This window comes from Vicia villosa, unplaced genomic scaffold (genome assembly GCF_029867415.1).
Source record: "Vicia villosa cultivar HV-30 ecotype Madison, WI unplaced genomic scaffold, Vvil1.0 ctg.000107F_1_1, whole genome shotgun sequence".
In the NCBI taxonomy this organism is placed as follows: Eukaryota; Viridiplantae; Streptophyta; class Magnoliopsida; order Fabales; family Fabaceae; genus Vicia; species Vicia villosa.
The window spans coordinates 824,226-896,314 of record NW_026705018.1 but is presented as its reverse complement, the minus strand read 5'-3'; the positions used below and the strand labels follow the sequence as shown (position 1 = coordinate 896,314).

Here is a 72,089-nt window from a genome sequence, read left to right as displayed (position 1 = left end):
CTCATATCCCTATCTTATTATAAGCATTTGAAATCTTTTTTATTTATTTTAAATAAAAATTTCAATATATTTAATAGATTTATGTTTTCAAAAATATCAGTTATAGGTTAATATGTACATATAATAAATAAAGGAAATAATTAAGTAGTCGTTATCAGTTGTAAATAAATATAATATTATGATGGTTAAAAATGTAAATAAAATATATACAGATTAAGTAGCTTTGCCTTGCCGAAAAATGTATATTTTAATAGAAAAATAAAAAAATAATTAATAAATCATTTACCCTTGCATTCGCACGGTTCGTACAATGTCATTATAAATAGTAAATTAATATAATATAGTGATAGTTAAAGTGTATATAAAATGCAAAAAGAATAATAAATTTTTATTTTTATAAGAAATTATGTATTCATCAATCATAATTGTCTCATATTAAATGTAATTTTATAAGTAGTTTTGACCCGTCGAAAAATTTATGTTTTTTATAAAGAATTTATGTGGTTATCAATCAATAATTGTATTTTTTTTATATAAAAAAAAACCAAATATGTGTATCATGTCAATTTTTTTCAAGTCAATTTAGTGTGAGATGTATAATTCACTATCAATTTTAATATGTCATAATATCATGTCTTTTTTTTCATTATAATATCATATAATTTATTTCAAGTCAATTTTTTTTCCTTGTATCATGTCATAATATCATTATTAATTTTTATTAAATTTATAATATTTATTTATTTAGATAAATTTAAGAGAAATCATACTTAATATATTTGATTAATTATTATATAAGTGATAAAAAATTACGTTCCAAGTCAAAAACAAATTTGAAAAATCAAAATAACATTGAATTAATTAATTAATTTTTAAATTTATCCCATTTATTGTAATTTCTAAAAAAAAATGATTTAACCTACCTATGATTTCTAATAAATAATAATAATTAGATTTTTAATAACTTTCCATTAAAAAAAATCTAATATCCTAATTGATTTGATTTGAAATAAAATGAAATGGTGAGGAGATTAAAAGCATGTTTCTTATTTATTAAATTATTTTGTATGTGCTATATATAGAAACAATTATTATACATATGATCTTTCTATTCATGTGATTGAAACTAATGAAACACTAATTTTTTGTAGAAATTTATATTACATTTCTATTCATATTTAAAATGTATAATAATTTCACTTTTATATTATATTTCTTTTTCTATTGTATAAAATAATTTTAAAATAATTATTTAAATTTATATTAATGTCAATTATATATAAATTTAATTTAATGTGATGAGTAGTAGTGGAGATTTTGGTTTTCAAATAATGTTTTAAAATTATTGGCTTAACTCTTTGTATTCAACTGCATACATTAAATAATTAGGATTTTGTAATGTAATTTGTAAAAATTAAGATAATTATAAAATACCAAGAAAAAATAAGAGTGTGACATATCACCCGTAATAAATGCCAAAACAATGATATTGATTTATTTTGTCAAAAGTCCTTTTTACCCATAGAATAAGAAAAGTTTTAGTTGTTTAATCAGAGGGTTTATCATGTAACTTCGACCATTCATGGAATTCCCTTTACCCTAACCGAAGCATCAATCTGGGAAATCATTGGCTATTCAACCAACCCAAATACTGCATGTTTAAAATACTTTGATTATGTTAATGCATTTGGTATCCTAAATGATCTAAACAAGTCTGCTCGACGTGTTCTAAACAATCCTTTCTTTCTGTCTCCTACAAAAAGGGTATTGTTTCGCCTCGTTCTCCTCAACCTGCTGCCTCGAGGAAACTTTCATAAAATCTTGCATTCAAGAGATCATTTTCTCATCCACCGCCTTGAATAAGGACGACCATTGAACCTTCCTGCCATTATCTTCGGTCATTTGAGAGAATCTCTCTTGGCTTTCAAATGCAGTCAGAGCTTCTACATTCCCTACGGTCGTGTCCTCTCAGCTCCATTCGAGTCTGCAGAAGTTGTAGAAATCCTTCGCAACGCAGACTTTCCAAATAGGGACAAAGTCCTATTTGCTGAGCCTTGTGAAGCTTTTTCCTTCACTAGTGAAGACTAAGATATTAACTATTATAAGTTTCTATTTGTTTGAAGCTATTAGTGAATGTACTATTTTCTTTTATCATTAATGAAAACATTTCCTTGTTTTTGCATTTGACTATTGATATAAGGAGCGAACATAAACTATTTTGATACCATAATAACTTACCTGAACTCAAAACCTTAAACATTTTATTCTCAGAATACTTATTAAGCACTGAATTGTTTACGCTTTTTTGATTATGACAAAAAGGGGGAGAATTAGTAAGTAAAATTTTGACTTGATAAAATTAACAGTTAAAAGATGTATCTCAAAACAGTTACTGACAAGTGTACAAAGAAGTGTACCTTTTTCTTTTTTCTGAAAGTTGCATGAAAATCATATGAAAATAATGTTCTGAAAAAGAATCATATAGATCTTCTAAAGAAGTGCTCTGAAAAGAAATACAAGCAAAACTTCTGAAGAGAAAAATATACTCAGGGAAGTTATCTTCTAAATTTTTCTTCTAAGTATTTATTTCAGGGGGAGACTATACATTTCAGGGGGAGATTATACATGTCAGGGGGAGATTGTCTTCTTATATACAAAATTTCTTATCAGAACTTAAATGTTTTGTCATCATCAAAAAGGGGGAGATTGTTAGAACATAGTTTGGTTCTAATCATATCTTAGTGTTTTGATGATAACAATTATATAAATTTCGTATAAGTAAATGTGGTACTCTAATTATATGTTTCTCATTTCAGAAGATGTTCTAATACAAGTGCCATCAGAACATGAACTTTTTGTAAAGCTGAACAAACGCTGAAGGAAAAGCCGCTGAAGTTATAATGAAGTAACTTCTGAATGCACCAACTGGTGTAGACAAACTCTATTAGAAGTTATATTCACAAGTTAGAACATAATTTATGAATAGATGCAAAGTTCTGAATCAAGATAAGATGTCGTTAAAAACATAATGATTAAAAGAGGCTGAAGCACTCAAATGGAACAATTCCCAAGGTTGATTGAAGAAGCAACACACATGCAGCTTGTTGGAGAAACAAAAATAAAAATCAAACACGCAAGCATTTAATGCTCTCTCCAAAGATCAAGATAACGGACAAATACTTGAAGATATAAATATAAGATCACTTGAAAAAGAATGTGTGGAAAAATGACAAACATAAGCAGAGCTTATATACAAAAAGAAAGAACAGGAACTCTTATACAAACGAAGAACTCTTACGCTGAAGAAAAATATTTTCATTCTGAATTCATATCCTTGTACTAAAAACTTAATGAAATATCACAGTTGTGATTAAAGCTTTTTAGAAGCAATCTGAAACACTATTGTTAACTTGTAATTGTTCCTTGAGAGACCAGTTGGGTCAGATTTCTCAAGAGGGCTAGGACTAGTTAGTCTTAGAGGTGTTAGTCACTTGCAGTTGGCTTGTGCGTTATGTTGTTAGTTACTAGCAGTTGGTTTGTGCATTTTATTGTTAGTCACGACAATTGGTTATGCATTGTATTATTAGTCACGACTGTTGGTTGTGCATTTGTAATCAGTTTTGATTATAGTGGATTAAGTCCTCGATTGAGAGAGACGGAATCACCTTGGCGGGTGGACTGGAGTAGTTTGAGTTGCAAACGAACCAGGATAAAAATAATTGTGTTTTGTCTATTGTTGTTGTGAATGAAAAAGGAAAAACTTATTCAACCCCCCTCTTCTAAGTGTTTCCTAAACCTTCATGTTATACACTATCAATACCTTCCACTGCATCAGTTAAAGACCTCTTAGACGGAGTCATTCCAGAATTTTCAATCGACGCGTCATATTCTGCATATGCAGATAAGGGTTCCTACCATGAAAATGGAAAGCCACAATAAGGTTTATACCATGGACACAGTTATTAAGGGGGTCATCCAAATAAGTAGTACTTTAGTCAATACTCACAGAAATGCTTATTATATCATCTTGTGACAAAGGATCAGGTTCTTGAAGCTTTGAGGTGTGCTAAAAAGTCCAACCAGTGTTAGTACACGTTAAGAAAACTCTAAATGCATCAAAAGAAGCATACAAAGTTTACCTCCTCAAATTTGAAACTGTCCTTAATTTTCATACGGAAATATTCATCATCTTTGAAGCCAATGACAGAAAGTCGTCCATTCTTAGGCTGAAATACATCTCTAATTGTCAATTCCTTTTTCAGTATTGAGTTAAGTTCGTAAGGGAATTCGAGGGGATCATAATCACCAGCCTATAATAATCAAACAATTACACACAATCAATACAAAGTTATATATATATATATATATATATTGAATTATATCACATTACCAATCTCTATCAAATCCATTTTCATTTGAAGAGCAGACTTTCCAATTAACTTAATGAAGTCGGTGTCTCAAAAGATGAACTTTGCCTTGGATTTACCGTCAACAGCCAATACTTCAAGCTTATACCTAAAACATTAATGTCAATCAGGAGAACATATTAAAGTTGCTTGTTCAATACAATTATACACAATACCAATTGGAAATAGAAAATCGATATAAACAATATCGTGGCACAGGTTCTGAGCTGATATGTTCCTTATATCACTGCAGCTTTCCATCCCTCACAGTCACACTCCTGGTGCATTCCACACACCCATCATAATATCAGCCCATCTGCCCAACTTCAAATTTTTCCAGAGTAGCAACAGTCACACAGGTTGTTTCCTACAGAGTTGTCCAATAATGGAAATGTCAATTTATGGTCACATAAGAATAATGTAAAGATAATACTCAAACTTTCTTACATGTTACAGATTTGTTATCTCAGAGAGACTCGTTAGTTCAGCTTTCCAAAAAAATTTGTCATAGTCAGAATAAAATGAGTTTTGCGTTGCTTTAACTTGCATACTTGAAGATGATAACAACGACAAATCAACACCAAGTCTGTAATATGTAAACACGAAAATGCTTGCATCAAGTTAAGAAGAAATTTGAAAGCAATTCAAAAAAAATTATAAAGTAATATATATAAGGAAGGGTTTCCTACCTTTCTTTTAGATTCTTAACTTCATCAATTCGAAGGTCATTAATCAACAACTTCGTTCCATTCCATATGTTGGAAACACTCACAGGGAATCCTCCTGAAACACAAGACATTGAAGAAAGAGTTACAATCGATGATAACAAAAAACCTTCACTATGTATCTTTTATTCATCTCAAACTACCAACACACAACTTTGATTTCTAATTTTAAACAGAAATACCTTGAGCCTTTTTTACCCTTGCATTGATTTGTACAATCACAATGTTGGAACCTTCCTTATTATTCTTATAATATTCATATAGCTAAACTGCAAGTTGTCCCCACAAAGTACGTTGTATAACAGTTTTGCTGATATCTACAATTGAAAAAACAACCATGTTCTTGTTGTTGTCATCATTTACTTGGGATTGAGAGATCTCAATGACTCCTCCAAGAATATCTAACAAACACAAAATCTGTTGGTTAATAGGATTATATAAAATAAATTAATCTGTCATAAATTATATAATGAACTTACCAAACAAAACATTTGACTGAAACCTTCCTTCAACTATGGCATCCAATCCAAGAATGTTAAGGTAGTAAAGAGGGATGTCTGGAAGGTCTGTTTTCTTAAAAGAAGTTGATCCACAGAAAACCAATTTGTATGAATGATTCGTCAACTTAAAAGAAAAATCATTTTCTCAACTTTGAAATTTTGCATGATATAACAGGTTCCAACTGCAAGTTCAGACTTGAATTTGGAAACCAAATAAGTAAGGACAATGGCTTGAATCATATCATGCCGCAATAAGTGAAAAGAGCCATTAGTGGTTAATCATATAAGAACATATTATATAGTAGACAGACAATAGATATTGGTTACTCTGCACTACCTTCGAATCATATATGCTTACATCTAACTGTTATCTTCCACAAATCTTTGAACTCATTGATGTCTTTCACTAAATCGATTTGGCGAGCCATGCTTTAGATTAAAAGATTGCAAGAAGAAAACGGATTCCACTTGATTTGGCGAATAAAAAACGAATGGGATGGAGAAACAGACATGCAGATATATTTAAAATATGAAATAGCAGATAGAGATAATGAGATGGAAGATATGATACGCAGTTTTGTTTGAGATGGAGAAAGATTAAAAATCGCACGTTTTGAAATGCAGATGAATTGGAATGAAATTCCATTAGTTGAAAGGTCTGCAGTTATATAACATAAAATCAGTTTTAGAATAATGAAAGGTCTGCAGTTATTATAGTGGAGGGATTTATGTTTTCAAAATAACCTGGTCTATCCAAAAGCCACCCTAATGTTATGTATTTAACACGTAAAATAGACATTAGGGTTTTGTAATGTATATTGGGTTTGGTTAAAATAATTAAATATAAAATACCAATACCAACAAAATTTAAGAGGCTGACACATCATCCAGTAATAAATACTAGATAAATAATAGTGAATTATTTTGCAAAAAGACTAATTTACCCATGGAATAAGATTAGATTAAGTTGTTTTCTCAAAGAACTTGGAATGTATTTTTCAGGTACTTTAATTTTTATATATTATGATAGATATAATAATTTGAGACAGATTTTTTTTTCTTTGCAACTGCCCTAAAAATTTATGACGGTTATACAAATCGTTGCTCCACTTTACATTGGGTGAGTCGGGCTGCAATGGTTATTTAACCTCCTTCGTAAAATAAATACTAAATTTTTTGAATATATATAAAATGCTATGTAATAATGTAGTGGTAAGTTAGGTACTTCTGCCGTCTCAAAATAAATGTCGTTTAAGGTTGTTATACACAAATTAAGAAAAGTAATGATTGAGTCAATAAAGATAATATTTTTACAAAATTATCCTTAATTACTATTGGTTGTAATATATTGACATGACTTGAAAAGAGTGTAAATAAGGGGTAAAGTTGGTAAAAGTTAGTTAATGTTATATTCGAAAAGTAAAGAGACTATTATTTTGAGATAGTTTATGACTAAAAAGACACTTATTTTGAGACAAAGGGAGTACCTTTTTAAGCTAAGCATTAGTTGTGAGTTCTATTTAAACCTAGTTCATTTTTTTAAATAAAATAATAAAATTAATTCATTGTTAAAACGTCCACAAGAATCCAAAATATATGACTCTGGGTATTCTCCTCACTATTGAAATCCTTAAGGCTATGTTTGGGAGTTTGGAGGGGAAGGGAGGGGAGGGCTTTAAAAAATAGGAAGAATTGGGTGAAAAAGATAAAAAGATTTTGGGTAGGAGGGTTTTGGAGGGTTTGAGTTTATTCATAACATCAAAAACCCCATAAAATGGGGGAACTCAAAAATTGTATTGAAGGAGGGTTTTGGAGGGTTTTGAAGGGCTTACATAAATTTTCCAAATATCTTTTAGGTTGTTATACTATTCTGAAAATTAAAAATTTAGTAATGATAATGACTCTTTAATCATTCTAAACAAAATCATTTTTTCAAAAAATGTCAAATATTTTCCTATATTTTTTTAAAATTTCATTTTTGGAAGCCCTTCCCTCCCTTCCCCTCCAAACTCCCAAACATAGCCTAAATGTTTCCCCCAGTTTCACACGCATTTGTTATTATCCTTTTCACATCTTTTATCCAATCCTTCCATAATGTCTCAATCTAAACCACAATTATTTTCCATGGGTGTCTGAACCACCGCACAATCAAACTCGGTAGTATCGTTGCACCGTCCAAACTAAGTCTCTAACCATCTAGAAGAATGTGCATTAACCCATCACTGATTTCATCTATCTATTCTATAATTTGAAGTTCACATGAAGTTGTTGAGAGATACATACATCATTTTGCAAAGTAAAGTGATGGATTGTCTCTTTAAGATTTAGGATTCTTTAACTTTAGATACGACTATTTTTTGTTAAGGTTATGTCAATAGCGGTGAATTGATGGCTCGAGTAAAATCTTTCTTTATTATTTTTTATTTTTGAAAATTAGATTCTCTACTTTCATTTTAAATATTGGCTTTCATCTCATGCTATATTACAAATAAAGAGTAAACATTCTTGCTTACTGCTATTTAATCAATTTCATATTTTGTTTGTTTTACTAACCACTCCATTGTATTGCTCTTTTTTCAAATCCTAGCATGTCTTGAAAGAAAAAACCTTTTAGCAAATTAAAGTGAAAGTCTCATTCTTCTTTCTCGATCGATCTCTACTTGTGTAAATCTTAATGTGTCTATAGCTCCTGCTTGGTTTTTCTTAGGAAAATGGTCTTTGTTTGAATTGTTGTAATATTGACTTAAGAATGTTTGCAGTGCGATTTGAGCGGTTTTAACGCTAAAATTCAACCGAGCTGCATGAAAAAAAATCTATATTTAGCCACTACGATAAAAGGCACTGCACTTTCACCATCATTAGAAAGAGGATACCATCAGTTGATATTAAAAGTAGTACACTTACATGCAAGTCATACAAAAATACTTATAGCTTTACGAAAAGGAAATCATGTAGGTTAACTTAAATCACAGATAAAATGACAATATGTGGAGAAGGTCTAACCCTCTATTGAAGGAGTTGATGATTAATTATTTATAATGATATAAAACTATTAATTAATACTACAAACAATAAAAGAAGAAGCATTATATATAATTCAATCAAAAGAGCGTATATCATCAACTAATGACTAAAAATGCAAAATATTTGTTCCGGAAATATTACTGTTTTCTAAAACATTCACTAGAATCAACATTAAATCAAAAGAAATAAAACCCTTCTAGTGGTGATGTTTGTGATGATTTTCATTCCTTTCTCTACTTATCCTTGAGCAGCTTCTCTTTTCATTTGGAAAGAATCTACATAAGATGGAAGAAGAAACTCATTTATGATATGACAATAATAAATAATTTGAAACTAAATTTACACATCAAAATTAGTCTTACTTGCAGATGTTGAACGATCTGTGTTGACTTCATTTTTCTTTCTAGAGATGTGAACTTCAAAAGTCATATTAATTTTAAGAATGAGTTTAAAGTTGCAAACATCTCCAACTTTCAAATTATTGTCCTTTGAGAATTTCCTCCATCCACTTGTTAGTTCGAATCTTAGTCCTGAGACGGATTTGGTCATCCTAATTCGATACTTTGTCGTAATTTGATACCTGTAAATAAATACATCCTTTCTTCTTGTCCAAATCAAAATGTGTCTTGCCAAACATACAAGGTATACACTGTCAAACAAAAGAAAGATCCAACGTTAATGAATAGGAAAAAATGACTTAGTTGAAAACAGGTTTTTAGTCTTAAAATTACCAAAACAGAACCGCTTCCAACATAATATGCACCCATGACAACAACAAATGATGGAACATTTGCTCTCTCAAGTGTTGTATTCACTTGTTTTCCTGCAAAAATGGAACAGCATACCGCACATAGTTGATGCTGATAAAACCGGAACATTTCCTTAATATTTTTAACTAAACTTGACAACATGAATACAAAAAATAACTTATACCTTTGTTTTTTTCAACACAACTAGTGCTTCCAATTTCAAAGGAGGAATAAACTTTGCTCTTTTGAGTTGCTCTACAATCTTCTTTATTGTTAGCTTCAATTCTTTTCAAAGGATATTTTATCTCTAAAGCACTCTTATCAAAGATTCTTACTTCAAATTGGGAAGTTCTTTCGTATTTGAAAACAAGAAGATGGCCATGAGATAGAGAATGATATTCTACAAATTCGTTCCATCCCTTTTCAAACCATATCTTGCCATCACTTTTTACCAAACTTAGATTCCAATCTGCACCGTTGGGAGTCTTTAGACATATAGCTTTCGGTAGATATTCTCCATATTTCTTCACAAACTTTCTTGGTATCATCTGTCAAAAAGAGTAGTTCAAATAAGAGTACTCTACTCGTAGAAATCTCTCTGATGAGGTGAGAAAATTTTCTCTAGTTTGGGATACTAGATTGTTCTAGAGTTTGTTATATTAACATGCTATATTAATCCTTTTATTATGTCCTAATTAAGGTTTTCTTCAAGCAAAATACAAAGCAACATAACATAATGATGATGTTGTTAAGATAAAAATACAGAAACATAGTAAACTATTAGAACGAAGAAAGAATCTGAATAAGAGACTTACAAGCTTTCCTTGATCAAGACTTTCGCTAACTATTATCTTGAAAAAATGAATCGGAGGAAAATCACTATTATCTTGTTTGATAAAAATATGAAACTTTATGATGAATTGAAATTGAAATTTGGATAACAATGAAAACAAATGACAAATAAGAGGAATATTAATATTAATTACAAGTAATTTTTTTTTCCAGAAAACACTCCATTACCCTATGTCTGCTTTTATCACTCTATGTCTGCTATGATTTAATTTTTCCATCCCATCATAGCTAAAAACTTCTTGGAAGTTTAAACGGTCACAGTCTTTATTTGAGATATTTTAAATAATTTCTCAATTTATTCAACATTTTAAAATATACTGTACTAGATTAAGAGAGCGGATATAAAATAAACTAGTCTGAGCGTCCGCACGAATATCCGTTATGGCGGTATTGTTTTGTTCAATATAAATATTATTGAAGAGGCAAATGTCTTAAAAATAGATGCGTAAAATATATAAATTTTCAAGGATGCAACAAGGTCATTCATCTGCAGTGTAAATAAATATTTTAACAATATTAATGAATTAGATGTTAATCTTGTTTTTAAAGTTAAAATTGTTCTAAAATTTTTTAAAATATTTTTGTAAGTTAAAAATTTGTATAAATTTAATTTTAGACCCGTGCATCTACACGGATAAGTTTACTATTTTTTTAATTCATTTACTAAGTATTGAATTTAATAAAATGTAAAACATAATATTTTGTATAAGAAATATTAAATAATAATATTAACATATAATGTTATCTAATCTAATACATCTATAAAATTAAAGTACTTGGAAATTCACCGATTAAAATTAACATTTAAACTAATCACCAAGGACAAATTAGGCTTTTTGTTACTACTATTACCACATTGTTTTTGTATTTAATGTAGTTGATGTGTCCACATAATAGATTTTGACACCATTTTTGATTTTTTGTAATCACTAATCACTAACTAGTAACAAACCCGTGCATACGCACGGGTTTTGTTTGGTTACGCGAATTTGGATATATAATTTATTTTAAATAAAAATGTTTAAAAAAATTAAATAAATAATTGATTATTTCGTATATAAAAATATTTAGATCAATAATAGATTTTTCCTGTATACCATTTTTGGATTAAAAATATTTAATCATAAATATCATTTCTCGTATATAAAAATATTTAGATCAATAATAGATTTTTTTCGTATAGAGACTTCTGTTTAGGTATCATTTACAAAAATATTTGGATCAATAGTAAATTTCGTATATATAAAAATATTTAGATCAATAATAAAAATTTTCCCGTATATCATTTTTGAATAAAAAATATTTCGGCCATAACTACTATTTTTAGTAAATGATAGATTTTTTTTTCGTATACAAATATTATTTTTGTTTAGGTATCATTTACAAAACTATTTGGATCAATATTAAATTTTCGTATATTAAAATATTTAGATCAATAATATATTTTTTCCCGTATACCATTTTTGGATCAAAAATATTTGATCATAAATATTTCTCGTATATTAAAATATTTAGGTCAATAATCGATTTATTCTCGTATACAGACTTCATTTTTGTTTAGATATCATTTACAAAAATATTTGGATCAATAGTAAATTTCGTATATAAAAATATTTACATCGGTAGTAGATTTTTTCCCGTATACCATTTTTGAATAAAAAATATTTTGATCATAAATAACATTTTTCGTAAATAATAATACAAATATTATTTTTATTTACGTATCATTTATACAAATATTTGGATCAATATTAAATTTTCATGTAAAAAAATATTTAGATCAATAACAGATTTTTTTTCCGTATACCATTTTTGGATCAAAAATATTTGATCATAAATATCTTTTCTCGTATATTAAAATATTTAGATCAATAGATTTTTTTCCCGTATACAAACCTCATTTTTGTTTAGGTATCATTTACAAAAATATATGCATCAATAGTAAATTTCGTAGATAAAAATATTTAGATCAACAGTAGATTATTTTCCCGTATACCATTTTGGAATAAAATTATTTGGATCATAAATACCATTTTTCGTAAATAATAGATTTTTTCCATGTACAAATATTTTTTTTTTTAGGTATCATTTACAAAAATATTAGGATCAATATCAAATTTTCGTATATAAAAATATTTAGATCAATAATAGATTTTTTGGCCTATTCCATTTTTTAGTAAAAAATATTTGGATCATAAATAACAACTTTCGTATATAAAAATATTTAGATCAATAATAGATTTTTTTCCCGTATACAAACTTCATTTTTGTTTAGGTATCATTTACAAAAATATTTGGATCAATAGTAAATTTCGTATATAAAAATATTTAGATCAATTGTAGATTTTTTCCCATTTATCATTTTTGAATAAAAAATATTTGGATCATAAATACCATTTTTTTTGTAAATAATAGATTTTTTCCGTATACAAATATTATTTTTATTTAGGTATCATTTACAAAAATATTTGGATCAATATTAAATTTTCGTATATAAAAATATTAAGATCAATAATAGATTTTTTGAATAAATTTTTCCCGTATATCATTTTTTACTAAAAAATATTTCGATCATAAATACAATTTTTCGTATATATATATATATATATATATATATATATATATATATATATATATATATATATATATATATATATATATATATATATATATATAGAGAGAGAGAGAGAGAGATTTTTTTGTGGAAGAAAGAAGTGAAAAAGTGATGAAAGAGAAAAAAATAGAGAATGGAGAGAGATTCGATAAGTTTGATAAAATATCAGAGTTGTATTATTTTAATAATAAAATTAAGAACTTTATGGTGCAAAGACCAAAAAACCACAATTTTAATATGGTGGCAAAAAGTAGAATAAGGGTATTTTTTACTTTTCCACAACCATTAATTTTCTTATATTATAGATTATGTAATTGAAAGGCCACCCCACTAAACCCTGATTATAATCACGGTTAATAATGCACATTCTTAGGAACATCAAAAGTCACTTTGAAGAATCAAAATACACAACTTCCCATATTCTGTATTAGTTTCAATTTTCCAATTTTCTATTATGAATGTATCTCATAAAATGGCAAAGAAACAACATTTCAAACCCACAAAATCTATCTTCCTCCAAACGTTTCCTCCTCACTTTTGTTTGCCTCTACAAAACCCTAAAATATGTTGTTATTGGAAGTGATAAACTCAACTCACGATTTATATTAGAAAGCCATCCTTTCCCAACTAAACTCAACGCGTGCTCCCTCTCTTCCGAAATGCAAAATCTGCTTCATGGCTTCTCCATTCTTCAACATATACACCAACTTGCTATCATAGCTTCTTCTTCGTGGAGCGTCACCTTTGTGGAAAATATGCTCAATTTATGTGCTTTGGAGCTGGATCAATTTGGGTTAGTGGTTTCACTCTTAACACTTGGATTGTGTTATTTATCCGTGTTTATTGTACTTTTGATTGTGTTTGATTCAGTTTGAATTTTGAATTCTCATGGCAGATTCATGATGATAATTTGTGCAATGATTTTGAGTCAGTGGAAAATGTCAAAGAGGTCAGTGCACTTTATAGTTATACCAAATAGAGGGCATTATACAATGGATAAATTATTGGACATGGGGTTAAAATCTCAGGTGTATGTCTCGTTCTCATACTTTTCAAGCTTTAAATCAACAATTGCTTTTTTTTTGTTTTAGCTATATAAAATCCTCATTCTCTTTGTGAGATTTTATTGCACACAACCTGAGCCAATCTTTTAGGTTATTTAATGTTAAAATAAATCTGGATTTTACATGCTGAAGAAGTTCTTCTGAGTTGCATCTGTAACACATATTTACAAGCCCTTGATTTAATAGAATATTTATACTATTATATGATACTTACAGCAACCAAAGAATTGGGCCAAAAAAATCCTGAAGGAATGGAAAATTTTGGAGGAAAATTTTCCAGGTAAAGTACCGCTTCTCTCTCCTTCCCTTTAGAGATATTCATGATTATAGCTAATATACAAGGTATTACGTGTTACTGTCATGGTTTTTTCCAGATATATTTTGGAAGTGTTTTCTCCTTTGCGTTATAATTTTCCAATTTTGCTAATGGAGAATCGATAATTGCATTGTTTAAAATATTTTGGTATATACCATACGTAAACCGCCAAAGGTCTGTCCTATAATGTTTTATCTTAATTCACCTTAATATTAATAAAGTTATGATTGTTCAGTAGGGGAAATGAATTTGATATTTGCAAAATAAAAATACTCTTTTATTTTGTTGAATTTGACCATATGATCCAGCTAGGTATGCACCTGATGGTTTTATCTTTAAGTGGTGATCTGTTTTTTTGGGATATTTTGCAACCCGTTTCCGATATGGCAATTAAGGTTTGTCCACAATCTGTTCGTGAAAATGTCAAAAGTGCAAGATGTTGTGATAAAGGCATGGCATGATTCATGAGGTTGCGACATCTGGTGGAAAGTAGAGTTTGCAAAAAAACATGGGGTTTGTAAGTATCAGATATGCCTAAGAGGGGGGGTGAATTAGGTACTTTATAACTTTTTCGGTTTTATGGTGTAAAGTGATTATTTTTCTGGTTTATGGTAATGTTACTAAAAGATGTAAAGTGCAGAAAAATAAATGACACAAGGATATATCATGGTTCCCCTCACAAACCGAGAGTACTCCAGTCTAGGGGTGATCAAAACCAAACCAACCCAATAGAAAACCGCAAACCAAACCAAACCAAACCGAAATCGCAAAAAACCGCATTTGGTTCGGATTAGTTTGGGTCAGTTTTTACAAAACCGCACGGTTCGGTTCGGTTTGCGGTTTGTATTTTGTAAACCGAACCAAACCGAATCAAACCGCACTATGTTACAACCTAAATTTTACTAACTCACATCCAACCCAAACTTAAACTTATTATACGTTAGCATTATGATTACGAACAATTTTCTCATCCTTACACATATAATTTCAGTCTCGATCTTCTAAAATCTCTAATAACATTATCGCACATTCTTTGCCACATACATCTTCCCTCTTCTTCTATAATCTCTACTCTCTTATATTCTTTCTTTTTCACCTTCTCATTTTTATGTAAATGTTTCGTATTTCAGTTTCGTTTTTATCGCATATCTTCTTCTCTAATCTCTCAACACTTTTTTTCTTTTTCACCTTCACTAATCTTTCGTATCTTCTATTTTTTTGTTTCGTTAAAATAATTTTTATATTGTTTTATGCTATTATTTTATGTTTAATATTCCACTTTTTTCTAATTTAATTTTTACATATTAAATGGAAAATTGTTGTCAAAATATGACGAGTTTTGTTGTTATTTGATAGTGTATGAATGTATAAATACAAATTTATGTTATCATCTATATGTGTATGTATGAATAAATAAAATATTTGTAAAAAATCGAACCAACCGAACCGAACCAAACCGCATTAGTTTGGTTTGGTTTGGTTTGGATTTTTTTTAAAAGCCAACCGAACCAAACCAAACCGCACTATTTTTTCTCTTGCGGTTCGGATGATTTTTTTCGTCAAAACCGCCCAAACCGCACCGCGAGCACCCCTACTCCAGTCCCCTTACGCAGTAAGAGATTTCAATATAGTTGGTATCTTGTACAAGCCTAACCAAACACCAAGAACAATCCTCTTGGACCAAGAACAATCCTCTTGAATTTTTCACTAAGACCACTTATGAGAACAATCCTCTCAAAGTGTCTAACTTGTTTCCAACAATCCTGGATAACAAGAATACAACAAGTATTTGATTTTGTATAAGAGTTTGAATAGTAGAACAATGTATCAATCACTTGATTGATCTTCCCTTCCAATGATAATAATTCACAATTCTTTAAAGTAATAGATTGCTCAAAATATTTTCTAGTTTGGATGATACGAAAGTATGTAGAAAATATCTTGAAAAAGATTGAAGAATAACAATGTGAATTTCTGAAAATTTCTAAGAGTTTTTTATTGGAAGAGGTGAAGAATGAATTTGAAATTTTGAGTATATATAGATGTTCATAACACCTCTTGAAATATCATAAGTTTCTGTAGATTAATCATGAACAATTGCCAAGATTAAAGGAAATGTTTCCATGAAAAGGTGTGTGAAAAGGTGCTATGAAATGCTGCTGTTTTTCAAAAAACGTACCGGGAAATCGATTTCCCTTAGCATGAAATCGATTTCATGCATGTAACGTTAACAAAATTTCAAAAACAAACAGTGGGAAATCGATTTCCTCTTTAGGTAAATCGATTTCCATAGTTCAAAAAGTGAATCGATTTCCATAGTACAAAATTTCATGTTATGGTAAATCGATTTACCCAGTGTAAAACTTGAATAAAAGATCTTGCAAATGCTTGCTATTATCATGGATGGTCTATGCTGTTAGACGCTGGCCTTAGGATCTAGAGGGGGGTGAATAGATCTTACACAGTTTTGCGGAATTTATTGAACTTTAAGCGGAAGTGATTCTGAATCGACTCGCGTCTATTCCGAACCACTATTGAAACGATTGTATATGTGTTAAAACCACTAACCAGCTTGAGATAAACGATAAGAGAATACACTATAGAATCAATACGTCGCTCTATTGAAAATCAATTAACTTCTTATATGATGAACGACGTTTGCAATGCAGTAATAGTGAAAGAAGCAAAAACACAAACACTTGGTGATAATGATCAAATTGATGGTGATTCAATGTGTGATGAATTGTGATGTTTATATAAGTTCTTAATTCACAATCTTAACACTCGAATCGTTGATCAATTTTCTATTATAACCAAATATGAACAGAACGTAAATGAAAAGGTAAAAGCGACAAGAACACGATATTTGTTTAGGCAGTTCGTCGATCATCCTCGCTACGACTACGTCTGCCCCCAATTCCAAACTGAAATTGGGAAATCTTTCATTAATGTTGAAAGCAGTTTATACAAAGAAGATAACAAAGCGATAAACCATAAACCAATTATGTCGATCCTTTGAATCTTCTTCCCCCTTAATCTTGAGTCAGACCAAGGTGATCCAAGAGCTTCTCTCGATCCCTTTTCTGCAGTGTCTTGACTTGCCTTGAACCCTTGTTCTTCAATCTTCACACTCAGATGGATCCTCGATGAAACCTCTTGATAAAAACCCCCAAGAAACACCTATCTTGGAGGACAAAACCCTCGGATTTTATTCACCAAAAACCCCACAAATCTTCACCCACTAGGAATCTTCAATTCCGTTCCATGGACGTTATCGAACTCGATCACTAACCCTCAACACAAGAATGATTATGTGTAATTGTGTTGGAGATGACGAAGAACGAAGATGAGAAGCCTTTGTGTATCTTTCAGTCGTTGGTGTTTTTTTCAATAATTGAACCTTGGACAATATATATGAGAGCTAATCAGTTGGAGCAGAGAAAAACAGAATTTTTGGCATTCTTGATCAGTTAGGTCGACCTCTTGTAGTGCTTAGGTCGACCTAGCAGAGGTGCATAAGCTTGAATGGTATTTGCTCCCAGTTAGGTCGACCTGTTTGGGAAGTAGGTCGACCAGAATTCTCTTCAAGTGCGTTTTTGGGGAAAGTCTTCAGTTTAGGTCGACCTAGTTGATGTGTGAGTCGACCTAGCAGAAGTATGTGGAATTTTCTCCATTTTAGGTCGACCTGGGTTGACAGTAGGTCGACCTAACTGCTGCTTTTCTGCATTCTTCTTGTTTTTCTTGTGTTGAGTCGACCTATATGCATAATAGGTCGACCTGTTCTGACATGAGTGATCAATGCTTGCTTTTCTTTGAGTTTTCTGCTTCCACCTTGTTGCTTGTATGCTTATTGAGTTTGCCATGAATCAAAAACATCTTTCTGATTGTAATCTTGTATTCACATACTCCCCCTTTTTGATGATGGCAAACCAGTAGTCGAAGCTTTGGTAGTAAGTGATAAAGACTCAACAAAGCTCCCCCGTACATTCAGCATCTATCTCTCAACAAGGCAATCTCTCAACAAAGCTCCCCCGTACACTCAGCATCTATCTCCCCCTTTGACAACATCAAAAAGAGATACAACGAAAATAGAAGAGTAACGAGAGAAACATATATAAAATAATAAAACAGGAAACACTAGCATTCATAGTGTAATAGATAAAATGTAGACAGTGAAACCATAAGATCCAAACATGTTTAACGGTACACTTTAGCATTACAATAATCCAAGACATTAACAAACCAAAACGAGTGCGACAACATATAGAAATTTAACATAATGATGATGAGATGAAATGCAATGATATGATAAAATGATGGAGACTACATCCTAACGCCTGCCCCTTCTTCCTCTTCCTCTCTGAAATGTGTGAGGGCGATCTTCTTCAACTTGTTCCAACAAATCCAGCACAGATAGGTTGAGAGTGTTGAAGCTTTGGCTTATGTTTGCATGACGATTCAGAGCAGTTTCTTCAAATTGATTTTGTCTTAAGGTCGAGTTGGACGCAAATGTCTCAAAATCGTTCTTGTGGTCTTGAACCAAGCTGTATAGCGATTGATATTGACGTTGTTGTTCATCATATCGATCTTGTTGAAGCTGTTGCATGGTTTGGAACTGGAGCTGTTGTGTTTCAAAATGTTGTTGTTGTTGAAGTTGCATATTTTCAAGCATGGAGATGATGTTGGACTGATCCGGCGGAGGTGGAGCAGTGTATCCCCAAGGAATTTCTTCCTCTTTAGGAGGTACATATTGCCAATTTGAGTCCGTGTCATGAGCTACATCTTCCATGGTGTGATCCTCATCATTGGATATTTCTTGATCATTTCCTTCTTCTTCATTCCCTACAATGTGACCAAATTCAGTAGGATCATCATAGTTGTAGATGATCTTTCCGGTTCCCTTTTGAATGAGATAGTAAGTTTTCTTATTTGGATCCCAATGGTATCCCATGAGAGTTAAAGTTGTTTGGGAGAAGTCTTGATTCTGTTTCATGTGAATGTAGGACAGTCCATCGAGTTTCATGCCGAAATGGTTCACGATTGTTTGAATGATTGAGCCATAGCATAGAGCAGTAGTCTTCTGCTTTACCTCTTCAAACTTTGCAGTTAGAAAGTGTGGCCAGTGCACACGTGTCCTGTTTTGAATCAGGTACATTAACACAACCTCATTTCGTTCAATCCTTGAGAATCCGCCTGCTCGTGGTCGAATGACTCTTGAGATAATCCAATTTAGGAGCCTAGGATCTCGCTTCAGATGACCGGCTGTTATTGTTTCATTAGGTCTGTCAAACACGGAGGGGTCTTTGAGGATAGACTTCATGTAGGCCACATGGTCATAGTTTCCCGGTACATCCCGGTCTTCCATGCAGAATTCATCACCTACAATTTTGAGACCAAAGATACTAATCCAAGCCCGTTTGTCAACAACATGCGACCTAGAGCCCATTTTGAATCGGAAATTACAACCATCCCCTTTTGTAAATCCTGCATAGAAAGCCCTGACAGTATTTTCACAGTACGGAGTATCACATTGCACTAAGGGATGAATATTTTGATGTTCAATCAAAGCAGCGACATCAAGGATATGCATGTTTTCGACAACATTTAGATCATAGGTATATTGCTTAACAATTTTTCTTTTCATGTGCCATTTCTCAAAATTTTCCCTACAATCAGGATGAACAAGAGCACTTACCGGTTGAGATGATGAACCAGAGGCAATTTCCTTTCCCTTTCTTGATTTTGGAGGCATGGTTGTTGATGATTTGTGTGAGAGCGATGATTTTTGACAACCTTTGGGTTTGAGGAATTAGGGTTGGCTGTACACAATGTTGTGAGAATGAGTGGGAAAGAAAAGAGGAATGATTATGAATGAATGGGGATGGGTCGGGTCGACCAACAGACCCAAATTTGGAAATTTTTGACGCAGTAGGTCGACCTAAATGAAGGCTGGGTCGACCTAACAGAGAAGCCTTTAAAAAATTGCAGATTAGGTCGACCTAAAAAGAGGGTAGGTCGACGTAACTGGGCATTTTTGGTTTCTGCTGAAAGTTTTCTTCTGTAGGTCGACTCAGATGCAGGTTAGGTCGACCTAAGTTGCTTCAAATGTTTGAAATACCTTAGGAATGTTACTATATGATGCATTTATGCTTAGTTACTTGCTTGTATGCCCAAAACATGATATGTTATGAATGGAGATGATAGACATATATATGTAATTGAGATATATAGATAAACATATATGAAGTCACTATAAGCATGTTGATTGATAGCATATTATAGTATCAATAAAATTTTTGGAAGTGAACAATAAACATGTTACCGCTTTCTCAATATGTAAGTGTTTTGTCATCATTGTGTGGAATCCTCTTGTCAGTGTGCCATACTCCTAGATTTGATGATGAAATGTCTTGATAGAATGTTTCATAACTTGATTGCTTGATTTTGCGAAAAACTCATCTAGTATCGATTACTTGATGTTCTCCCGGATGCGGGACAGGGTCCCAAACATTATTCTGCTTAGAATAGGTTTAAATTTCCTTGCAATGCAACTTGCCAATTGCACATCAAGTAATGCGACCTTTGTGTTTTTCGGGTTAACTTGTATTTTGATGTATCTTATACATTAGTGGTGGCCCGGTCACCTACATTTCCTTTGCCAAGAATAGTTCTTCATAGATGACATACCAAAAGTGATATGTCTCCCTTTATGTGTCTTGAGCATCAGCTGTCAAGGAACCACCACCTTTCGGCGATGTCAAGACACTTTTCCTGCAAAATTAATTTAGAATGGAAGGTCCCCAATCTTCATTGGGTCCTAGGTGGTGAGTACAGAAGTTGTTGCACTTAGGCAACCATTGAAATACTCCTTTAGGAACTAAAATTCTCCTAAATTTGCATTTTTCAATGGTATGACCCTTTTTGCAACAATAATGACAAGTAATATGATGAGAACATGTTGTTTTGCTAGTTGATACTTTTGGTACAAAAGTGTATATGCTATATAAAGGAGTATACAATCTTTTGAACTTATTTGGATCAACGGCAAAAGTCACTTTTGGTTGTAGAGCCTTGTCTAACTTGGCTTTTAGATCTCTTACTTCTTTTTGCCAAATGTGACATGTCTCACAACCAAACCATGATGTAGGATCTATTTCAACTTTATCCTTTTGAATGTCTAGCATAGATTGTTTTAAAGCTTCCATATCCTTTTCGGTTTTCTCAACTTTTGATTCAAGATATGAAAAGATTTTCTTATTTGAGGCCAAAAGTTTGAAAGCTTAAATTGCATCTCTATGTAATTCTTCAAAAGCAAGTTTTAGTTGAGAATGAGATACCTTATCTACGAGTTCAGGTTTAAGATGACTTACAGCTTTCTTTTTCTTGTGTTGATGAGCCATGAAACATAGGTTTGCTGATTCTTCTTCATCGCTTGATGAGCTTTCACTATATGAATCACTTTCCCATGCTATGTAGGCTCTTTTAGATTTGTTATGACCTTTGCTTTGGTTCTTCTCTTTTTCCTTCTTAAGGTATGGACAATCCGGTTTGTAGTGACCGGCTTTCCCACAATTGAAGCAAAGGCCTTTGATTTTTCCTTTGTTGTCGTCATCTTGTTTGAACTTGTTTGATTGCTTTCTATAGTTGATCAAGCCTTTGTCAGAATGTTTTGCTCCATTTTTCTTTAGATATTTGTTGTATCTTCGCACAAACAGTCCCATTTCCTCATCATCGGAGTCTTCATCATCACTTGTATCACTATCCTTTAGCTCTTGTCTTGAGGTCTTGGAGCTTGAAGCTTTTAGAGCTATTGACTTCTTCTCTACCTCTTTCTCCATGTTCTTTTCTTTCTTTGCCCTTTTCTCATGCATGTCAAGGCATTTAAGGTGTTGTTCATGTTCCTCTAGTTTACCAAAGAGAGTGGTAATGTCTAAGGTGTTTAGATCATTTGCTTCCTTTATTGCTGTAACCTTGGGTTTCCATTCCCTGTTCAAGCATCTTAAGATTTTGTTAGTAGCAACTGCATTGGAAACAGGTCTATCAAGAGAATTTAACCGATTTTTCAGGTGAACGAATCTCTTCTGCATGTTTTCGATGGATTCACCATCTTCCATGTGGAAGAGTTCGAACTCTTGGGTTAACGTATTGATCCTAACTAGTTTGACATCATCTGTTCCCTCGTGGGCAACTTGCAATGTGTCCCACATAGCTTTAGCGGATCTACAATGGGAAACGCGATAGTATTCATCAACTCCTAGAGCTGAGATTAGAATGTTTCTCGCTTTCCAATCGTACGCATATCTCTTTTCATCTTCAGCATCCCAAGTATTTTCTGGTTTTGGAACAACTGCACCAGCTGCATTTGTCATGGTGATCTGAAAGGGACCATTGACAATAGCTGTCCAGATGTTCCTATCAATTGCATTGATGTGGACACACATACAATCCTTCCAATAGCCATAGTTTTCACCGTTGAAAACTGGAGCTCTATTGTGAGCCCCTTTAGGTCCGGAAGCCATCTTTCCAATAAGTGTTTCACGTAGCACGGAATAAACCAGAGCTCTTGATGCCACTTGTTAGACGTTGGCCTTAGGATCTAGAGGGGGGTGAATAGATCTTACACAGTTTTGCGGAATTTATTGAACTTTAAGCGGAAGTGATTCTGAATCGACTCGCGTCTATTCCGAACCACTATTGAAACGATTGTATATGTGTTAAAACCACTAACCAGCTTGAGATAAACGATAAGAGAATACACTATAGAATCAATACGTCGCTCTATTGCAAATCAATTAACTTCTTATATGATGAACGACGTTTGCAATGCAGTAATAGTGAAAGAAGCAAAAACACAAACACTTGGTGATAATGATCAAATTGATGGTGATTCAATGTGTGATGAATTGTGATGTTTATATAAGTTCTTAATTCACAATCTTAACACTCGAATCGTTGATCAATTTGCTATTATAACCAAATATGAACAGAACGTAAATGAAAAGGTAAAAGCGACAAGAACACGATATTTGTTTAGGCAGTTCGTCGATCGTCCTCGCTACGACTACGTCTGCCCCCAATTCCAAACTGAAATTGGGAAATCTTTCATTAATGTTGAAAGCAGTTTATACAAAGAAGATAACAAAGCGATAAACCATAAACCAATTATGTCGATCCTTTGAATCTTCTTCCCCCTTAATCTTGAGTCAGACCAAGGTGATCCAAGAGCTTCACTCGATCCCTTTTCTGCAGTGTCTTGACTTGCCTTGAACCCTTGTTCTTCAATCTTCACACTCAGATGGATCCTCGATGAAACCTCTTGATAAAAACCCCCAAGAAACACCTATCTTGGAGGACAAAACCCTCGGATTTTATTCACCAAAAACCCCACAAATCTTCACCCACTAGGAATTTTCAATTCCGCTCCATGGACGTTATCGAACTCGATCACTAACCCTCAACGCAAGAATGATTATGTGTAATTGTGTTGGAGATGACGAAGAACGAAGATGAGAAGCCTTTGTGTATCTTTCAGTCGTTGGTGTTTTTTTCAATAATTGAACCTTGGACAATATATATGAGAGCTAATCAGTTGGAGCAGAGAAAAACAGAATTTTTGGCATTCTTGATCAGTTAGGTCGACCTCTTGTAGTGCTTAGGTCGACCTAGCAGAGGTGCATAAGCTTGAATGGTATTTGCTCCCAGTTAGGTCGACCTGTTTGGGAAGTAGGTCGACCAGAATTCTCTTCAAGTGCGTTTTTGGGGCAAGTCTTCAGTTTAGGCCGACCTAGTTGATGTGTGAGTCGACCTAGCAGAAGTATGTGGAATTTTCTCCATTTTAGGTCGACCTGGGTTGACAGTAGGTCGACCTAACTGCTTCTTTTCTGCATTCTTCTTGTTTTTCTTGTGTTGAGTCGACCTATATGCATAATAGGTCGACCTGTTCTGACATGAGTGATCAATGCTTGCTTTTCTTTGAGTTTTCTGCTTCCACCTTGTTGCTTGTATGCTTATTGAGTTTGCCATGAATCAAAAACATCTTTGTGATTGTAATCTTGTATTCACATATGCAATGGTTGGTTGATTTCTTGAGCATCTAAGACTTTAGAGAATGTAATTATAGTCATTATACCTTCTTGAAGTGCAAGCTTGATTCCAAAGCCTTGATCATTGATATTTTAACTTTAACAACTCATCTTTGCCTTCTTGTTATTTAGAGATTTGTCTTCATCAAAAACAAAGTTCTTTATTTAATCTTGACTTCACATTCTCCCCCTTTTTGATGATGACAAATAATCCTCTTGATGTTTTGAAATTTCCAGAAATAATTTCTCCCCCTAAGATATATAACTCCCCCTTAGTGTGTACTTGTGCTACTTGGAGAAATTTGTATCATTTGTACCTTAGGAAATTTATAAACATACAAACAAGTATAACACCTTTCTCCCCCTTTGTCATTATCAAAAAGAAGGGAAAGATGGGTGAAAGATAATAATAGTGACAAGTAGAACATCATTCATCATAACAAACACATGCATTCAAACAAGTAGAACAAGCAAGATAATAAAGTTATGGTAACAAGTACCTTACAAACCACATAAAGTTTAAGAAGTTTAACATGAAACATAAATAAACATTATAAGAATCATAGAGTGACATAATACTAAAAGAACAAGAACATGCTTGTGACAATTAACAAACAAGAACAACATATCAAGATTGGTCCATCTCATTGTTGGTATTGGTGTTGTTGAAGAGGTTTGGTCCTTGGTAGGGAAATTGAGTTTGAATAGGTGGAGTTATTGGAGTAGGGACAGCCGGGTTATTTGGATCATATGGTGGAATGTGGAGATGAGAGTAAAGGTAAGAGAATTGTTGATTCACATTATAGCGAAAATCATTGATCCGGGTTGTGGTGGACTCATTGATAGAGTTCCATTGGTTGTTGATTGAGGTGTTGAGTGTTGCAAATTGTTTAGTCATAAAATTTATCACCTCTTGATTACTTGGACCATCTTGAGCATGAGGAGGAACTTCTTCATCACCAATATTGTCTTGGGCTTCTTCATGACCAATATCTTCTTGAACATTAGCTTGATTTCCTTCATTATTTTCATTAAGATATGAAATCGTTTGTGTTTCCGGATCATAAAGAACACCCATCCGCTTATCCACACTTTTAATAGAGAACTTATGACTTCTAGTATCCATAAGATGATAACCAACATCATCAAAAGAAACCCCAAAATGTTCCAAAATACGAGTTATGAACCAAGCATATGGAAGAGACTTAATCCTTTGAGTGTGACACAACATGTGGTATAAAATGAGGCTAGACCAATTGAGAGAGATACCATTCTTGATTGCATATAATACTTGCATTTCCACATCGGTAATGTTGCAATGATTTCCATTTCGAGGTAGCAAGATATAGACCAAAGCATAATGAAGCAATCTATCATTAATAGCAAAATTTCCAGCACTCCAAAAATCTTTTGAAGTTTCAACCCTTTTAGCATTATATTCTTCTTCCGTTATCCTACTCAAGCCAAAATAAAATTCTCTCTTATGATATCCTTGCCACTCTTCAATATCCGGATCATATAGAGAGCTACCAACATAAGGGATATCCAAAATTCTACCAAGTTTCTTAGGATGCAAAACTATGTTTTTCCCTCTTACATTTGTAACAAACTTATTATTATCCGAACGCATATTGCAATAGAACATTCTAACTAAATCCGGATAATATGGTCCAAAGGATGCAATAAGAGGACCCAAACCTAATGAAGTTAATGTTTCTTGAAAACTAAAACATTGAGTAGGAAAAGTAGAGAGTGCACCATATTTTGGAGTTTGGACAATTTTTGATTGATAAAACCTTTGGTACCTTTCTAATTCCTTTGAGGGATGGTCATGGAAGATGTTTGGAGTAGCTATGGAAGAAGATGAAGCTTTGTTCTTCCCTTTCTCAGTGGCTGAAGCTTTCCTCTTTACTCTTGAAGACATTGATGAAAGTTTGTTGAAGATGAGAATAAGTTTTAATGGAGTTTGAGAGTGTTTTGGAGAAGAAGAAATTTTGGGTTTTGGAGAGCACCCACTCACCAATTTCGGCTGCTAGGGTTATGGAGAATGAGAGACAAATTTTTTGCTTTTATGAGGGAGAGAGAGGAGGTGTGACAATGTTATTGGACCAACATTTAAGAAACAAACAAAAAAAATCTGAACATATACAGTATGAAATCGATTTACCAGGGGGTGAAATCGATTTCCCCAAGCCAAAAAGCGCAAACAGAGGCATACTTACAGCATCAAATCGATTTCCTCAGGGGTCAAATCGATTTCCCCAAGTCAAAAAAAACAGAGGCATACTTATAGCATCAAATCGATTTCCTCATGGGTCAAATCGATTTCCCAAAGCCAAAAATGAAAAACACAAAACACTAAGCTACAGTTACAGTAGTAAATCGATTTACCACTACATGAAATCGATTTACTCAAAAAAAAAAATTTCACATATGTTTATGCATTTTAAACATCTAAAACACTTAAAAGAATGGTGTAGAAGTAGAGACATTGTGAAATAATTTGTAATAAGATTAGATGAGACAAGAAAACATGTGCACCTTTAAAATTTTTGACGAAGAAACATGAAGTGAGAAATCTATGTGTCTTTTTCATCCAAAATTCCGAGTTCTCTTCGAATTTTGTAAAATGGTTCTTTTGCAAGCGGTTTGGTGAAGATATCCGCAAGTTGGTTATGAGTATCTACAAATGTTACTTCGACATCTCCTTGAAGAACATGGTCTCGGAGAAAATGATGTCGAATGTCTATGTGTTTGGTTCTTGAGTGCATGACCGGATTTTTTGTGATATTAATTGCACTTGTGTTGTCGCATCGAAGAGGAATGCATCCGAGATCAAGTCCGTAGTCACGAAGTTGTTGCTTAAGCCAAAGAATTTGTGCACAACAACTACCGGCTGCTATGTATTCCGCTTCGGCCGTACTAAGAGCAACACATGCTTGCTTTTTACAAGCCCATGATACTAATGCATTTCCAAGAATGTGACAAGTACCACTTGTGCTTTTACGATCAGTTTTACATCCTGCATAATCCGCGTCAGAATAACCAATTAAATTGCAAACACTACCTTTAGGATACCATAAGCCAACATTGGTCGTTCCTTTGAGATACTTCATGATCCTTTTAACCGCCATAAGATGTGATTCCTTTGGATTTGCTTGAAAGAGAGCACAAAGACAAACACTAAACATTATGTCAGGACGGCTTGCCGTCAAATACAATAAAGAACCAATCATACCTCGATACTTAGTAATATCAATTGGAGTACCGGATTCATCTTGATCAACATATGTACCGGAGCCCATTGGAGTATTCATTGCTTTACAATTATCCATATCAAACTTCTTCAATAATTCTTTACAATATTTGGATTGATTGATAAAGATTCCGTCCTTGAGTTGCTTAATTTGTAGTCCAAGAAAGTAGTTCATCTTTCCCATCATAGACATCTCGAATTCTCCTTGTATCATCAATGAGAATTCCTCACACATTTCTTTGTTAGTCGATCCAAAAATGATATCATCGACATAGACTTGAACCGATAAAGTGTTACTCTTGATTTTCTTAATGAACAAAGTTTTATCAACCTTACCCTTTTCAAAACCCTTTTCACACAAAAAATTGCTAAGTCTATCATACCATGCTCTTGGTGCTTGCTTTAAGCCATAAAGAGCCTTTCTCAACTTAAAGACATGTGTAGGATTCTTGAAGTCTTCAAATCCCGGGGGTTGTTTGACATAGACTTCTTCATTGATGTAGCCATTCAAGAATGCGCTCTTGACGTCCATTTGATAAAGCTGAAAATTTAATGAACATGCATAAGCAAGTAAAAGACGAATAGCTTCTAACCTTGCAACCGGAGCAAATGTTTCTTCAAAGTCGATGCCTTCTTCTTGATTGTAACCTTGGGCCACCAATCTTGCTTTGTTTCGAACAATTATACCATTCTCATCAAGTTTGTTCTTAAACACCCATCGGGTACCTATGATGTATTTATTACTTGGTCTAGGGACAAGTTCCCAAACTTGATTTCTCTCGAATTGATTTAATTCTTCTTGCATCGCATTTATCCATTGATCATCTCCTAAGGCTTCATCAACTTTGGAAGGTTCAATTTGAGAAACAAAAGCCATGTGTAAGCAAGCATCTTTGAGATTTAATCTTGTTGCAACTCCTTGGCTAATATCACCAATAACTTTATCAATAGGATGATCTCTATGAGTTCTCCATTCTTTTGGTAGATCATTGGTGTTTGATTCTTGTTGTACATCCTCTTGTTGAACACTTTCTTGTTGAACTTCCGGTGCCTTCACAATTGTATCATTTGAAAGTTCTTCCGAGGGTAAATCTAAAGGATCATCATCATCACAAACAACTATTTCCTCTTTGGAGGTGTTAGTCTCATCAAAAGATACATGCATGGATTCTTAAATAGTTAAAGTTCTTTTATTATAAATTCTATATGCTTTACTAGAAAGAGAATAACCAAGAAATATACCTTCGTCGGATTTCTCATCAAACTTACCAAGATTGTCTTTGTCATTGTTGAGAACAAAACACTTGCATCCAAAAATGTGAAAGTGAGCAATGTTTGGCTTTCTTCCTTTGAAGAGTTCATATGGAGTCTTCTTTAAGATAGGTCTAATGATTACTCGATTTCCAACATAACATGCCGTACTAACCGCATCCGCCCAAAAGTATTTAGGAAGATTTGCATCACTAAGCATTGTTCTTGCAAGTTCAACTAGAAACCTATTTTTCCTTTCAACTACTCCATTTTGTTGTGGAGTTCTTGGTGCTGAAAAATTATGAGAGATACCATGTTCTTCACAAAATTCTTCAAATGATGCATTTTGAAACTCTCCACCATGATCACTTCTTATGGATACAATCTTTAATGATTTTTCATTTTGGATTTGTTTTGCATACTTCTTAAAGGCTTTAAAAGCATCACTTTTCTGCACAAGAAACAAAGTCCAAGAATATCTAGAATAATCATCAACAATAACTAAGGCGTATACATTACCTTAGCTTCTTGTCCTTGATGGACCAAATAAATCCATATGCAATAATTGAAGTGGTCTTGTTGTAGTCACCACATTCTTTGGTTTGAAAGATGATTTGGTTTGCTTTCTCTTTTGACATGCATCACATAATTTATCTTTGACAAACTTTATCTTAGGTAGGCCAATAACAAGATCATGTTTGGTTAATTTATTTAAATGATCCATATGAATATGGGCTGCTCTTTTATGCCATAACCATGATTCATTATTGTTTACCAAAAGACATTTTACTTTCAAAGATAAATCATTTAAAGAAATCATAAAAATGTTATTAATTCTTGTACCTTTGAGTTTTACCTCATTGGTGACTTCATCGATGATCAAGCATTCCTCTTTGGTGAATTTGATCTTGAAGCCTTTGTCACAAAGTTGGCTAATGCTTAGAAGATTATGCTTTAGTCCTTCAACATAAAGAACATCTTCAATGGATGTGAAAGGTGGTGCACCAACTTTGCCTTTGCCAAGAATTCTTCCCTTATTGTTGTCTCCATAAGTGACAAAACCCTTGGCCTTTAACCTTAGATCTGAAAATTGGTTTAAGTCACCCGTCATATGCTTTGAACAACCACTATCTAGATACCATAGGTTTGAAGTGGTCTTCAAGCATGCCTACAAAACAAATTAAGTTTTGTTAGGTACCCAAATGGCTTTGGGTCCATGATAGTTAGTTCCTTTCTTCACCCATACATAATGTCCACTTGGAACACTAAAGTTCCTTACATAACAAGCATTGGGTGTGTGACCAATAATACCACAATAAAAACAAATAGGTTCAAAGTTACTTCTATATCTATGAGGATAAGATTTCTTCTTAACAAAGTTCTTCCTTTTAGGATAATGTTGCATTACTTTAGGCTTGATCACTTTCTCTTGAATTGGTTGGTTACTAGCCTTGACAAAGATAGTCTTGTTGGATGTTGGTTTATCAAATTTAGAGAAACCAAGTCCGCTCTTATCATTGGAGTATCTTTGTGTGCTAAGAACATTTTCCAATCCAATTTGCCCTTTTTCATATCTTTCTAAAACACGTTTTAATTGGACAATTTGGAAGGAAAGTGATTCACAGTTCTTGCATGCAACATTATCTTCTTGAACACTAATCATTTTTTCTTTGTCATCTTTATGTTCTACTTCACTTATCTTAACTTTCTCTTCTAAAGATAGTATGATTTTCTTTTGAGATGAGATAGTTTTATAGAGAATTTTGCATTCTTTTAATAATTCATCTATTGCACCTTGTGCACCATTATCAAAAAGAGAATCATCATAACTAACCTCGCCTTCTTCATCGTCGGAGTGGTGTGATGCCATTAGTGCTAGGTTTGCACTTTCGTCACTATCGGAGTCCGATGAGGAACTTACTTCATTATCTTCCCATGCTATGTAGGCCCTTTTATTTTTGAACTCCTTTTTGCCTTTGAATCCATTCTTCTTCGAAAGCTTTGGACATTCCGGCTTTATGTGTCCTTGTTTCCCACATTCATAGCATGTAACTTCTTGTGATGAAGTGGATGCTTCTTTATCCTTATGCTTTGAGAATTTCTTTCTTTTGACATAGTTAGTATTATCAATATTATTTTTATTACCAAAAAATTTGCCTAACCTTTTTACAAGAAGCAAGAAATTTTCATCTTCATCCGATGCATCTTTCATTTTGCTTTCTTTTGAATCTACCTTTAATGCAATGCCTTTGGATTTCTTCTCTAAGTTCTCATGCTTTTCCAATCTTCCAAGTTCCGTCTCATATTCTTGAAGTTTTCCAAATAGTGTTGCGGAAGTAAATTTTGATAAATTTTTCTTTTCGGATATCGCCGTCACTTTTGGTTGCCACTCCCTTGTCAAAGATCTGAGTACTTTAAGATTAAGTTCTTCGGTAGTAAGAGTCTTACCAAGTGCCTTCAAGTGATTTGTCAAATGTACGAATCGTTTTTGCAAATCGAGAATAGTTTCTCCGGGCTTCATTCTAAACAGTTCGTACTCTTGGCTTAAAGTATTCAATCTTGATCTTTTAACTTCAGTGGTACCTTCATGAGTTTCTACAAGAGTATCCCATATTTCCTTTGATGTTGTACATGCCGATTCTCGGAAAAATTCATCCATACTAAGAGCACCTTGAAGGAGATTGACCGCCTTTTTGTCAGCAAGAACCCTCTTTCTATCGTTATCATCCCATGACGCTTTAGGTTTATCCGATCCAACACCGTTAACGACAGTTACAGGAACATGAGGACCTTGTAGGACAGCCTCCCATACTTCTTCTCCTTGTGCTTCTAGATGAGCCTTCATTCGGATTTTCCAAAAGTCAAAGTATTCACCACAAAACAATGGAGGCTTGTTGTTAGAACCACCATCTCTGAAAACCGGATTTTGATTTGCGGAAGCCATTCTGGATCTTTAGGAACAAGTTACCTATAACTTGCTCTGATACCAAATGTAAGTATCAGATATGCTTAAGAGGGGGGGTGAATTAGGTACTTTATAACTTTTTCGGTTTTATGGTGTAAAGTGATTATTTTTCTGGTTTATGGTAATGTTACTAAAAGATGTAAAGTGCAGAAAAATAAATGACACAAGGATATATCCTGGTTCCCCTCACAAACCGAGAGTACTCCAGTCCCCTTACGCAGTAAGAGATTTCAATATAGTTGGTATCTTGTACAAGCCTAACCAAACACCAAGAACAATCCTCTTGGACCAAGAACAATCCTCTTGAATTTTTCACTAAGACCACTTATGAGAACAATCCTCTCAAAGTGTCTAACTTGTTTCCAACAATCCTGGATAACAAGAATACAACAAGTATTTGATTTTGTATAAGAGTTTGAATAGTAGAACAATGTATCAATCACTTGATTGATCTTCCCTTCCAATGATAATAATTCACAATTCTTTAAAGTAATAGATTGCTCAAAATATTTTCTAGTTTGGATGATATGAAAGTATGTAGAAAATATCTTGAAAAAGATTGAAGAATAACAATGTGAATTTCTGAAAATTTCTAAGAGTTTTTTGATTGGAAGAGGTGAAGAATGAATTTGAAATTTTGAGTATATATAGATGTTCATAACACCTCTTGAAATATCATAAGTTTTTGTAGATTAATCATGAACAATTGCCAAGATTAAAGGAAATGTTTCCATGAAAAGGTGTGTGAAAAGGTGCTATGAAATGCTGCTGTTTTTCAAAAAACGTACAGGGGAAATCGATTTCCCTTAGCATGAAATCGATTTCATGCATGTAACGTTAACAAAATTTCAAAAACAAACAGTGGGAAATCGATTTCCTCTTTAGGTAAATCGATTTCCATAGTGCAAAAAGTGAATTTTTGCTTCTGGAAATGTTTTAAGACAGTGGCAAATCGATTTCATGTTATGGTAAATCGATTTACCCAGTGTAAAACTTGCATAAAAGATTTTGCAAATGCTTGCTATTATAATGGATGGTCTATGCAATGGTTGGTTGATTTCTTGAGCATCTAAGACTTTAGAGAATGTAATTATAGTCATTATACCTTCTTGAAGTGCAAGCTTGATTCCAAAGCCTTGATCATTGATATTTTAACTTTAACAACTCATCTTTGCCTTCTTGCTATTTAGAGATTTGTCTTCATCAAAAACAAAGTTCTTTATTTAATCTTGACTTCACATTCTCCCCCTTTTTGATGATGACAAATAATCCTCTTGATGTTTTGAAATTTCCGGAAATAATTTCTCCCCCTAAGATATATAGCTCCCCCTTAGTGTGTACTTGTGCTACTTGGAGAAATTTGTATCATTTGTACCTTAGGAAATTTATAAACATACAAACAAGTATAACACCTTTCTCCCCCTTTGTCATTATCAAAAAGAAGGGAAAGATGGGTGAAAGATAATAATAGTGACAAGTAGAACATCATTCATCATAACAAACACATGCATTCAAACAAGTAGAACAAGCAAGATGATAAAGTTATGGTAACAAGTACCTTACAAACCACATAAAGTTTAAGAAGTTTAACATGAAACATAAATAAACATTATAAGAATCATAGAGTGACATAATACTAAAAGAACAAGAACATGCTTGTGACAATTAACAAACAAGAACAACATATCAAGATTGGTCCATCTCATTGTTGGTATTGGTGTTGTTGAAGAGGTTTGGTCCATGGTAGGGAAATTGAGTTTGAATAGGTGGAGTTATTGGAGTAGGGACAGCCGGGTTATTTGGATCATATGGTGGAATGTGGAGATGAGAGTAAAGGTAAGAGAATTGTTGATTCACATTATAGCGAAAATCATTGATCCGGGTTGTGGTGGACTCATTGATAGAGTTCCATTGGTTGTTTATTGAGGTGTTGAGTGTTGCAAATTGTTGAGTCATAAAATTTATCACCTCTTGATTACTTGGACCATCTTGAGCATGAGGAGGAACTTCTTCATCACCAATATTGTCTTGGGCTTCTTCATGACCAATATCTTCTTGAACATTAGCTTGATTTCCTTCATTATTTTTATTAAGATATGAAATCGTTTGTGTTTCCGGATCATAAAGAACACCCATCCGCTTATCCACACTTTTAATAGAGAACTTATGACTTCTAGTATCCATAAGATGATAACCAACATCATCAAAAGAAACCCCAAAATGTTCCAAAATACGAGTTATGAACCAAGCATATGGAAGAGACTTAATCCTTTGAGTGTGACACAACATGTGGTATAAAATGAGGCTAGACCAATTGAGAGAGATACCATTCTTGATTGCATATAATACTTGCATTTCCACATCGGTAATGTTGCAATGATTTCCATTTCGAGGTAGCAAGATATAGACCAAAGCATAATGAAGCAATCTATCATTAATAGCAAAATTTCCAGCACTCCAAAAATCTTTTGAAGTTTCAACCCTTTTAGCATTATATTCTTCTTCCGTTATCCTACTCAAGCCAAAATAAAATTCTCTCTTATGATATCCTTGCCACTCTTCAATATCCGGATCATATAGAGAGCTACCAACATAAGGGATATCCAAAATTCTACCAAGTTTCTTAGGATGCAAAACTATGTTTTTCCCTCTTACATTTGTAACAAACTTATTATTATCCGAACGCATATTGCAATAGAACATTCTAACTAAATCCGGATAATATGGTCCAGAGGATGCAATAAGAGGACCCAAACCTAATGAAGTTAATGTTTCTTGAAAACTAAAACATTGAGTAGGAAAAGTAGAGAGTGCACCATATTTTGGAGTTTGGACAATTTTTTATTGATAAAACCTTTGGTACCTTCCATATTAAAAAAGAAAAATTGTGGAATAAAAGAAAAGTATAAATCCCTTCAACCATATTTGGATTTTATATATGACAGTTACTTAGTTATAGCCCGAAACATTCCAACTATTGATGAACTTCAAATGTGATGAGAACACAGAACAATGATGACTAATGATGATGAGTTATCATGTTGATAAGGTTGAATAAATTTTATTCTCTAATTATGTTTAATTTCATAATAAAAATTACATTTTTTTTAAACTTATAAAATTATATTTTTTATATTATAATAATATATGAAGAAACTTTTAAGCATTTGACGGGAGCTGTCGTACATTTTAGGTTTGGGAAAATGGGCTAATATCTCAGGTTTAACAAAATTTTTTAATTAATTCATTTACTATGTTTAATTTCTTAATGAACATTACTTTTTTTTTTTAATTATAAAATTATATTTTTTTATATTATAATAATATATGTAGAAACTTTTAAGCATTTGACCGGAGCTGTCGTACATTTTAGGTTTGGGAAAATGGGCTAATATCTCAGGTTTAATAAATTTTTTTAATTAATTCATTTACTATGTTTAATTTCTTAATGAAAATTACATTTTTTTTAACCTTATAAAATTATATTTTTTATATTATAATAATATATGTAGGAACTTTTAAGCATTTGACGGGAGTTGTCGTACATTTTAGGTTTGGAAAAATGGGCTAATATCTCAGGTTTAATAAATTTTTCTAATTAATTCATTTGGATTCAACTGGGGATTGTTAACTCATCTGGATTACGTGTAGATGTGAACGTATCTATTAGATACCAGCTGTAGACGGTTAATTTTAATGACCATCTTTTAAATCTTTCTTTTGCTACTGTTTAATATAATTGAAGTTAGAGAGTCAGTTGTACGGTTTATTATAAGTATGGGTCAATACTTAAAAAATAAATACGTATTATTAGTCTATATTTGTAACTATATGAATATTAACCAATTGAAAAATAAATTCAATTTTACAAATGATAGTTTGATAGATATGTAATATGAACCCAGACATGACTAGTACGGTAGCAGAGGTTTCTTATTAGTGTTTATTAAATCAATATGTCATTTTATGTAGTTGAATAAAATCATTTTTATCTCTTATTTTTTTCCTAGAGCCTTTGATTATTTTCAACTTCTTTTGTTTTTGTTTGAGTGATTTAGTCAATTAATACTCTACGAAAAGCTTAATGTATAGGGATGGCAAGCAAACCCGCACCTGCGGAGGCCACCCGCACCCGAACCCGAGTCAACGGGTGAAAACCCGAATTGACTGGGTTTGGGTTCGGGTTCGGATGCCACCCGATATTTCGGGTGCGGATTTGGGTAGTGTGAAACCCACACCCGAAATCACACCCGCTTATATATATATATATATATATATATATATATATATATATATATATATATATATATATATATATATATATATATATATATATATATATATATATATGAGGCGACTCAAGTGAGAACACTTGGTTATGGTGAGAAATGAGAACAATTAATCCTGGCCATTAAATTTTGATTCAGTAAAATTAATGGATTAGATTGCAATCTCATTCTATAGTCCTCTTTAATAATCATCACCAAAATCAATTCACCTTATATTTTAAGAAACAAAATATTTGATACTTTTTAAAAATAATAATAATCATTTAAAAATATTTATATATGATATTTATAAGTTAATTAATAAAAATTAAATATTTATTATCGCTATATTAAAAAATTAAAATTATTATCTAGTAATTAAAATTATTAATATGATATATATAAATAAAAATAATTAATAAAATTAAGACATTTCATATGATATTTTTGTATAAAAAAATTAATATAATTATATTTTATTCAAAAGTATTTATATCTATAGTTTCTGGATCCAAAAAAATTATATAATTATATATTAATTATAAACGTTAATATATAACAATATTTGTTGACTATTATATATTATAATGACTAAATATAAATATGTCTATTAATATGATTTTACTAGTAGTTTTAATTAATATATAGTTATATTAATCCTTATGTTTTAAATAAATCTAATATATTTATCTTATACTAGAAGTAAATTTTTTTAGATTGAAATGAATTATCTTTAACAGATTATTATTACTTTCAAAAGTATCAGATATTTTAATTCACCACCATCTACCTTATTACTATTTGTTACTTAAGAAATATAATATTAATTAGTTTTGAAAATAATAGTAATCAATTAAAAATAATTTATATATGTCAGCCGTGAATAGTCTATCGATTAATATATAATTATTTTAATTTTTAATACAATGATAATACATGTTTATATATTAAATTTAAATAAAAAATGACACCTTTTAAAGTCAAAGTATTTATCAAATTAAAATAGTAATATATATTTTATAGCTGACATTTTTCATTTAAAAAATTAATAAAATATGCATTATTGTTAAAATAATTATATTTCAATCTAAAATAATTTACTTATATTATTATATAAATATATTAGATTTATTTAAAGCTTATCGATTAATATAATTATATATTAATTTAAACTACCAGAAAAATCATATTTATAAATATATTTGTAGTATTTAGTTATTATAATTTTTTCAATAGGCAACAAATGAGATTTTATATATTAGCGTTTATAATTAATAAATAATTATACGTTTTTTTGTAGATACAAAAACTCTAGATATAAACGCTTTTGATTAACAAATAATCATATTGATTTTTTTTATACCAAAATAATATATGAATATTTTAATATATGATGATTTTAATTTTTGAATACAACGATAATAAATTTTCACATTTTATTAATTAAAATACAAATATTATATATTTAAATTATTTCTAATTGATAATTATTATTTTTTAAAAATATCAAATATTTTGTTTCTTGTGAATTGATTTTTGTGATGACTATTAAAGAGGACTATAGAATAAGATTGCAATCTAATCCATTAATTTTACTGAATTAAAATTTAATGGTCAGGATTAGTTGTTCCCATTTCTCATAATAACCAAGTGTTTTCACTTGAGTCGTCCCCATATATATATATATATATATATATATATATATATATATATATATATATATATATATATATATATATATATATATTATTGTGGGAAATTGAAAAAAAATTATTTTATGTATTTTGTTGCGGGTTCGGGTTTGGGTGAAAAAATCCGAACCCAACGGGTGTGGGCGTGGGTGTTAGTTTGCCACTCAAACAACATTTTGGTTTGGGTTCGGGTGCCGATTTGGATAGTGTGAAACTCGCACCCGATCCGACCCGTTGTCATCCCTATTAATGTAATTGATGATTATCTTATATCACGAATTATATTTTATATTTCAATAACTTATTAATTTGAGCAATTAAATCTTTCCACAAAGTATTAATTGACTTTAATTTAATCATATAGAATGGATCTAAAGTATCCTTTCTTAAAGTATTAATTGACTAAAGTATCTATCGAGTTTCACAATTTTAATTACTATGTTACTAATTAACTATATAGGAATTTGAAGAAAAAAAAATAAATATACATGTTTAAAAAAAATACAAAAAAAAAAACCAGAAAATTACCAAAGTGTCTAGTATTGGAACCGAAATGGACGTGCATTTGGTAAATTTTCTGAAAAATAAGTTTTTTTGTATTTTTTTAAACATGTATATTTACAATTTTTTTTCTAAGAATTTAATCCTACATAATGGAACTCGGACATTTATTAATATCAGTTAATTTTCCAAAAATTTAAAAGTTGTTAAAAATTTCTAACTCTGCTACGCCTTTTCAATAATGTGTAGGATTAAAAATTTAATCCTACACATTATTGGAAAGGCGTAGTAGAGTATTTTTTTTAAATGTAAATACTTTCACAATATTATAGTGTTTTATAAATGTAAGAGTTTCTATAGTATTAAAGTGTTTTAATTAATATTCATATGAAAGTAATCATTAATTTATTTTAAAAAAAATCAAAATATTGACTTATATCTCATCACACATTTAAAAGCTTTCATTATATCGGAGACGGATTTTCTAACGTTCATGCGAGAACGTTAGAGTGACTTTAGTCACTTTTCCACCGAAAGATTTATTATGTGTACCATAATTTGACACGTGTCTCACTTTTTAATTTTTTAAAGAAAAATAAAGGTGAATCCTTCAAACAACATCCTCGTTGTAACTATTATTCACCTCCATCGCCCCTCTACATGTTGTTAACTTATCTGTTCATACAAATTATGCTAGTTTTTCAACTGAAATCCTTTTTTATTTTTTTTTTAAATAAAGAATAATTAAATTAGAAAATTATGGCATATCGAATAATGAAAAGCTTGAAAATTTTACATGAAAAGAAGGAAATTAATGATCTTGAACGTTGATTTTGATCTTGTTCACAACGTTGCAGAGTAGACCGCATGGTTAATACTTTAACAATCAAGTCAGTTCAAAATTTAAGATGAATTTAGTGAAAAATGAAGTTCAGAGAATGTAACTTGCTCTTAGCATGTGAACTAATTTTATACCTAGGGTCAAGTGGAATGCATTTGAGGCGAAATAGGCCTTGGTCATTTGGGCCTTTGGGAGATCCAGAACAGTTGACCCCAGTGTAACACTCCATTTCTACTCGATAATTATAATAAAAATCAGAGTTACAAAATTCAATTACATATGGGATGCCACATTTTCAACTTACAACAACAACAAATAATCGCATGTAAAACAAATACATAACACATCACATTCGGATGAACCGATAACAACATACTTTAGTCTTTGAAACCAAACAACTTTTTATTAATTACGCAGCGGAATCATAATATTCAATTTTAAATAACATATCATCTTATTCAACTAAAACAATTTGAAAACATCATGGTACTTCTTAAAATTCAACTTAAAATTCAGCAACATAAAACAGAGGCAACGACTAAACAACTATCGTTCATCCCTCCGAGTGTTACGTATCAGAGTGACATCACCGACTCGAACTATCGAAGCTAACTATTCTTCATTCTTATTTACCTGCACGTTACCAACATATGACAACATTCAAACAGAAGGATAAATAAGCGTATGATAAATAATATATTAGAATTGGATCATACCAAATTACCACTTCACAACTTATAACAACAAATATTAATACGACAAGTCATCGATATAATATTACACAAAATAACCAACTTAATATCACAACAAAATCCTCACAACAAATATACAACTTATTCATCATCACAACAAAATCATCAACATCATATAACCACTTAAAATGCGACTCTTAACAATGCACATGCATGTGGTACCATTGGAGCAGAACTCCCAACTTAGAAACTGCCAATTAATAGAGGCATCAAAAAGGCATAAGCCTTCAACGTGATATTTTGTCAATCCATGCCAACTTACAAAGCATAAGCCCCCAACTTGATAATGCGATGTATGCGACGCAATATGGATGTCATACAACAACAACAATAATTCATCAACAACACAACAACTTAGCAACATTGTACCAATAAATAGAAATACTCATCATTATCATACCCCAAAATTTGCCCCAATCCTTTTGCATCTAATTTTAAATTAGAGCGTTTTACAATTCCACATGGGTACCATTTCTAAAAGGTGTTCATCAAATTAGTGGGCTTAATATCTAGATTGCTAAGCCCATGTTCTAAATCCTTCTTTAAAGTTTTTTTTTTTTGTAAAAAAAGTCATGTTGGGCTCCAATTAAACCTTCAGCCCATCCGTAAAGTTGGGGGGGAGTATTTTCTTTTAAATACAATATTGGACTCAATTGGACTTAGGCCCATTAGAACTAATTAAAAATTTCTTATGTTATATTAAAAATATAAATATTTGCTTTTAATATATGTATTGGATTATGTTTTAGTTATATATAATTTCAAAATTTGCTCTAGATAAAATACCATTATTTTATTATTTTATCATTCTATTAGATTATAAATATTATCTATTATTTATTATTATATGGTTAGGTGATTAATAGTATTATTAGACCATGTGCAATGGGTGTGTTTAGTTGAACTCAACATGCAAAATCTCTTCCAATGGGTGTTTAGAGTAGTGTTGAGTGTGAGGTGGAAGAGAGAGGTGTTGAGAAAACTCAACACAATTGAGGCTGACGCAGGGGGGCATGTGGCAGCTTCTGGGTGGTTGAAAACAGGCGCGTGGGGGCCACGCGCGGAAGGGAGAGTGGGCAAAAACCCACGCGGAGAGAGAAAGAGAAAAGGGATAAGTTAAGCCACGTGGCTGTTTGTAATTGGCTGGCCAGATTTTTATCCATTTAATACTTTGAACTCAATTATTTCATTGGAAATTATTATTTTTTTTTTACCAAAATTCATGATTTTTTTCTCTATAAATAGAGACTTGGTTCATTTGATTTGGACACAGAAAAAAAAAACCAAGTTTTTCACTATCTTAATCTTATTATTATCTTTCTATTAGTGTTTATTTTGAAGTTAAGTGTCTTTTTTTAGTGAAATGGATCCCAATAATCATTTTAACACTCAAAATTCTGCTAATTTTCTATTTAACCAAAATCCCAACAATTTTCAAAATCCCAACAATTATCAAAATCCCAACTATTATCAAAATCCAAATCAATTTTCCAACCAACATCCTCAAAACATACCTAATTTTGGTTTTCCACCTTTCAACCAGTCATCCTCTGTTCCAAACTTTCATCCATATTATGGATCTATGCCGAGAAATCCATCTCAAACACCCCCGTTTAATGGTTATGTGACAATGGCGAATGAAAATTTTCCAAGTGGTGGTGCACCTGAATTTCCCGAATTTTCAACACAACTAACTATTGGTGGCAGGACAGTTTCTAATGAAGTCACTCCAAATTCAGAGGATTCAACTCCTAAGAGCAGGAAAACTCAGCAACCAGCATGGAACACTGAACAAAATTTGGTGCTAATTAGTGGATGGATTAAATTTGGAACAAGCAGTGTTGTCGGGAGAAACCAGAAAGGTGAAACATATTGGGGTAAAATTGCTGAGTATTGTTATGAGCATTGCTCATTCGATCCTCCGCGTGAAGGACCTGCATGCCAAAACCGTTTTAATTATATGAACAAAATGTTGGGTAAATGGATTGGCGCTTATGATGGCGCTAAGCGTTTGCAAGGAAGTGGTTGGTCGGAGAATGATGTTTTGGCAAAAGCGCGGGAATTATATGCATGTGGGAAGAATGTTAGATTCACATTAATGGAAGAATGGCACGTTCTCTGTGATCAACCACGTTATTGTAGTCAAGTAGGAGGAAATATTGGCTCAGGAAGTAGTGGATCTAAGAGATCTCGCGAGAGTGATGCATGTGGCTCAAACACTGTAGAATCCAGTGCTCGTCCTATAGGAAGGGAGGCAGCTAAAAAAAAGGGTAAAAAGAAAAGCAAGGAATATGCCTCGGAGGTGGTGGACAAAGAATGGGCTGAATACAAAGAATTCAAGACGAAAGAGCTTGAACGATTGGACAACATAGCCTTGATGCAACAGCAGGCTAACAATATAGCCTTGGAAAAGACTAAAACTAAGAAAATGAAGATGTATCTAAAGCTAACTTCCGAAGAGCATCTAGATGACCGGAAGAAACAGCTGTTGAAAAAGTTGGAGGCATAACTGTTTGATAATTAATTTCAATGTAGTATTTGTCAGTGTAGTGTTTGCTTTAATTATTGTTGTTTCAATACGCCAGTGTAGTGTTTGCTTTAATTATTGTTGTTTCAATATGCCGGTGTAGTGTTTGCTTTAATTATTGTTGTTTCAATATGCCAGTGTAGTGTTTGCTTTAATTATTGTTGTTTCAAATCCGTCAGTGGTCCACCACCCAATTCGAATCTTATCCTTATCTGATAATTAACTCTATACAATAAATTATTTCGAATCCGTCAGTGGTCCACCACCCAATTCGAATCTTATCCTTATCTGATAAATAACTCCATACAATAAATTATTTCGAATCCTTCAGTGGTCCACCACCCAATTCGAATCTTATCCTTATCTGATAATTAACTCTATACAATAAATTATTTCGAATCCGTCAGTGGTCCACCACCCAATTCGAATCTTATCCTTATCTGATAATTAACTCTATACAATAAATTATTTCGAATCCGTCAGTGCTCCACCACCCAATTTGAATCTTATCCTTATCTGATAATTAACTCTATACAATAAATTATTTCGAATCCGTCAGTGCTCCACCACCCAATTCGAATCATACATCCATTTATATATAGGGACTCATACATCCATTTATGTACCAATATTCCAAATCTCATCCAATCTACTTCCAATATCAAAAAAAAAAATGGATCCATCACAATATCATTTTGATATCGCAGCCTACAATCAAAATCGTGAAATTGAAGAAAATTATATAGTCAATCGATTTAGAGAGCGTAGAAATAAAATATCGGAAGATACTGCACCTCGTAGTAGAAAATATCTCAATAGAGATCATGCAGCGGCAAACCAAAGACTAATTGACGACTACTTTGCCAATGAGCCTACATATGGCGATGCAATGTTTCGTCGTCGGTACCGGATGAAAAAACATGTTTTCCTTCGAATCGTTGGGGACCTTTCAAGTAGTGATGACTACTTCACCCAGCGAGTTGATGCAACCAATAAAGAAGGTATATCACCCTTAGCAAAATGTACCACAGCAATGCGAATGTTAGCATATGGTGTGGCAGCAGATGCGGTCGATGAGTACATCAAAATAGGAGGTACTACAATGTTGGAGTGCTTACGTAGATTCTGTAAAGGAATCATACGCTTGTACGAGCAAGTGTATCTGAGAGCACAAACCCAAGATGACCTGCAAAGAATACCGCATGTTAGTGAAATGCGGGGGTTCCCAGGGATGATCGGGAGTATTGACTGCATGCACTGGGAGTGGAAAAATTATCCTAAAGCATGGGAAGGACAATTTACTAGAGGGGATAAGGGAACCACCACAGTTATTCTTGAAGCAGTTGCATCTCATGACCTATGGATCTGGCATGCCTTTTTTGGATGTCCGGGAACGTTGAACGATATAAACGTTCTAGACCGGTCACCAGTGTTTGATGACGTGGAACAGGGAAAGGCTCCAAGTGTGAATTTCTTTGTGAATCAACGTCCATATAATATGGCATACTATCTAGCTGATGGTATCTAGCCTTCTTATCCAACTTTCGTCAAATCGATTAGACTTCCTCAAAGTGAACCCGATAAGTTATTTGCAAAATTTCAGGAGGGATGTCGGAAGGACATCGAACGTGCATTTGGAGTGCTCCAAGCTCGATTTAAAATCATCCGTGAACCAGCTCGCATGTGGGACATAGCTGATTTGGGTATCATCATGAGGTCATGCATCATATTACATAATATGATTGTTAAGGATGAACGAGATTCATATTCTCAACGTTGGACCGATTTTGAGCAATCTGGGGAAAGTGGATCTAGTGCACCACAACCATACTCGACCGAGGTGTTACCCGCTTTTGCAAATCACGTTCGAGCTAGATCAGAGTTCCGTGATCAAAATGTTCATCAAGAATTGCAAGCCGATCTAGTGAAGCACATATGGACAAAGTTTGGAATGTTTCGTGATTGAATTATTTGTGTGTTGTATTGCATTTTAAATTATTTGTATCGTACTAATTACGTTACTTGTGTGTTGTATTGCATTTTAAATTATTTGTAACGTACTAATTACGTTACTTGTGTGTTGTATTTTAATTTAATTTAATATGATTTGTATCGTATCCAATTATTTAAATAAATTTTGTTTTTATTACAAAAAATTAAAAAATAAATTGTTAAGTATTTATTATTTTAATTTAATTTTAATCGATAATTGTAATTTTATGTAATTATAAAAATAAAAATAAAAATAAAATTTAAATAAGAATATGAAAATAAAAAGTGGTGGGGTAGGGTGTTGAGTGAAAAACCATTGGAGAATGTAAAAGTTGAATGAGTGTTGACTTATTAGGTGGAAGAGAGAGAAAATGATGTGGAGTGTTGGGAGTTGAAAAAGTGGGTGTTGAGTGTTGAAACCATTGTAAATGGTCTTAGTAGTTAAAATTAACATATTATTATTATTAACTATTTTTTAATTAATTAGTTGACCCAAGTCAAAACTAGGGTTTCGTAGACCCTGTTCATCGTCCCCTTCCTGAGACCAGCGCCGCCCAGCCGTTTCCAAACACCAAACCCTAAATTCGTTTTTGCCCAGGCCCAAGTTTGAAATCAAATCGAGATACAAATGAAAAGGGAAATAATATATTCATTCATCAAAGGTTACTAATGCAAATCTGAGCAAATGTTACAACGAATCAAATCAAAAAAATCAAACTTAACTCTGAAATCAGATCGGATCTAAAACATTAAAACAAAATCAAAATCGTTCAAGCCTAAAAAAAACTAATTTCCTAATTCATCCAACACTATAAATCTAAACCTACAAATTACAGAACGAAGGAGGGAAAAATATCGGAAACCCTAGCGACAAATCTCCAACCTCACACCAAAGCTCTTCATCCAAAAGAGATTTAGGGTTCATCCTTAGAACCCTAAAATCCCTGAGTTAGACCCTTACATCGTTACCTGCAAATAGAAGAGAGAAGAGAGATCAGGGACGTGAATCAAAGGAATCAAAAGAGGATTAAAGCAAAAAGAGGTAATCCGATTGGTTGGGTTTGGAAAGATATGTTCGATTGGTTGGGTTTGGAATTCCAAGTGATTCATGATTTCAAAGAAAGCTTTTGTAGGTGGAGAGGCGCTTGTCAAAGGTTGAATATTAAGAGTAGTAAGGCGGGTAGCATTTGGTTGGCTATTGTGTGGAGCATTTGGCTTTGTAGGAATGACATCATTTTCAAAAACTACGGATGGAACGCTAGAGACGTCGTATGGGGATGCAAAGGTTTGTTATGGAGGTGGTCTTTTACAGGGAAAATTAATCAACATAATTGTAACTTTTATGAGTTTAACAAAAACCCTTTACTATACTTATCTTAGGTTCTATTTAGTGAGTAATTTTCTTTTATTTTGGGTTTCTTTCTAGCCCCTCCTCTTGTAACATTGAATGCTCTTATCTCTTATTTAAAAACTCTCTTACTTGATACATTCCCTATATATATATATATATATATATATATATATATATATATATATAATTCAATGAAAAGAGCATATATCAACAAGTAATGACTAGAAATGCAAAATATTTGTTTGAAAAGAACAGCACTAGAGTCAACATTAATACGTAGAAGATTACTATCTTCTACTGTTTTCTAAAACATGCATTATAATCAACATTAATTCAAAAGAATTAAAACTCTTCTGGTGGCACTATTAGAAATACACGTATTACCTGCGGAATTTGCTGCGGAAAATATTCTGCAGGTTTACCTGCGGATTTTCCTGGGACTTTCTTAAACAAAGTAAATTTTCCTGCGGATTAAGAATTGGCAGAAAATTCCGCAGGAACACCTGCGGATTTTGCTGCGGTTTGTATATTTCAAATAGGAAACGAAACTCTAATGCAAAATCCGCAGGTAACTCCGCAGGTATATTATTTTATTAAGACCAAACTATAATACAGAATCCGCAGGTAATTCCGCAGGAAAGTTTCCTGCGGATTTTGCTGCAAATTTAACTATTTTCTTAAAATAATAATAATTTTTGTCTAAGTTTTTTTAAATAATTAATTATTATATTTAATGATTAATTATTTAATATTATTATATTAATTAATGTTTTAATGTGAATTGTGTTATTTTTAAATTTTCATTTTAATTTTTTAATGAAGTAAAAGGTATAAAAAATTTGAAAAATAAAATAAATAAAAGGTATTGAAAATTTTGAGAATGGGTATTGTAGATTTTTTATAATTACCAATTTTTTTAAAAATCTATAACTAACTCATATTTCAAAAATATTACCTCAATAATCATGTTTGGCCATTCTATATTGCACCTCTAATTTTATTTTTTTTTTAAATTTTAATATAATTTATTGTTACTCACGGATTTACCTGTTGATCCATTGAAATATTTTACCACAGGTAACTAATTTTCTTTTTACAAAGAAGGTGGCGCCATATGAAATAGCGACTACGTGAAAAACACCCCAAACATGGTTGACGATTTCCCAATGCATCCCATAGATTTTTTAGACACCAAACAAAATTTCATTTATGCCCCCAACTTCCGTAGATGCATCTCCGAGAACACCCTTTTTAAAAAAAACTTCGTCGGTATTAATTAAAAAAATTAAATATATATATATATATATATATATATATATATATATATATATATATATATATATATATATATATATATATATATATATATATATATATATATATATATATATATATATATATATATATATATATATATATATATATATATATATATATATATATATATATATGAGAAAATGGATGGTGCATTGAAATTGTCAATTATTTTTACACAGTCAACTAATGACAACTATGTATTCTGCCAGCTATATATATTAACGTGAATTAATAATATATTAGAATATTATATTATTTAATATAATTTTAATAATATATTTCAATTTAAAACAATTTTCTACCACTAAAACAATACCTTCAATTGATATTTCTCTAAAACAAAAATGATCTATCATTTACTAATTTCTCTTTTAAAATATGGCCTCTTAATTTAAATTTAAAATAAAACAAAAAAAAATCAAGGAAAGGAAGTGGAAAAGAGACAAACAATAACGCTGAGGGCTTTTTCCAAAAACTCCCGGGAGCCCTAAAAGCTATTTTTTCTCTCATCTTCCTCGCGTAACAACAACAATACGCTCTAACATTTCATCTATTTTTCAGATAAAGAGTTTCACGGTTATGTTTGGTGTTCGCAAAGGTTTTCTGTTCAGAATCGAATTGCTACTCAGTTTTGTTTTGGTTCTAGTTTAGAGGTTTCGACTCAGTGCAGAGTTTGGATTCGAGCAGAGCTTTTTCACAGTACAAATTTTGTATTCGAGCCAAGTTTTTGGTACAGGTTTGTTTCTAATTCAAATCTTTTTTTCAGTTTAGCATTTGATTTACTTTCTGTTCAGAATTGGTTGCGTTTTGAATTCTTGCATTTTTACGGTTTCGACTCAATTACGGGTTCTACTACAGTTTGATTGTGATTCGATTTCGGTGCAGTTGTTGGTTTGAATTAAAATTAAAGTGAGTATACAACATAATAAAGCTAAATTGGATGAGAGCTTACCGGTTGAAATGAAGAAAAATGCAGAATTTGTCCTCGCTCGCAAGGTGTTCGATGAAATGTCCCAACCGAATTCGTCAGTCTTCTTCTTCCGCTCTCAACATTTTCATTTCTTGGATTATTTTTTTTATTTGTCGAAAATTGAAATATTGTTTCTCTTGTTTCAGCTTTTGTGGCGAAGTTAGCGGTGAGAGAGGAATTTGATTTAGTTGATGTTAACGGCTCAACAAAATCGAGGAATGTTGATTGTATGAGTACTGTGGATGATGATAAAGGACTTGGTCCTACTGTTCCTTCTCAGAACGAAAGCGAAGGAAGATAGCTCGGAGAAGGAGAAGTCTCTCGATCTCTTTCTGAAGATCGGCTTAGACGAACGCACAGCTCGAAACACCATCGCCAACAACAAAGTCACTACCAATCTCACTGCTGTTATCCACGAGGTATTCATTTCATTCTATATTCTATTTTCTTTCTAATTTTGAGCTCTCTTTCAAACTTTTTATTATTTTTTGTGTTTCTTTGCTGTTTTAAGGCCGGTGTTACCGACGGATGCAGCCGATCAGTTGGGAACCTTATTTATACGGTGAGTTACAATGAAGCAGAAGTGGTTGTGATTGGATTTTGGAGTGGATTTGCTTGGTTGGCTGGAATGACTGTGCTCATTGCTATATTGTCTGAATATGTGGTGGATACAATTGAGGTAACTCAACTAAATTGTTTAGATCTAATTTGGAATTCTTTTGAACACTCAGCTCAATTAAGCACTTATTGGATGACTAATTATCACATAAGCAGTTATGCATAAGTCAGGAGCATGTTTGGATTGACTTATTGTAAGGTTGTTTGGTAGAGCTTACAATATGTCAACATGCTGTTTTCAGCTTATTTTTATAAGCTCTTCATGATAGCTTAAAAAAACAATTTATAGCTTATACAAAAACAGTTTGGTTATTTTATTTTTTGTTGAAGAAGTAACTTATACATAAACACTTATATAATAAGAAGTTATGCTTTAAATGGTTAGTTAAAATATTTACCAAACAAGGTTCTATACTCAAATATAAAATGTGTTTAAACTGTTTTTATATTAGTTATAAATCGTTTTGCTAAGATTATAGAGAGATTTTACTATAATACACTTAAAACAACTTATAGGCGTCTCATAAACTATTCTTAACAGGATGCATCAGATTCATGGAGTTTATCTGTGAGCTTCCTCAGCATAATCTTGCTACCTATAGTTGGTAAGAATTTATATTATAGTGTTACTCAATTCCATACTTAATCCTTTCATCTTAAGATATAATTAAATTCATATTTTCTAAGCTATAAAGTTGATGAATTGAAAGAAAAAAAATATTATTCAAGTGAAGCTGAATTAATTTCATAACTACACGACATTTCCTTAGGTGTTACTTTGGGCTCTGCTATTCAAATTGCCGAAAATTGTAAAAGCTATATATTTTTTAGTGCCGAAAATTGAAGCTGGGACTAGAAGCTACTGTTTTACACCATTTGGTGGTGGACAAAGATTATGTCCAGGGGTAGAACTCTCTATTTTTCTTCACCATCTAGTTACAACTTACAGGTAGTTATTACTCAGTTGTCTATAATAAATTTAAAAAGTTTGATTTATGAGTTGGTTTTGTAAATTAATGAATGTACTTAATTTGTAGTTTAATGTTACTCTTAGCTGTTTGGCAGTTCCTGAATGATACCATGGTGAGTGGTCAAATGTTCACATAATGTGATACAAAGATGAAGTAAAGACATCTTTAGAGATTTCAGTTAATCATATTAGATGCATAGATATTACATGCATCCAACTTATTACATATGAAAGCTATCCTAGGACCCAATAAAGATTCGGTAAACATGTCAGCAACTTTTTCAACACTTATATGGTTTCTCTAATTGCCATTTTTAATCTTGTAACAAATGTTGATGCAAGTGCTAGACCAAGATATTGCAGCTGCTATTTCGAATATTTCGCTTGATGGGCTAAATGTTGCAGACACTAAGTCGTACTAAGCTTTTGTTGTAGATTTCAGTTCATTTGATGCAATGAGAGTGTTTGAGAGCTTTACCCTTTCAGATTGGTGTTATAGTAATCAACATTGTTTAGAGTTAGCCAAAAAGCATATGAGCAGTAGAAGGGACTATGTAACTGCATCCGTCAATGTACTTCGGTCTCATCGGTGATGGTCAACCTATTGGATGCTACGAAGACATGTGGATTTTGGTTAGATGCTTTTTCATTTCAATTTCTATTTTCAAACTCTGTTAGTTTTGTGAGATAATTCAATTGTTGAGGTTTTTACTGATTTTGTTGTTGTTAAACTTGCATTGATAACCTCTTCCCGCTTTTCCACGACGGAGAATCAACCTTTTTCTAATCCACACTCTATCCATGACGCAATACCCGTTTCCACCATCGAAAACCCTAGCTTCTATGATTCCACTTCTTCAACATCATCATCATCATCAGATGAAGATTCACGGCGCGAGAGTTCGAAATCGAGAGCCAAGTACGAGGACGAACATGCTCGTTTGCTTCACGCCTCACTCACTCACGTGGTTAGTGCGTCGATTCTATTTCTCTTATTCTTTTCGATTTAATCTTCATTTCTCTGCATCTTGATTATTCCATTTTCAATTTAATGATTATTCCATTTTTCTGCATCTTGATTGTTTCATTTCTACAAATTGTGGATTTTCAGATGAAGCTGGGATGGACAGAAGCTGCGTTAATTGCTGGAGCGAAGGATGTTGGTCTTTCTCCTTCTATTGTTTGATTTTTGTCAAGGAAGGAAGCTGCATTGGTTGAGGTTCATTTCCATCTCTATCTTAGTTTTTAGTAATGGAATTTAATAGTAATTGGTAAAGGAATTATGAGAAAAAGAAAAGATAGTTAAAGTTGAGAGAAAAGCAATTAAAGGAAAAGTTAATTACTGTATTAAACATCTTTTGTTTAAGTTTTGTTCAGATTATTTAATTCAGTCAGTTAAAATAATTGCTGATTATCTGTTAGTATGATTTAAGTAGAGTAGTTGTTAGAGTATAGAGAGATTAGTTTTAGCTGTTACATAATTAATTGCTGATTACATGTTGTAGTACTAATTGGTGATTACCTGTTGTAGTACTAATTGCTGATTACCAGTTATAGTGAAGTTAGTTTTCTGCTTTTACATTTTTCTGTTAGGATTTTGTTAGATAGTTAGAACTTGGTTAGTAGTTAATTTTTCCTTCTCTACACTTATGGTATAAAATGATTAAGTTTGTTAGCAGTTAATTACTAAACAAATTCACTATAATCTAACTATCTAACCAACTTAACCATCGCCCAAGATGAACAGTTCAATCCTCGGTCATAGTTAGAAGGACTATAGTTAGTTTTGTGAGATAATTCAATTGTTGAGGTTTTTACTGATTTTGTTGTTAAACTTGTGGTATTCAATGGAAAGACCTTCAATCAAGTTGAAATTAAACCTGAAATGATTGGCCATTATCTACCTGAATTCTCAATCTCATACAAGCCTATTAAGCCCAGTAAGCCCGGTATTGGTGCTACTCACTCCTCCAGGTTTATACCTCTCAAGTTTGTTCTTATTTATAATATCTCCACCCCCTTTGAAAACTTCATTAACTATTATGAAATTAGTATCCAAAATAGTATAATGATTGAAGGGATGTCATTTAAACTGGACAAAATTAAGTGGAAATCTCACTGTAGGCATTCATTTCCATGATGAAAAGATAAAACAATATTATTCTGACGTTGCTTCAGTTTTTGATTCAGGTTATTGTTTCGATTTGGTTCAGAATCGAACTGAATTTTAGCTATCAACTCTTTTTCGATTCTGTTTCGATATTGTTTGCGTTCTGAAATTTTCCCTAAATTACATGTTTTCAAATTCAATTTTCTGCAATTAGTTATGTGTGTATGTGTGTGTGTGGTGTTTATAGCATTGATCATTGCAAAGGATTTCAGCCAAGGATTAGACATGGGTTTTTAACACATCTCGATTTTATCAGGCAATAAGTATTGGTTATACTCATTAGTTGAATATGTTTTCATTTTGTTAAAAAAGTTTTCATAGCCATTATGTTTATGTATTATGAGTAACAAAATATCTAAACGATGGACTGAATCATAAAATTATTAAAGACTTAATTGTTGATAGGAGCTTCACAACTTTGCAGCTCCTGATATTGGATTGCTTAAAGAAGTTGAAAATAAGGAGAAAACAGTTAAGGCTAGTATTTCTAGCAAGTTGTAACCATATAGATCTGATGTACTTGTATACTGATAGAGGAGCAAATAATAATTTAGATTTTTTTTTAAATTTAGAAATAAATTACCTGCGGATTTATCATTCCTGTGGATTTACCTGCGGAGTTACCAGCGGAATTTCCTGCGGATTTAGCTGCGGATGTTTTCCTGCGGATTTACCTGCGGATTTTCCTGCGGAAATTATTACCCATGAAGGTTTTAGCTGGGGACCAATAGCCGCAGGAAAATCCGCAGGAAACACGTTTCCTGCGGAACTTTTGCTCAATTCCGCAGGTAAATCCGCAGGAAAAAAGAGTATTTCTAGTAGTGTGGTGATGGTTGTGAGTGATGATTTTCATTCCCTTTCTCTACTTATCCTTGAGCAGCTTCTCTTTTCATTTGGAAAGAATCTACATAAGATGGAAGAAGAAACTCATTTATGATATGGCAAAAATAAATAATTTGAAACTAAATTTATACATCAATTAGTCTTACTTGCAGATCTTGAACAATCTGTGTTAACTTCATTCTTCTTTCTAGAAATGTGAACTTGAAAAGTCATATTAGTTTTAAGAATGAGTTTAAAGTTGCAAACATCTCCAACTTTCAAATTATTGTCCTTTGAGAATTTCCTCATCCACTTGTTAGTTCGAATCTTAGTCCTGAGACGGATCCGGACATCCTAATTCGGTACTTTGTAGGCCATATTTTTTCATAATTTGATACCTGTAAATAAATACATCCTTTCTTCTTGTCCAAATCAAAATGTGTCTTGCCAAACATACAAGGTATACACTGTCAAACAAAAGAAAGATCCAACGTTAATGAATAGGAAAAAATGACGTAGTTGAAAACCGGTTTATAGTCTCAAAATTACCAAAACAGAACCGCTTCCAACATAAGCTGCACCCATGACAACAACAAATGATGGAACATTTTGTCTTTCAAGTGTTGTATTCACTTGTTTTCCTGCAAATACCGCACATAGCTATGCTGATAAATACTGCACATTTCCGTCAAATATTTACTAAACTTGACAACATGTATACAAAAGATAGTAACATATACCTTTGCTCTTTTTGACATAACTAGTGCCTCCAATTTCAAAGGAGGAGTAAGCTTTTCTCTTTTGACTTGCTCTACAGTCTTCTTCATTGTTGACTTCAACTCTTTTGAAAGGATATTTTATCTCTAAACCACTCTTATCAAAGACTCTTACCTCCAAATAGGAAGTTTTTTCATATTTGAAAACAAGGAGATGGCCATGAGATAGAGAATGATAGTCTACAAATTCTTTCCAACCCTTTTCAAACCATATCTTGCCATCACTTTTTACCAAACTTATTTTCCATTCTGCACCGTTGGGAGTCTTTAGACATATAGCTTTCGGAAGATATTTTCCATATTTCTTCACAAACTTTCTTGGTATCATCTGTCAAAAAGAGTGGTTCAAATAAGAGTACTATAGTATCTAATAGCTATCTTGCTTTGCAGAACACGAGTTTTCTTCTCTACTCTCAACAGAGTTTCTCCTTAGAAGATCAATGTCCTCTACTCCTAGAAATCTTTCTGATGAGGTGAGAAAATGTTCACTAGATTGTTCTAGAGTTTGTTACATTAACATGCTATATTAATCCTTTTATTATGTCCTACTTAAGGTTTTCTTCATGCAAAATACAAAGCAACATAACATGATGATGATGTTGTTAAGATACAGAAACATGTAAACTATTAGAACGAAGAAAGAATCTGAATAAGTGACTTACAAGCTTTCCTTGATCAAGACTTTCGCTAGCTAGTATCTTGAAAAAATGAATCGGAGAAAAATCACAATCCATGATCTTGTTTGATAAAAATTTGAAATTTATGATGAATTGAAATTTAGATAGCAATGAAAACAAATGACAAATAAGAGGAATATTAATATTAGTTACATGTTTTTTTTTTCTTTCCAGAAAACACTCCATTACCCTATGTCTGCTTTTATCACTCTATGTCTGCTTTGATTTAACTTTTCCATCCCATCATAGCTAAAGACTTCTTGGAAGTTTAAACGGTCCTTAAAGTGTTTATTTGAAATATTTTAAATAATTTCTCAATTTATTCAACATTTTAAAATATACTGTAATAGATTAAGAGAGCGGATATAAAATAAATATTTTAACAATATTAATGAATAAGATAAGATGTTAATCTTGTTTTTAAAGTTAAAATTGTTTTAATTTTTTTTTTAAATATTTTTGTAAGTTAAAAATTTGTATAAATTTTATTTTCTACTAGTAAAATACCCGTGCGTCCGCACGAATAAGTTTCCTATTTTTTTAAATTCATTTGCTAAATATTGAATTTAATAAAATGAAAAACATAATATTTTGTATAATAAATATTAAATAATAATATCAACGTATAATGTTATCTAATCTAATACATCTATAAAAATTAAAGTACTTGGAAATTCACTTAACGCCCTCTGATTAAAATTAATATTTAAACTAATCACCAATGACAAATTAGACTTTTTGTTGTACTACTATTACCACATGGTTTTGGTATTTAATGTCGTTGGTGTGTCAACACAATAGATTTTGACACCATTTTTTATTTTTTGCCACTCCACTAAACCCTAATTATGTTCACGGTTAATAATGGATATTCTTAGGAACATCAAAATTCACTTTGAAGAATGGAAATACACAACTTCCCATATTCTGAATTAGTTTCAATTTTCAAATTTTCTATTATGAATGTATCTCATAAAATGGCAAAGGAACAATTTCAAACCCACAAAATCTATCTTCCTCCAAATGTTTCCTCTTCACTTTTGTTTGCCTCTACAAAACCCTAAAATATGTTGTTCTTGAAAGTGATAAACTCAACGCACCGTGCTCTCTCTCTTCCGAAATGCAACATCTACTTCATGGCTTCTCCATTCTTCAACATATACACCAACTTGCTATCATAGCTTCTCCTCTGTGGAGTGTCACCTTTGTGGAAAATATGCTCAATTTATGTGCTCTGGAGCTGGATCAATTTGGGTTAGTGGTTTCACTCTTAACACTTGGATTGTGTTGTTTATCCGTGTTTATTGTACTTTTGATTGTGTTTGATTTTGTTTGAATTTTGAATTCTCATGGCAGGTTCATGATGATGATTTGTGGAATGATTTTGAGTCAGTGGAAAATGTCAAAGAGGTCAATGCACTTTATAGTTATACCAAAAAAAAGGCATTTGATACAATGGATAAATTATTGGAGATGGGGTTAAAATCTCAGGTGTATGTCTCATTCTCATACTTTTCAAGCTTTAAATCAACAATTGCTTCTTCTTTTTTAGCTATATAAAATCCTCATGTTGTGGGATTTTATTGCACACAAACTGAGCCAATCTTTTAGGTTATTTAAAGTTAAAATAAACATAGATTTTACATGCTAAAGAAGTTCTTCTGAGTTGCATATGTAACACATATTTTCAAGCTCTTGATTTAATAGAATATTTATACTATTATATGATACTTACAACAACCAAAGAATTGGGCAAAAAAAATCCAGAAGGAATGGAAAATTTTGGAGGAAAATTTGACAGGTAAAGTATCGCTTCTCTCTCCTTCCCTTTAGAGATATTCATGATTATAGCTAATATACAAGTTATTACGTGTTACTGTCATGGTTTTTTCCAGATATATTTTGGAAGTGTATTCTCCTTTGCCTTATATTTTTTCATTTTTGCTAAAGGAGAATCGATAATTGCATTCTTTAAAATATTTTGGTATATACCCTACGTAAACCGCCAAAGGTCTGTCCCATAATGTTTTATCTCAATTCACCTTAATATTAATAAAGTTATGATTGTTCATTAGGGGAAATTAATTTGATATTTGCAAAATAAAAATACTCTTCTATTTTGTTGAATTTGACCATATGATCCAGCTAGGTATGCACCTGATGGTTTTATCTTTGAGTGGTGATCTGTTTTTTGGGAACCCATTTCCGATGTGGCAATTAAGGTTTGTCCATAATATGTTCGTGAAAATGTCTAAATTGCAAGATGTTGTGATAAAGGCATGGCATGATTCATGAGGTCGCGACATCTGGTGGAAAGCAGAGTTTGCAAAAAAAACATAGGGGTTTTGAAGATGAAGCCAAGTTTTTGATAATGCAATTCTATCATTTTCCTTCTATGTGCGTTTAAAGAAATTTCACAAGAATCGGCAGAATGATTTCTTTGGAAATTAAGCATGTCACTAATTAAGTAGTGAAGTTTGAACTTTGATGCCCCTTTTGATTTTATTTTGTTCTTTATTTGTTATTGGATTTATCATCTAATTTGATATGCTTTGACAGTATAATATATAGCTTTTATTTTTAGTTCTGGTCAATGAGTTTTTCACAATGAGTATATGATAAAGATTGAAAGTTATGAAATTTTTTTCAAAACAATATATACAAGCTTTATTGCAAGTATTAATAATTGGGAGAGCAAGAATAATCAACTACTACATATTAAAAAAGAACAATTATGGAATAGAAGAAAAGTATAAATCCCTTCAACCATATTTGAATTCTATATATGACAGTTAGTTATAGCACGAAACATTCCAACTATTGATGAGCTTCAAATGTGATGAGAACACAGAACAATTATGACTAACGATGATGAGTTATCATGGTGATAAATGGGAGATGTCATATATTTTAGGTTTGAGAAAATGACCTAATATCTCAAATAGGTTGAATAAATTTTATTCTCTAACTATGTTTAGTTTCTTAATGAAAATTATATTTTTTTAAACTTATAACATTATATTTTTTATATTATAATAATATATGTAGAAACTTTTAAGTATTTGACGGGAGCTGTCGTACATTTTAGGTTTGGGAAAATGGACTAATATCTCAGGTTTAATAAAAAAAATTAATTAACTCATTTGGATTCAACTGGAGGTTGTTAACTCGTCTGGATTACGTATAGATGTGAACGTATCTATTAGATACCAGCTGTAGACTGTTAATTTTAATGACCATCTTTTAAATCTTTCTTTTGCTAATGTTTAATATAATTGAAGTTAGAGAATAAGTTGTACGGTTTATTATAAGTACGGATCAATGTTTAAAAAATAAATACGTATTATTAATCTATATTTGTAACTATGTGAATGTAACCAATTGAAAAATAAATTCAATTTTAAAAATGATAGTTTGATAGACGTGTAATGTGAACTCATACATGACCGGTGCCATAGCACAGGTTTCTTATTAGTGTTTATTAAATCAATATGTCATTTTATGTAGTTGAATATAATCATTTTTATCTCTAATTTATTTTCCTAGAGCCTTTGATTATTTTCAACTTCTTTTGTTTTTGTTTGAGTGATTTAGTCAATTAATACTCTACGAAAAGATTAATGTAATTGATGATTATTTTATATCACGAATTATATTTTATATTTCAATAGCTTATTAATTTGGGCAATTAAATTTTCCATAAAGTATTAATTGACTATAATTTAATCCTATAGAATGGAACTAATTTTTTTTTTGGAATCAAAACATTACTTTATATTACCAAAAAACAGTGATTACAATCCGATCCGAAGATCCAGAAATCAACAAACACCACTAGTTAATTATACACAATAACATGTATATTTAACTTCCTTATGCCACTACCTAGTTTTAACAATAGAAATAATGTTATCAACAATATTTGAATCAATACTACAACCATTAAAAATGATATTTTTTCTATGATGCCAAATCTCGTATATAGTCTCAGCAAGCGTCATTTTCACCATCTTCCACTGTAGCCCTTTCCTATAAGAATTTAATCTTATAGAATGGAACTCGGATATTTATTAATATCAGCTAATTTTCCAAAATTTTGAAAGTTGTTAAAAATTTCTCTACACATTATTGGAAAGGCGTAGTAGAGTGTTTTTTAAATGTAAATATTTCTACAATATTATAGTGTTTTTTAAATGTAAGAGTTTCTATAGTATTATAGTGTTTTTAATTAACATTAATATGAAAGTAATCAATAACTTATTCTTTTAAAAAATCAAAGTATTGACTTATACCTCATCACAGGTTTATAAGCTTTCATTATATTGGAGACGGATTCTCTAACGTTCACGCGGGAACGTTAGAGTGACTTTAGTCACTTTTCCATCGTAATATTTATTATGTGTACTATAATTTGACACATGTCTAACTTTTTAATTTTTTTTTAAAAATAAAGGTGAATTCTTCAAACAGCATCGTCGTTGTAACCATTCTTCACCTCCATCGCCCCTCTACATGTTGTTAACTCATCTGTTCATACAAATTATGCTTGTTTTTCAACTGAAATCCTTTTTTATTTTTTTAAAAAAAGAATAATGAAATTAGAAACTTATGGCATATCGAAAAATGAAAAGCTAGAAAATTTCACATTCTTCAGTACCATTTATAAATGTAATTACACTCTTCAAAGCTCAAGCAAGCAAGGAATACTAGAGAAAAGAAACTGTAAACACTCAACCTTGATAAAGTTGAGATCAAATTTGGATGATGTCTTGCCGGCGACAATGGAGAGTGTTGTGATACAATTTTTTTGGATTGAGATGGTTTATTTTTATCACCGGCGACAACAACAAGACGAAGACATTCAAATGAGTTGGCCGGAGCAACAACAAAAAATAGTGACAGTTGGAATCAGAAAGAGATGTACCGCCAGATGCGCTAGGTGGCTGTCACGATAGGTGGTGAAAAGCATTTGGAGATTTATGGGTTTGTTTGGTCTTAGTGTATGCAATTTCTGTTTTTGTCCCTATTTTAATTTCAATATAATTTAACTTTATTTATTGAAAAAAATACATGGAAGCATCTTAACATGTTGATAGATCCTACTGTACAAAAGTGATTAAAGTTACTCTAACGTTCCCGCGTGAACGTTAGAGAATCCATTTCCCATTATATCTAACACAACCTCTTTTTCATGAACTTTTTGCATTTTAATATTATAAAGAACCAATGGTCCTTACACTATCAAAAACATGGCAATGTTGCTAAGGGATTAGACCCCTGAGTTCAACATGAAGACTGATATGTTGAGAACCATCCCTGTGTTAGTAAAATTTCCTAAACTTCCATTGTGGTTATGGGGAGCAAAAAGTCTAAATAAGATAGGTAGTGCCATTGGTACACCAATAGTTACAAATGAATGTACTGCTCATAAACTAAGGGCCTCTTATGCTATAATGTTGATAGAAGTTGATGCTACAAAACAAGTCCCCAAAGAAGTCACAATCTGAAATCATGAGGGAGTCCTGATGAAACAACCTATTGAGTATGAATGGCTGCCCAAATTTTGTGGGAATTGCCACTCATTTGGGCATAATTGTGCTACTAGACAGACTGCACCAGTCTGGAGATCTAAGAAAAAGGTTGAAACAATGAAACATGATGATCCTACAGCTAATGAGCAGAAAGTGGAAGAACAAACTAGTGTTGGAGTGCCACCACCAGCAGAGGTAGCAGTGATAAATAATGAAGGGTGAGTTATGTAGGAGACACCTAAATCTAAAGGACCTAACAATGGGAAGAAGACACCAACAAGCACTGTGAATTGCAGCAATGGTTTCCATGCACTAGAGGGTTTGGCTGACACTCTAGGGCAAATAGCCATTGATCCATGCTGGTTTCTTGGAATGTAAGTGGGTTGAATAAAGCTGGCAAACAAAGAGAGATTTGCTCCCGTCTCAATTATTTGAGGCCATACATTTGTATCCTGATAGAAACTCGTGTGAAGCAACAAAAAGCCAATAAAATTAGGGAAAGTATGAGACATTATGATTGCTTTCTGGACAACTATCAACATCATGATGATGGGAGGATTTGGATTTGTTAGAAGTCTAATAGCAACAAGATTCATTTGGAAAAAAGCTCTAGCCAATTTATGCACTGCAAATTTGAGAGTAGTGATGGGAAGGTGAGTTTCTTTATGACTGTGGTCTATGCTATGAACACTCTGGAGCAAAGAAAACTTCTGTGGAAAGCTGTTGCTAACCTTCTTTGGATTAACAGTAGGCCTTGGTGTGTAGTTGGTGACTTCAATAATGTGCTCAAAAGTAAGGAAAGAATTGGAGGTAGAATGGTGGTGAAGCAGGAGTTTAGAGATCTCCAAGATATGATGGACTCTTGTGGGCTGACTGAAATGGATAATAATGGTGATTACTTTACTTGGCACAACAAGCAAGTTAGTGAGCCTATCTTCTCTAGAATTGACAGGGTGATTGGTAATTCCTTGTGGTTTCAAGAGATGGACATGCAGTTGAGGCAACTGCCCCCAAGTTTCTCATATCATGTTATCTTGCATCTTACAAACCAGCATGGGATGAGGCCTCACAAAAGTCATTTCAAGTTCATTAATTGTACTACTGATTTTGAGGGTTTTCAGGAAACTGTTGCTGAAAGTTGGGCCAACCCTATCAAAGGGAGCCCTCCTTTTATCTTGTGGCAGAAATTAAAGAGACTCAGGAGGCCCATCAAGAATTTGAGTAAACCTCTGAATGATGTCCAGAGGACTATTGTGGCTACTAGGAAGGATTTGGCTACCCTGCAACAGGCTATGGGGAATGATCTAATGAACAAAGAGTTGCTGCAGAAAGTGAAAGATAAAACTGCAGAGATTATCCATTGGTATGAGATAGAGGAGAAAGTTTTAAGGCAAAAGTGTAAAGTAAATTGGATCAAGCTTGGAGATGGAAATAATCACTATTTCCATGCAACTTTGAAGGCTAAAACTCAACATAAAAGAATGTATATCTGCAGGAATGATGGCACAGAGCTCACATCTAAAGAGGATATTGAGGATGAAGTACTGAAGCATTATGGTGATCTCATGGGAAATGAGGACATGACCCTGAACCATATAGACCTTAGAGTCATGAGAGATGGACCTCAACTCATTACCACTTAAAGAAAGTATTTGATGCAACCTATAAGTGAACAGGAAATCTATGAAGCTCTCAATGATATAGGTGATTCTAAAGCTCCAGGTTTGGATGGCTATAATGCAAAATTCTACTAGAGTTGTTGGAGCATTGTGAAGGATGATGTGGTTAATACTATTACTTATTGGTTTAGGCACAACATCATCTCCAAAGCCTTTAAAAGCACTTTAGTAACTCTCCTCCCCAAGAAAGAGAATGCTAAGAATCTAAAAGACTATAGACCCATAGCTTGTTGCACAGTTGTGTACAAAATATATTCAAAAATTCTGACTGCTAGAATTGCTAGTATCATTGGTTCCATTACTAGCCACAACCAGGTTGCTTTCATTCCTGGGAAGCAAATACATTCACACATCCTTCTTGCTACTGAGCTTATCAAGGGATACACTACAAAACATGGCACTCCCCGATGCCTTATCCAGCTGGACCTTCAAAAAGCATATGATATGCTAAACTAGAAAGCTCTTGAAACCATCATGCTTGAGCTAGGTATGCCTGATGTTTTTGTCCAATGGATCATGAATGGTGTCTCTTCTGTTTCTTACAGGTTCAGCATAAATGGTGACCATTCTAAGCTGATGCAGGCCAAAAGAGGTGTCAGGCAGGGGGATCCCATATCCCCTTTCCTTCTTGTGCATGTAATGGAGTACATGAGCAGGCTTCTTAAGAAGATGCAAATGAATCCAAACTTCAAGCATCATTCAAAGTGTGGGAAGCTGGCTATAACCAATCTCACTTTTGCTGATGACATTTTGCTGTTCTCCAGAGGTGACAAGATATCTATAGATATGATGATGCAAGCCATGAACACTTTTTACTCCTCTATAGGGCTGGTGGTTAATCCTATGAAATGCAATGTCTATTTTGGAGTTGTGGATGAAGAGACTAAGCATGATATTCTGGGCAGTACTGGTTTCAATGAAGGTGTGCTACCTTTTAGATATTTGGGTGTTCCTGTTACTAGTAAGAAACTCACTGTGAATCACTATCTCCCACTCATTGAGAAAATATTAAGCAGGATAAATCACTGGAGTGCAAAGCTTCTGAGTATAGCTGGAAGAATTCAGTTGGTGAAAGTTGTTGCTATCTCTATTGCTAACTACTGGTTGCAGTGTTTTCCTGTACCTAAGGTAGTTATCCAGAAAATAAATACAACTCTTAGAACTTTCATCTGGACTGGGGGTTCCTCTCCTAGTAGAAAGAGCCCTGTAGCTTGGAGTAGCATGAGTAAACTTGTTAAGCAGGGAGGATTAAACATCCTTAACCTTGATGTTTGGAATCAAATAACTATGATGAAGCTGTTATGGAATCTTTGCAGGAAACAAAACTGCTTATGGGTGAAATGGATGCATTCCTATTTCATAAAAAACCAAAATATGTGGACTATGGAGGTGAGTCAGAACTCCTTATGGATCACCAAAGGCATAATGAAAGCTAGGAGTACTATTCAAGATGTGCAGAATTATTGGGAGAGTAGTCTTGAAGCTAATAAGTTCACCATGGGGACAGTGTACAAGCTATTGCATACTGAGCAGGATACTGTGGACTGGTATGACATCATAGCTGGTAATAATGTTAGGCCCAGGGCAGTTAATTGTCTTTGGCTTGCTTGCCATAGGAGGCTTGCTACTAAGGATCGACTGGCCAAATGGGGAGTGATAAATGAAAGAAAATGCAGTCTATGTGATGAGGATGAAAACATTTATCATCTGTTCTTTGCTTGTGCTAAGCTGAAACAGGTGTGGAAAGCTATATTGCAATGGATTCATGTTGATCACCAGCCTCTCCCTTGGGCAAATGAGGTTCAGTGGCTACGCAGGCGAGTTTGGATCATGAGAATAGCTGTAGCCGAGACAATTTATCAATGCTGGAATTGGAGGAATGATATATGTTTTGAGAACAATTTTGATAGTGAAAATATTGTAAATAACATCATAGAAGTCATAATACATAGGAGTTGGCAAAGGAAAAAATATAAGGATTATACTACACATTTGATGATGTGATAGTGTAGTATAGGTTGGACCTCTTTAGTCACTTTGTACTTAATTGCTTTTTGAATTAATCAACATATTTTATTGATTCAAAAAAAAAAAACCAATGGTTCTATGAGCTCATTTTTTTAATATTTTTTTAAAATAAAACCATTTAAAGGTGGAGATTAACTGAAAAGCAGATCTAATGGTTTATAAGTCCCTGACTGCATTGACTGCACCCTTTCATGACTGCAGAGGATCACAATCCCTCTACTTTATGTTAAAAATAGAAATAATATGTACTGAATCATTAGACATAAATAAAGAATAGCAACAACATGTTCACTTTTCCCAATACAAAAGTGCTTCTGCCTTTCTGTATTTTACATGGTGTAGCTAGCTACATGGTGTAAGAAATTTAGTGTAAGAATAGCCACACTCTTTGAAATAACTAATGTGTATGTTAAATTTGAAACATAAATGTGAGTACTGAAACTAAATAGTCGACATTTGAAATAGTTAGTGAGTTGTGAAGTAATTAGAATAGAAGCATCATTGTAGAAACATTGTTATTAACTCATGCAGCATTGCAAAATCGTTGTAGAATCACTGTCATGAATCATTGTAAATTCATTAGCATAGCATATTCATTAGCTTAGCAGAGTCATTAGCTTAGCAGAATCTTTGTTATTATTTGTGGCAGCATAAGGTTCATGTTGTTGGCTTCAATAAACATAGAAGTATGTATTACACCAAGTGTAGCTGATTTATCATGCACATGATTAATGCAATACAATAGTATGATAATTCAAAACTATTTGGTGGCAGTTTAATTTCAACATAAGGGCATTAATATGGATCTGAAATGATGCAGATTATTGTATGAGGGTCGTATGTCGGTAATGTTAAGCATGGTGATGAAGTGTTGCTGAATAACTTTGTTAAGCATGGTGATGAAGTGTTGCTGAATAACTTTGATAACATATACAAACCTTTTCAAGATTGCTCTCAAATCATGGGGTGGAGAAACAGTCCCACAGAGCAATTTCAAGATTGAGATATTGTAGATGATTATATTATAAACATAAATGACAATTTAAATGAGTAATTATATGTATATGACTTCAGTACAAAATACATAGTATGATTATGATGACCTTAAGAAATTGTTATGACCTTAATTGTCAATTCAATGAACAACAATGAATAGCAAATCAAACCTAAATCATTCAATGGAAATGGTAAGAGTATTAATGAAAGTGAGCCAAGATATAATAAATATTTGACACAAAATTTCTTAACATCTATAATAAGTTATAGATGTAAAACACATACATTTATTTTTCCGATCCTTGTTTCCATTATGCAAATCCTTGATAAAAAAGGAGGCCTAGATATCTTAGACATTAACATGATGCTAGTATTTGAATTTCACGTAAAATTTGAATAGCAGATAAATGGAAGTCATTGCAACCATCAAAAGTGAATTTACATTAACTAACTGCATGTGAGATAAAATTTGATATATTGTGAGAGTTAGAACATAAACTGTAAAAAGATAAAGGTGAACACTCTGACACCCTTAAATTTAGTTGGATACTAATATTCTAATCTAATCAAACAAGTTTATTCATATCCATATCACTTTTTAAATCATTTTATTTTAAAATAAATTAATTTTTTTTAATTAATTTGTAATAAAGATATAAGTACCCAACTACTTATCATAGGTACAACTGTCAAATAAGCCCTATAACTAAAAGTCATGATTATTTGACCCTATTAAAGCCCTAATATACTGAGCCCCCAATTATTAAAATTTATTTTGGGCCCTAAAATTTTAGGCCCTTTAATAACGCATTTTTATTAAAATTTCTTTCCTGACCCCTACCTTCTTGGTCACCCGCGGCTAAAACCCAAAAATGCCCCTAAACTTCGGAAATGCATTTCCGAAGTCACCTTCTTATGAGAAAAAATATGGTTTTGGAAATGCACTTCCGAAAATATCGTTTTTTTTTGAAAAAAAAAACTGATTTCGGAAATGTACTTCCGAAATAAAATTATTTTCCAGAAAAATAGGTGAATTCGGAAGTGCATCTCCGAATTCACCCCCCTTGGAAGAATTCGGAAATGTACTTCCGAAATAATTTCTGATATAGAAAAAAATAACAAACAACAACGATTCGATTTATTTACAGCATGAAGATTACAAACATCACATTACATAAAATTAAAATTACATATTGTTAAACAAGGGAAATTGATGATGAGTCAACATTTTGATAACATCGGCTCCCGATCTTTGAAGTTTCGCATCTAACTCGATCGGAACCTTCGAAGAAAATCGGTCGAAAGTTGTCCACAAAACCGCTAAATCTTCGTCGTTCTTGACTTCAAATGGGGTGAACTGAACGTCTCCCTCATTGTTAAGCGATGGCGAATGGTACTCAAGCTTGACAACCTTCCGATTTTCCGGATATTGCAATAGAGTGTTGGGCGACGTTATCAATTCTGCGAATGGCGTGTCGCGCGAGAAGCGGAATTGGAATGGTATCGGGTAGCCACTAGTGAAGTAGACAAATGCTAGGTGAGGGTAGGTTTGTGTCATTGGTGTTTTGTGGTGTGATGATGATGAAAAAGATTGTGTTGTATTTATAGACTTATTGGAGTAATAATGACCCAACAAACCTTATTTTGCATTCAGTGGATGTTTCGAAAATGAAATTCCGAAATAAGTCCAAAAACTGCTATATTTCGAAAATGAACTTCCGAAATTAGCAGAAACAAAAGTGAAAAATCAGATTTTGTGCATTGCATTCTGTTTTGAGATAACCATAACAAATACACATAATAAATCAAGATAGGCACAACATAAACAATGACAACATTAAACATACTTATATTATATATGTATTGAATCGGTTTGATTTTACATTCTAAACGACAATACATACAAAAAATGACACGCACCAGTCACTACAAACAAAAAACGGTCCGGTAAAAACTAAAATTCGCCGAACCAATTGGTGGCGCTTAAATCTAAAACCGGTATGTTCTTCGACCGCTCTTTATTTTCCTCGCGCTCTTGCTTCATCATTTCTTCAAATTCCTTCATTCTTTCAACAAACGTATCCGGCTAAGTCTCCGCCTCATTTGTGTGATGTGTCGTCCACTCACAAGAAGTAGCTGGCATAGGACACCCCGGTTTCAAAAAAACTTGCACAAAATGGCGCGATCTTAGATACCCGATACAAATGATGCGGCTAGACGCGTCCAAAGGCAGGTGACTATGAAGCAGAAAAAATGTCTCCGAAAATCCAAATCTCGTCAAATCGACACAAACGCGATCGTACGCACTTGCTATTAGGTGGCCCATTTTGGGGAATGACATCCACTTCAAAACCGGGGCTAGACCGCTTACGGATGGAACAAGTGAATCATGAATTTTTTAAAAGTTTTCTTGATTTTCATAAAGTCGGCCGTAGATGTCCCTATGCGAAGTCAACTCCGAAACACTACTAGAAAATTCGCTTTTAGTGACCGAATTAGAGACCGAAAATGCTTAAAAATCGGTCACTAAAACGTTTAGTGACCGATTTAGTGACCATTATTTTTCGGTTGAAAAAGTGCTAGTCGCTAAGATTTTGCGACGAATTTAGTGACCGAAATTTAGAGACCGAATTTGTGACCGAATTCAGTGACCGATTTAGAGACCGATTTTAGTGTTATTTTTCATAAAATAAAATCAAAAGTTATGATACCTAGGAATTGAACTTGTGACCTCTACATATTTTAAGAAGAACTTACCACTACACCACTTTACATGTATTGTTATATTTTATATTTAAACATATATACATATAGTTTTTTACAAATATATTATATGTTAAAACAATAAAAAATATGAAAATTTTATTAAAAATTAAAAATTGAAAGAGAATTAAAATCTTTAAAAAAATGAAAAGGAAATAATAATATAATAAAGAGGATTAAAAATAAAAAAAAACAAAACAAAAAATATTAGTGACCGAAATTTCGGTCTCTAATTTATATATATAAATTAAATTTCATAAAAAATATTTTTTGTGACCGATTTAGTGACCTCTTAAAATTTGCTCATGAATATCAAATTTTGGTGGTTAATTCGGTCACTACAGTGACTGAAATTTCGGTCACTAAATTTTGGTCTCTAAATCGGTGGCTAATGTATTTTAGTGACCGATTTAGTGACCTATTAAAATTGGCTCATGAATATCATATTTCGGTGGCTAATTCGGTCACTACAGTGACCAAAATTTTTTGGTCACTAAATCGGTCACTAAAAGTGAATTTTCTAGTAGTGAAATAAGAGCCCGTCGAATAAGAATGTGATTTTCTTCTCCTCTTCCAAGCAAACCGGCAATGGCTTGATACCCACAATTACCGTCGGTGCCAACTGTCATACCTCAATTTTTGACCCTAAGGTCATACATCATTTGCCTTTTCAATCATCAATCAAGATCACAATCTTGAGGTATCATTTTGTCTCTAAGGGGAACCATCAAGCATTTCTAGTTTTTTATTTGTTTCATACTAACCAAAATCCAAAAATATGTATTTTGTCTCTTTTGTTTATATTTTACAGGTAAAAGATCGGGCAAAAACCAAAACAATGCAAGAAAAGGAATTTTTGAAAATTTCACTATGGAAATCGATTTACCCATATGGGAAATCGATTTCCCTGGACGAAATTTGAAAAAAAGAGGGAAGCATGATATCATTTTTGGTACCAAACACATTTTCTTTGATCATTTTACCAATTTTCCAACTCACCAAAATTAATTCCCTTCATTAAACCTCATTTTACCATTTTTACCATTTAAATACCATTTAAACACCAATTAAACACAAGCTAATTACCAAACGCAAAAAGACCAAACTACCACTACTCTTGCTCCCATCCTATAAATAGAGGTCTCTACTCTCTCATTTCTCAAGCTTGGAGAGCCAAAAAAGTGCTTGCAAATTCAATTCTCACCCTTTCCAAAACCCTCACCCAAAGTTCATTCTCATAGAATTAGTGAGATTTACATTGAATCTCACTAGTTTTGAACTAAACCTCCTACATTTCACTCTTTTCTTTGTTTGCTCATCTCAAATTTTGAAGGATCTATACACTTTGTGCTTGTTCTTGAAGCTACTTCAACAATTTGGTTCAAGAATTGGTAAATTCCTAAACTCTAAGATGTAGATCTTTGTTGCTTGTGTTCAATGCATCTTTGATGCTATATTGGTCCTATTTGATGGTGATTTGATGGAAAATTCGTGCTCCTATAGATATGTGATCATAAGGTGTTTGTATGTTTGCTTAAGCATCTGTTTGTTTCTGCGTTAAAGGGAAAAAAACGCGCGTTTAGCCTGATGCTCCAAATTGGAGCTTCTATGTTTTCCACGTTTTTTCAGCCTTGGGACGTGAGAAATGGCATGCAAACGCGGGTCCAAACACTCACTAAGTCAAGTTTTATGCTTCCTAATGCTGATTTTTTGAAAGCTGCGTGCAGGAAATCGATTTCCCTCTGTAGGAAATCGATTTCCACCTTGTTTTTATGCCAAATTTGAACTCTGCACTCAGGAAATCGATTTCCTACAGAGGTAAATCGATTTCCAGTGAGGCAGAATGTTTTTTTTGCCTTTTTATGCTTGTTTTGCCTTCCTTCTTCCTCCACTTCATTAATATCATTGGATCTAGGATGTTGATAGGTTTGAAATGACCAAATCCATAATATTAGATGAATGATATTAATGATAGTGTGAGTTGATTTTACTTTATGCATTTTTGTTCTTCTTCTTCTCTTTTTTTCTTTTGATCGATGAAAGTCTTAATACCTTGAGAATTCTTATGGATTCTTGGTAAAGACTAGATCGTTACCTATTTTCTTTTCGTGCGGTATTGCTTTCGGAGAGTGATCTACATATCGCTTCTCTCGCATGCATTAGCACATAAAGTTTTGACCGGCCTCGTTGTAGGGTGATTTCTACATAAATCACTTGGCGATCTGCTTAACATAGCGCAATATTTCGTGTCCCGAAAAAAAAAGATCAAATATGGAAGAGAATTGTATGCGGTTGATTTAAGACTTATGGAGGTTTATCGTGTAGTCGCTATGATTTTATCAAGCTTCTGATAAATGTCCATTGAATTTAAATCCGAGAACATCCTTCGCTCACCATCGATCTTTATTACTAACTTTGATAACATAGTTGACAATTTTCAAGATGGTTATCTTTAACATCTAACAATTGACTTTAATTTCCGCACTTTATTATATTGCTCTTTATATTTCTCGCTTTATCGCTTTATTTTATCATTTCATTATATTTACATTCCGCTATTTTCTCTTTGTCCATTTGGACGTTTATATTCCGCTATTTTCTCTTTGTCCATTTGGACACTATGTTTATGTTTCCGCTATTTTCTTTTTGTCCACTTGGACCATACTTTACTTTTATGCTAAAACACTAATAAACAACAAAAATCTAAAAAACACCTAAGGCTCTTTTTCGGACTATTGGTTACTATCCCGAGCATTTTGGAGATTCGGACTTATGGACTTAGTACCTCTGGACTATTATTCCGTTATTACTCTGTTGTTATTCTGTCTGTCTGGCATTGGATTGTTGTATGTTTATGTGTGCAGGTATTTCCTTGAAAGCCCTTGATGGTTAATTCCAAGGCATTGATATAAGAATTTTTACCCGAAAATAGCCGTTACTCTGCCCGATTTTCGTTAGAATTTTAATGTGCTTAATGCAAAGTGGTGCTAAAGATAATAAGTTCATCTAGATCCCCAAGTGATAATGTTTTGGTTTAGTGTCGATATTCCAAAGGATGGGAAATCTACCTTGACTCATAATGTCAAGTGTTGGCTTCTTCTTCGGTTAGACCGTTCTTTTCCTTAGCTTTTATTTTACGCAATAGGATAGCCTCTTCATCTCCTCCCCTTCTTTAATTTTCAAAATCTTCTTCCTTTTTCAAAAACCTTCTTATGTTTGCAACCTTTTCAAAATATTTCTCTAAAAATATCTTTTGCCTTCAATGGCCTTTTCTTCAAAAAGTTTAGACACGACTAATTGTCGAACCGAGTGGCGATACCCCACAATTTTGAAATTGATTGATATAATGAGATCTTTTCCGCGTGAGAGAGCTAGTGGCATACTCGTTGATTTCCATCCGAGTTGGAGCCCTTCTTTCATTTGCGATGCAAAGAACTCGTTTGTTCTCATGCTCAAGATCAATGGCTGAGTATTTCTCTCCGACGACGACAAAAGTGTTTATTCGGTTTTTAAACGTTTTTCCCTTTAAGCGGAACTACATTAGCTCTGACTTCTCCATTGCACCGAGGAGGTATGTAGGCACAAAGCTTAACGCTTTGCCGAGCTTATTTTAAAAATAAAACAAACTCCTTTTTAGCACACACGACACAGATTTTCAAAAAGGTTCCTGTGGAATACCACAGATATGAGGGGTGCTTAAAACCTTCCCCTTGTATAATCAACACCCGTACCTAAGATCTCTTTTTGTTTTAAAAACAAACTTTGGGTTTTCTTCGTTCTTTTCCCTTTTCCTTTGGAAATAATAAAGCGCGGTGGCGACTTTCACTGAAATATTGAGTCGAGTCAATCCTATGGCTTCGATCTCAGATTTTCTCCGCTACACCAACATCAACTATGTTATAAATATATTTGTGCATAAATAGTGGCATCTCATCAATGGATCTTTTTTGATCAGAGGTGTGCGCGGCGGCTTCGAAATACTGGCTCCTTTGTTAGCACTACACTTGGACTTTGATGTTGGTGAATCTAGGATAAATGCATCAACATGTTCAAAGTAGGAAGGAGGTCGTTTGTTTGATGTTTTATCTTGGGAACTTTTCGGCTTTTTAGGTGCACCTTTGGTTTTAACCGGTTGAGATGGCGGTTTCAAATCGGTGGTCTTCAGAAATGCAATTTTTTGTAATTGTTCTTTTATGTGCAATTTTATGGTGTCATCCGCTTTAGCAAAATTTTCCATTATCTCTTCCAACTCGTCGGAGATGGTAATTTTGGATTCACCCTCTTTCGGCGGCTCGAAATCATCAAAACGGAGCTTCTTCCAATGGTCAATTACTTCATCCATGCGTATCGGTGAATTCAACTTCATCTTTTTAGAAAGTATACAAGCACATGGAAGCCCGTATATTTTTCTAATTGTGCACCCGCATTTAGAACTATCCGGACCCTTTGTCTCCGCCCGCTTTGCCTCATGAAACATAAAATTCAATCCCGAACATGATATGTTGTAAATCAATTGCGAGAATAGATTTTGCCCCTTATACCGGTGTTCCATGACCGTCTTGCTCCGACCAAAAGATGTTTGAATTTCATTGTGTTGATTTTCGAGCATTTGATTCACGGTGTCCCATCCCCAACACAAATCCCCCTTGCTATCACCCAACCATCTCTTCAACGCTGCATGTGCAGATTCAACTCGGTTAGTTGTAGTGCAACCAAGATGTCTTACTCGATCTGTCCAAGCACAAACAACTTTTTCCTTTACTTTGTCATGGATATTGGATTCGACATAATGACAAAAAGTCTTAATAGAAACACACAAAGACCTAAAGTGTACCAATTTCTCGGTATACAACTCTTCGGAACGTGCATCTAAAATCTCCCTCCATGCGCCCATAATCTTATCCACCACAACACCAGCTTTGATGACTTTACCGTTTTCATCTGGTCTATCTTTCATGCCAACCGTGGGTTTGAGCTTACTTCTCACGTTGCACGTTATGTGATACCGGCAAAGTAATGCGGTCGATGTCGGGAAGACGGTATCG

At 32.7% G+C, this 72,089-nt stretch overlaps 3 protein-coding genes and 2 pseudogenes across 3 annotated transcripts; 3 read left to right on the top strand and 2 right to left on the bottom strand.

The window, feature by feature from the left end:
* Positions 1–8,790: 8,790 nt before the first annotated feature.
* On the bottom strand, positions 8,791–10,421 carry LOC131624176 (putative B3 domain-containing protein Os03g0621600; annotated as a pseudogene).
* A 31,018-nt stretch (positions 10,422–41,439) lies between these two features.
* LOC131624175 (uncharacterized) lies at positions 41,440–42,366 on the top strand. The gene has a single exon (XM_058895145.1). It carries the CDS (start codon positions 41,440–41,442, stop codon positions 42,364–42,366), a length of 927 nt encoding a protein of 308 aa, XP_058751128.1.
* A 691-nt stretch (positions 42,367–43,057) lies between these two features.
* Positions 43,058–44,350, top strand: LOC131624174 (uncharacterized). The gene is made up of 2 exons (XM_058895144.1): positions 43,058–43,885; positions 43,988–44,350. The coding sequence occupies exons 1-2, from the start codon at positions 43,058–43,060 to the stop codon at positions 44,348–44,350; spliced, it is 1,191 nt and encodes a 396-aa protein (XP_058751127.1).
* Positions 44,351–47,530: 3,180 nt separating this feature from the next.
* LOC131624160 (uncharacterized) lies at positions 47,531–49,386 on the top strand. The gene is made up of 5 exons (XM_058895133.1): positions 47,531–47,780; positions 47,930–48,069; positions 48,161–48,433; positions 48,526–48,693; positions 49,174–49,386. The coding sequence occupies exons 3-5, from the start codon at positions 48,257–48,259 to the stop codon at positions 49,276–49,278; spliced, it is 450 nt and encodes a 149-aa protein (XP_058751116.1). The 5' UTR covers positions 47,531–47,780; positions 47,930–48,069; positions 48,161–48,256; the 3' UTR covers positions 49,279–49,386.
* Positions 49,387–52,747: 3,361 nt separating this feature from the next.
* Positions 52,748–54,104, bottom strand: LOC131624173 (B3 domain-containing protein At4g01580-like; annotated as a pseudogene).
* Between the last annotated feature and the right edge of the window lie 17,985 nt (positions 54,105–72,089).

Excerpts from the sequence above, each read along its gene's own strand:
- LOC131624174 (XM_058895144.1), top strand. The coding sequence starts at position 43,058 with ATGGATCCATCACAATATCATTTTGATATCGCAGCCTACAATCAAAAT. Across the intron at positions 43,886-43,987 it reads ATCAACGTCCATATAATATG|GAGGGATGTCGGAAGGACAT; the intron begins GCATACTATCTA and ends GCAAAATTTCAG.
- LOC131624175 (XM_058895145.1), top strand. The coding sequence starts at position 41,440 with ATGCCGAGAAATCCATCTCAAACACCCCCGTTTAATGGTTATGTGACA.
- LOC131624160 (XM_058895133.1), top strand. The coding sequence starts at position 48,257 with ATGATGATAAAGGACTTGGTCCTACTGTTCCTTCTCAGAACGAAAGCG. Across the intron at positions 48,434-48,525 it reads TCACTGCTGTTATCCACGAG|GCCGGTGTTACCGACGGATG; the intron begins GTATTCATTTCA and ends TGCTGTTTTAAG. Across the intron at positions 48,694-49,173 it reads ATGTGGTGGATACAATTGAG|GATGCATCAGATTCATGGAG; the intron begins GTAACTCAACTA and ends TATTCTTAACAG.